Consider the following 72,089-nt stretch of genomic DNA (forward strand, 5'->3'; position numbering starts at 1 on the left):
TGGGAAAAGTCCATGCAAAAGAATGAAATATGATTTTTATTTTACACCATATACAAAAGTCAACTCAAAATGGATTGAAGACTCCATTTTCTCACTCGAGTGAGAAAGTTCTATTGTCCCTGGATGATTCTGGGCTGAAGCAAGGGCCATTCATTATTGGGGCTGCAGGAATTAACTCAGTATTTCCTTAGCTGGACACTCATTTGGTTGAGACTTCACTCTTATGACTTCTAGAAATATAGGAGGCAGGGTGCTATAGATATAAAATTCAAGGTGGAGGTCTTAGACGTGACAGTTCTTGGCCTGACCTTCAGAGATTCTGATTATATGTGTCTGGACTGGGGTTTGTGACTCATTTTTAACAGGCTTCTAAGGTTATAATGATGAATTTTATCAAGACCATATTTTTTTAAACTCTGTAATAAACACCATGGGTTAAGAGCTTGTAAATGATTTTGAGGAGTTTTTTATTTTTATTTTTTAAAGCACTGCACACACACCTTACCCAATCAGCCACACTAAATAAGTAAGACCACAGTATTCCTACTAGAGTATTTCTACACCACTTACCCTGGGTGTTTAAAAAACTGATCTTATTTATTTATTTTTACTGAATATCCATGTCCCTTAGAGCGAAGAATGTGCGTTATTTATCTCTGCTTTCTCCACAGCCCCAAAGGCTTAACATATCATCAGTGAGCAATAAATGTGTAATGAAGGCATGTTTTACATCTGGCCAGTTGATTCATCAAAAGATGCAAAGGGCTGAGCTGATAGCCTGAACCAGTCATCAGGGACAGCAAGTAGGTAGCTCTCATCCATCTGCTGTGGTAGAGATCAGTCAAGTATTCTCAGCTGATATACTGAGACTTAAAAGCAAGCCCAAGAACAGGGTGGGTTGGAGCTAAAGGGACAGGATATTAAAAGGAAGTCTTAGCATTTGCTTCTGGTTTGTCAAGACCAAAGATTGCAGATCGTCAGTAGGTATCTGGGATCATGGGAACTGAAAAGCCACTAGAAACAGTAGATTTAAATGGTAGCTAAGGGCAGAGAGTATCAGATTTGCTGTGGGCAAATACTTGGGAGGGAAGATAGTCACCAGAAAGATGGCAGAAGAGAACCAACCACCTATTTCTTGAAGACAAGAAAGGAGAGCTTTATAAAGAGGAAAGGCTTTCCTCCATGTCCTGAGGATTGAGATGTTCCAAGGAGAAACATAGGGTATGATAAAGTATTGATACAATCATAAAATTTGAAGCCTGGAGTTAGAATTTGTGGCTCTCTTTGGTTTCCTTGTCAGAGGTGACCTGAAAGTACACTGAGGGCTGAAATAATATTGACAAGATCTGAGAGTAGGCTGGACTGAAGACACAGTAATTCAGATTCTACTGTCAAGGTCTCCTCCCACCACTTCCTCTCTGGGTGTAGTAACTCTACATACTTTAAACATTTTTCTCCTTCTTTTACTTAACAAATGACATTGAAGGTCCAGAATTTTTCTAGTAAAGGCATCTCTTCTTGATCTAAAGTATTTCTTCCCTCTGGAGAGATTGGAAGAAAAAGGGAGAAGCTTTATTACACAGATTTTAACTTTAAAAATCTTTTGTAAATGCAGTGGGTGAAAAAAAAAGATTTCTGCAAATTCACTATTTTTTGGGGTGGGGGGGACGGGAGCTGCGGGCTCTTTATCTCAGCATTACTGTTTAAACAAATATTTTTCACACAAAATAAGTCACCATAAAGAATTGCTAATTAGTTGATGAAGGATATTCATCCTTACATTTTTAAATTTGAAATTAATCAGAAGGTGATCGACACTGGGAAATATGTGCCTACAATCTGCTGCTTCAGATTTGGGGACATATGGAGTGTGGGGAGAAGCACCTTGGTTAAGTTTTCATGACTAGGTTTAAATTCACACTTCCACCAGTTACTAGCTGTGTGACACTGCTAGTTGGTCAACCTTTCTGTACGTATATTTTTACGTATATGTGCATTATTTGTCAAATAGGGTATCATTGCATGTAGCTTGTGAAGTTTAAAGGAGTTAGTCTACATAAAGTATTTTGATTGATGCCTGGTACATAACTAGTGTACAGTGTGGGTGCTCAGTAAGGGTAACTTTAACTATTACTCTGAGAAATTAATGGCTTACATATTTGGGGGCACTGATCTTTTTCAGACATGGCTATGACTACATACTGTGTCTACCTAATCACCGTCAGTACAGTCAAAAATGTTACATGGTGGTAGAAGTTCTAAGCAACAGGGATAGAGAAAATAGAGGCAATATAATTTAGCGAAATAAAGTAGCATCTCTGGTCTGCTAAAGGGAAATTTCCTCCTCTTTCATTTGCTTATTCTCCATATCTGTCAAATGAAGATCATAATAGCTCTACCCCATTATGGATTTGTAGGGACGATTAAATGAAATAATGAGCATTGGTGCTTAGTGTTAGATTAAGTGCTTTGCGTTCGTTCTGTCATTTAATCATCAACCATCTGAGGTAGGCATTGCTGCTTTCCCCGTTTTAAAGATGTGAAAGCTGAGGCTCAAAGTGGTTTTGCAAGTTTCTCAGTGCCACACATCTAATAAACGGAAGGATGCAAACCATAGACTGTCTTAGTCCAAATAAATCTTGTGATCATAACAATGATCTTGAATTGCATCCAAATGTTAGACACCCAAGACTTTGGGGGGAGAATCAACTAGTCTAATCCCCTCTTGATACAGATCTGGAAACAGGATCAGAGTGACACAAGATTATGTAATAAAATGAATAGTTGCCTCATCACAGCAGATCAAGGTCTAGGCTGGCTTGTCCTTTCATCTGAGAAAGATGGATGATAACCTTACTGACGGGTGGCTCTGTTTTTCCTAGTATGCCTTTCCAAGAGAAGTTCTTCTGTCTTTAAAAACATAGCTCACCATGGAGTTCTGAGAGAATCACTCACATGGCAGGTGCTCCAGGCCACTCATTCCATGAGTGCTTATTAGAATTGTGCATTTTTAAACACTTGATGCAAGTAGCAACATCTTAAAATGGGTGCTCTAAAAGGTTAGGTGCTTATTTTTGTAACGGGCAATACTAGAGGGCCATTGCTAAGTGCAACTACAAGTCTTTACAGAATAAAATGGAGGGATTATTTTATGTAGACAAGGGTTGTGTAATACTTCTGTTTGGCACACTTAACAGTTTAGTCACCCAGAAACCCTGAAACTCTCCCTTACCCTATCATATTTGGGTCTTGGTTTTTCAGTAAAACTTGATGGATAATGTGGGATGTAGAGTCATATTTTTAGGTTTAAAGCTCAGATTCCCCACATTAGAACTGTGTCCACTTGGACAATGGACAAGATATTTGAACTTTTTGGTGCCTCAGTGCCCTCATCTAGAAAATGGGTGAGTTAGTGGTACCAACATCATAGGGCAATGGGAGGATGACGTGTCATTATCCACAGAATGCTCACAATAATACCTGGAAGGTAGTAAGTGCCCAATACCTGTTCACTGTTATTAAGCCTCAGCAGTCCCAAGAGCATCTTAATTTCATATATTTGCTGATGTATAAATATTAAAACATAAATATAAGAATACATATAAAAAATAAACATTTTTTATTTAGGTGCAAAGCATATTGATATAAAGAACCTTCCAGTGGTTTACATTTGAGCAGGAAAGGCAGATGAGTAAACAGATAATCACATCCCAATGCACATCCCCTGAGAGAGATTCAGCAGAATGTTATTGGGAGTGAAGGAGAAAGAGCAGACTCTTTAAGGGAGTTCAGCAAGGAATCCTGGAGGGTGTAACATATGAGCTACGTGTGTCACAAGAGTGGAACAAATAAAAAGGCATTCTAAGAAAATCAAAGGGAAAAGACATCAAAAAAATCTAGTGTGTTTGATGAATGTACATTTGATATAATTAGAGGAATTGGAGGAGGGCTTGGGAGTGGTGAATGTGGGCTACAGAAGAAGCCTGGGGCCTGAGCAAGGAGACAGGTGCTCCACTAGAGATATACGCCCCATCTCTCATGAAGTTTCTTTGAGGTACATAGTATTCTTGGTGACAGCAGCATGTTCCCTTTCCATACAACTAGACTTGTTCTTGAATCCTTGTTCTGCCACTTCCCAACTGTGGGCAAATTACACACTCTTTCTGTCTCAACACTCTCACCTGTAAAATGAGGATGATGAAAATAGCACCTAATTCAAAGGGTTTTGTGAAGATGTAATAGCATAAAAACTCATGTAAATTTGGGGGCACAGTGTTCTTCTGTATGTGATTTTGAATATAACTCCGGTCTTACCAGTGATGAAACCAGGGACAGGTAACCCTCAAGTGTTAGTCAGGATTGGAGCCAAGAACCAATGCCCAAATCCATGGTATTTTTTTTTTTTTTTGCCATAAGTTGCCTTTTTTTTTAAGTTCTTTGTGTGCATGTGTATATGTGCACATGTGTGTGTGTGTGTGTATGTGTTTTCAAATGAAGAGACATTAACCTTTCCCCAGAGCTTGGTGAAGAATCTGATTATTTTTCCTCCGGAGCAATTTCTAGTGTTATCGTGATCCATTCAGTGAATAGCATTTGGCCACTTCAGAAGCATTTTCCCACTTCCATGTAAATGGTATGATTAGATGTGAAAGGTAATCTTGAGTGCTGCCATGTTATGACATTAAAATAGTAATTCAATTGTTAGCAACCCCTCACAAATAAGTGTTCAATCCATTTGTGTTTAATAGCTCAGCGTCCTTACATGCCTTTCCTTTTTGAAACACAAAGCAGTATTGATTTCTCTTCATAACCAACTAAAAAGTGCTTTGAGCACTCTTATCATTTCATTATCCAGCAGTAAATAAGGAAAATAACCTGCAAAAAAAGGTCCATGGGTTACTTATATCCTTTTCCCTGCAAAACTCAAATGCAGACGAGAGTGACTTTTAATGGATTTGAATGTCGTTATATTTGAAGACATCTTGGCATCATCAGGAAGGGCAGTTTGGTGTAGTGAAAAGCTGTGAGCATAGAAATGGAAACCCCAGTGTATTACAGTCACACTGGGGATTAGGGCTTTAATATATGGATTTAAGAAGGGGGGTTCATAACACCCAGTTTGAAAACTAGCTCTGCCATTTACTGGCCATGTAATCTTCAGAAAGGTATTGGTCTCTCTCTTTGCATCTCTGTTTTCTCCAATATAAATAAAGGGTCCTGACTACAGCTGGAACAGAAACAAATTTTACTGAAATTAATTTGGAAAGGATCTGGAAACTAGCCTCCTACACTCCTTTCCCCTCCAAGGAGCCAGAGCTCTATGAAGCACAGCTGAGAACCTTTGGATAAAATCTGAGGAGCTTCAGCCATTCTTGCCTTCAAGGATTTTTGAAGAACTTCATTTCTCAATTGACTTGCATGAAAAACTCACCTTTTGGTCTCAAGCCTCTTGGACTTGCCTTAAGCTATTTCCTCTGCCTAGAATTCCCTCAGACACCTGACTGTCAAACACCCGCTTCATTTTCTGATGCCCAGAACAGTCTTCCTTCCAGTACACTTTCCAGAGACCTCCACTCAAATTTCTTCTCTCTGCGCCACGCTGTAGTACATTTCATTGCTCGCAATAAGGATATGCAAATGTTATATTCTTGTGCACTAGATTTGAAGCCAGTGGAGGCAAAAAAAGAGTCCACATTTAGCTTTGAATCCAAAATGCAGACCTCAGCCTGTTGACATACAGTCAGTGCACCTGAGAATGTGATTTGTGGTGGGGTGTGGAGTAGATACTAAAGAGGACTATAGCCACCCAGAAACCCTTTGCTTCTCCTGTTGTAAGAGAGAAAAGTTGTACCAACTCTTATTAGCTCTTTCTCAAAAAATATCCCTTTAGAGTGGGGCAATATCATGGATTATGCTTTTACGACCACAGGAAATACTCTTGCTTGCTGCTGCTGTGATTTCCCCTACTTGCAAGCTAACAAGTGAACCTACCACAGTTTCATAGATACTTGCAGAAGAAACAAAACTCCTGGATCAGAGATCAAGACCTTTATCACTCACAGCACAGCTGGCTGCATGAGCTTCGTGTTCATATCAGTTTCCCTTTTCCTACAAGTCCTGTGGGGGTGATGTGGAGTGGCTTGGGTAGCACATACTTGGTCGTATCCAAGTATGTGCTTGGGTAGTGTATACTTGTGCACAGCTGAAGTAACTGAAGCTTTAGAAACCCCCCAGTCTTGTAAGGGGGCTCTGCTAAACCTGCTCAACTTTTGACCTAGAGGGAGACATCTTAATTGTGTTGGTTAGGAATCAGATCTTCCCTCTGCTCTGATACTACCTTTATCTTCCAAGGTTGTTGCATACAAATATCATAGAAAAGGCAATTGAAGACATAAACTCCTCCAAGATGTGTAGAAACATCATATAGGATTATCTCTCATCTCCCAGGTGTTTCTCCAGATCTGCCTCCTGCTTAGTTCTTCAGACGAACCCGGTGGGGCTGTTTCTTTCTAATGTCTTAGTAGTCTCCCTTTCCATCTGTGGAACAATGATCAAGTGGACTGGACTGTGTGGCTGTTTCCTTTCTTTCTTCTTTTTCAAACGTTTTTCTTCTCTCTGCGATAATTTTCTCAGATGGCACATGGCCCTTCCATTCCCCAGTGCTACTGTGACCTAGATTACTGAGACATTTCCCCAGGCCAGAGCTGTTCTAAGAATCTACTTTTCTAGAAGAGTAGAAATCAGACAAACTGATAATTTATGCCTGAAACCATCATGAAGGGAAGAAGGGGCTTTGGCCAAACCTAGTCAATCAGATTAATGTAATAAAATTAATATACATGGTAGCCACAGAGGGGCATATACACAACACCAGGAAATACAGGAGGAATTAATGAGAAATATAGTACACGTAGTATTCCTTGTATAGAACAAGGCTAGGAGGCTTATTATCCCTGTGGCTTCTGTTAGCCTCTGTTTCCTAAACATAGCTATTTTTTTTAACATCTTTATTGGAGTATAATTGCTTTACAATGGTGTGTTAGTTTCTGCTTTACAACAAAGTGAATCAGTTATACATATACATATGTTCCCATAACTCTTCCCTCTTGCGTCTCCCTCCCTCCCACCCTCCCTATCCCACCCCTCTAGGTGGTCACAAACCACAAGCTGATCTCCTTGTGCCATGTGGCTGCTTCCCACTAGCTGTCCACCCTACGTTTGGTAGTGTATATATGTCCATGCCACTCTCTCACTTCATCACACCTTACCCTTCCCCCTCCCCATATCCTCAAGGCCATGCTCTAGTAGGTCTGTGTTTTATTCCCGTCCTACCCCTAGTCTCTTCATGACATTTTTTTTTTCTTAGATTCCATATATATGTGTTAGCATACGGTATTTGATTTTCTCCTTCTGACTTACTTCACTCTGTATGACAGACTTCAGGTCCATCCACCTCACTACAAATAACTCAGTTTCATTTCATTTTATGGCTGAGTAATATTCCATTGTATATATGTGCCACATCTTCTTTATCCATTCATCTGTTGATGGACACTTAGGTTGCTTCCATGTCCAGGCTATTGTAAATAGAGCTGCAATGAGCATTTTGGTACATGACTCTTTTTGAATTATGGTTTTCTCAGGGTATATGCCCAGTAATGGGATTGCTGGGTCATATGGTAGTTCTATTTGTAGTTTTTTAAGGCACCTCATACTGTTCTCCATAGTGGCTGTATCAATTTACATTCCCACCAGCAGTGCAAGAGGGTTCCCTTTTCTCCACACCCTCTCCAGCATTTATTGTTTCTAGATTTTTTGATGATCGCCATTCTGACCAGTATGAGATGATATCTCATTGTAGTTTTGATTTGCATTTCTCTAATGATTAATGATATTGAGCATTCTTTCATGTGTTTGTTGGCAATCTGTATATCTTCTTTGGAGAAATGTCTATTTAGGTCTTCTGCCCAGTTTTGGATTGGGTTGTTTGTTTTTTTGTTATTGAGCTGCATGAGTTGCTTATAAATTTTGGAGATTAATCCTTTGTCAGTTGCTTCATTTGCAAATATTCTCTCCCATTCTGAGGTTTGTCTTTTGGTCTTGTTTATGGTATCCTTTGCAAAAGCTTTTAAGTTTCATTAGGTCCCATTTGTTTATTTTTGTTTTTATTTCCATTTCTCTAGGAGGTAGGTCAAAAAGGATCCTGCTGTGATTTATGTCAGAGAGTATTCTGCCTATGTTTTCCTGATATAAATAGATGGAGAGATATACCATGTTCTTGGATTGGAAGAATCAACATTGTGAAAATGACTCTACTACCCAAAGCAATCTACAGATTCAATGCAATCCCTATCAAACTACCACTGGCATTTTTTACAGAACTAGAACAAAAAATTTCACAATTTGTATGGAAACACAAAAGACCCTGAATAGCCAAAGCAATCTTTTTTTTTTTTTTTTTTTTTTTTTTTTGTGGTACACGGGCCTCTCACTGTTGTGGCCTCTCCCGTTGCGGAGCACAGGCTCCGGACGCGCAGGCTCAGCGGCCATGGATCACGGGCCCAGCCGCTCTGCGGCATGTGGGATCTTCCCGGACCAGGGCACAAACCCGTGTCCCCTGCATTGGCAGGCGGACTCTCAACCACTGCACCACCAGGGAAGCCCCAAGGCAATCTTGAGAACAAAAAATGGAGCTAGAGGATTCAGGCTCCCTGACTTCAGACTTTACTACAAAACTACAGTAATCAAGACAGTATGGTACTGGCACAAAAACAGAAATATAGATCAGTGGAACAGTATAGAAAACCCAGAGATAAACCCACGCACATATGGTCACCTTATCTTTGATAAAGGAGGCAAGAATATGCAGTGGAGAAAAGACAGCCTCTTCAATAAGTGGTGCTGGGAAAACTGGACAGGTACATGTAAAAGTATGAAATTAGAACACTCCCTAACACCATACACAAAAATAAACTCAAAATGGATTAAAGACCTAAATGTAAGGCCAGACACTATCAAACTCTTAGAGGAAAACATAGCTATTTTTTAACTGCCTACTTACTACTAGGTTGTTGTGGCTACAAAAATGAACAGACTTAAACCAAAATCCCTCTTTAAGTGTAAATTTCAGTACTAGCTAAGCACCCCCTGTAGGTTAAACATTTAATTGTGTCATTGTCCAGTATCTGCATCTGTGTCCTAGGACAATTGCCTATATTGTTGCCTTTAATTTTTATGAGAAGTGGAAGGAGGATCACCCCATTTCAGAGCTCCAATTTTAAATGCCAACATTTCATAGCAGCACTATTTACAACAGGCAAGACATGGAAACAACCTAAATGTCCATGGACAGATGAATGGATAAAGAAGATATGGTATATATATACACAATGGAATATTACTCAGCCATTAAAAAGAATGAAACAGTGCCATTTGCAGTAAGATGGATGGACCTAGAGATTATCATACTAAGCAAAGTAACTCAGAAAAAGAAAGACAAATACCATACGATGTCACTTATGTGTGGAATCCAAAATACTACACAAATGAACATATCTATGAAACAAAAACAGACTCACAGATATAGAGAACAGACTTGTGGTTGCCAAGGGGGAGGCAGAGTTAGGGGAGGGAAGGATTGGAAGTTCGGGGGTTAGCAGATGCAAACTATTATAAATAGAATGCATAAACAACAAGGTCCTACTGTATGGCACAGGGAACTATATTCAGTATCCTGTGATAAACCACAATGGAAAAGAATATGAAAATATATATATGTATAACTGAGTCACTTTGCTGTACAGCAGAAATTAAACACAACATTGTAAATCAACTATACTTCAATAAAATAAAAGAATTAAGAAAATAAATGCCAACATGACTAGGAAGAAAATATGGGTGATTAAGTGGGCAGGTAGTGGTGGGGAATGTGGAAAATTTGAAAATGTAGCCTCATTGAGATCACAAAAGAACTTTCTTCTCCAAGATAATATGAGTTAATAAAAAACCAACTCCACATTTAGTAGTTTTCAGCAACAATGTTCATTCTGCTTATGAAAAAGCAATTCAGGTAAGGCTCAGTAGGGCCAGCTCCTTTCTGTTCTACTTAACTTTCACAGGGTGGCCAGGAAGCTGGGGGCTGGAATCACCTGCCGGAATGTCTACTCATGTCTCATGCGTGAGCTGGGTAGATTCAATCAGCTGGAGGCTCTGACAATATGATTCCTTGTGGCATCTCTATCTCTACGTGGTCTCCCTACATGGTCCTACAAGCAAGGTGGCTCAGGGCAGCCAGGCTTCTTACCTGTCAGCCCAGGACAGCTCAAAGCAAGTGTATCAACAGAGCTGGTAGAAGCCATATCACCTTTTATGAACTAGCCTTGGAAGTCACTCAGGATCACTTCTACCACACTCTGTGGGTTGCGGTAGTTTCACAAAGGTCTACTCAGTTCAAGGAGAACAGACTATAACCCCCATTTGTCAATGAAAGAAAGTCAACATTACACTGTAAGGAGTATATGGGATGTGATATGTATATTGGTATGGAAATTTTGGGAAAATATAATTTCCCATGACATACATACATAAATACATTGGCTCAGTGCCCACTGGTTGGCACCAGCTTGTACTCAGGAAGTCTTGATGTGTTATAGGATTTCAGGAAGTAATGCTGAGCCTCCTCCAGTGGTATCTGAAAACTTCCATTCCCTCGTACACTCTGGTTTTGCAGAAAAGTGTGGTTCTACCTATATTCAGTATCTGACTCCTTTCTTGAAGAGGTGTGAACAATTCTATCAGTGACCCAAAAGTCTAGACAGATGCTGTAATTGGTCTTGGACTCTGGGCTGGAGCAGGTCAGGAATTTGTTTAAGACAGAAGTAGATGGATAACTGTGGCAGTTACTAAAATATCCCTCAAGGTGAATTAGGTCAAACTGAAAAAGATAATTATATTCTTAGCTCCAAGTGGTTGGGACAGTTTCTAGGACAGGAGTGGGGGTGAAGCCAAAATATCAAGAGACAAGTTGGCAATGCCAACAGATACTTAATGCACCTGGCATTTTGTAGAAGCAAATACAGAACAAGAGGATAAGATTCAGTCTCTCATGGGAACTTTACAAGAAATTGAGAATTCTTGTCGGGATCAACACTGGGGTATCCAAGTCTACATCTTACTGTAGTCTGGCTATATACTGTGTGGTTGAATCTGTCTGAGCAAATGAAACCACAGGTATTCTTGCTCATGAAAGTAGACAGCATTCAGGTGGATTTTTTGAGCCTCCTGAAATAGAAAAGCTCCTAATCAGAGTCAAATGTTAATACAGCTCCTGTGCCCACATTACAAAAGAACGACAGTAGGTTCCAGATGCAATAGATGCATCCTACAGAAATGAGATTCCGATTCTGAATATGTGTTGCTCTCCCTGTACATTATCTCTATACAGATATACAGGGACATTCTTTCTTCATAAATATTTATCTGGTTCTCAAAGGCAATGTAACTAATCACTACAGTTTCCTTTACATTAAAAAAAAGGGAGGCTTAGGAGAGAGCGAGATCATATAAACATCTCAGGAGAAAAATCTTTATAAAATACTCATGTAAATTGCCTTATCTTGTTGTAGTGTTATTACTTTTCAGGGGGTATGTTTGATGTTAACATTTATATTCATGATCCACTTCTTTGTTGTGCTTTGCTATGGAAGGAGAGCCTGCTTTATTATAACTTGCTCTGGCTTTGGAAAAATCCCCAAATTGTATTATTAAAAGAAAAAGATATAGTAGAAATAGTTCACTTTGAAGTTTATTGAAAACAAAAAGTGATGCTTATTTTTATACCCAGCCTTTGTCTAAGGGATGACAAAGCCAACCTAGGATTTTTTTCTCTATTGCCTCTATCTTTGTTTATGGATATATCCATATGGGATAGAAGAGTAAGCAATAATCTAAGAATCAGAAATCTTTGGGTCTGGGCTCTCTCTATGCTGCTTGTACGCACTATAAAATTAGAAGAGTTTTGTAGGTTTTTAGCCTCAATTTCCTAAATTGAAAAGCAAAATAAATGGGCCAGGATGGTCTCCAAAATCTATTATTTTTTAGTGAACCATATTATATAATAATATCATTAAATACCAGCATTTTTTGCCATCATAAAAATAATTGACTTCCTGGACATTCTCAGTTAATTACCCAAGTTTAGTTTTTAATAAAGGTCATGAGAGAAGCAAGGATTTGATATAAGCAGAAGGGAAAAAATAAGACCACAGATGACACTAAAGGGTACCAAGATGAGTTAGCTCTCTTAGTTGAAAGAAGATGCACATAATCCCCTAGTCTTTGCCACTATGAAGAAGCTTTCTCCCCAGTATGGGGCCACTCTGTCTCTTGAAAGATCTACACTGACACAGAGTATTTGTGCTGAATGCCCTCAAAATTTGTGACAAATGTTTTCTGCAATGAAATTCAAGAATTAATTAGGACCCTCTGAACCAAAAGTAATATCACTGTGATGATTCCCTCCATTCTACCCACTTTCCTGAAAAAATATCAATGCACAGTGATAATGTATGAGTATATACACTCACTTGATTACACACATATAAAAAAAATCCATGTATATGTAAAATGCTGTGCTTGTTCTGCTCCCCAAATTTAGGTTCTTTGGAAGATAAACTGGTGAGGGGTTCCAAATATTATCTGGGAGTTGAGGAGGGAGAGTCAAACTAAACTGTTTCTTATTTAACTCTACATAGAGTAAGCTCAACAAACACTAGGTAATTTATCTAGTTTTCATTGGACATCTTTAGATACATTCAACCATTCAAAGTACAGAAATGGAGTATCGCTATAAATTTGTGATGTGGGAAGGGAAGAGATGGTAGGATTATCAGTTCTTGCAGGGTTTCATCCCTCGGCCAGCATTTCTCACACCCAACTCACTTTTTTGACTGGTGAGATTTAAATTGTTTACCAGTCTCTCTGGGGAATAAATAAGGGAAATTAAGAAACCTTGTACTGAATGGAGACCCACAGGTTTCTGAATTAAATACAGGTGTGTGTATATGTGTGTGCAAGTACTTTTGCGTTGGTACACAAAAAACTTAGCAGTATGAAAAGGCATTTTTTAGAATGCTACACCCAGAATTTCTACACTAATTTTGAGTCTATACATTGAAAAAAAATGCCAAAATGACAAGGTAGCAACTGGGAATATGGAAGAAACAGGAGAGTCTTACCAGAAAGATGAATGATGGGGTGAACAGGCAGTCAGGGATGACAATTTCTGCTCTTAAAATGACATGAGGGCTTCCCTGGTGGCGCAGTGGTTGAGAGTCCGCCTGCCGATGCGGGGGACACGGGTTCGTGCCCAGGTCCGGGAAGATCCCACGTGCCGCGGAGCGGCTGGGCCCGCGAGCCATGGCCGCTGAGCCTGCGCGTCCGGAGCCTGTGCTCCGCAACGGGAGAGGCCACAACAGTGAGAGGCCCGTGTACCACAAAAAAAAAAAAAAAAAAAAAAAAGACATGAAAGAGGAGCTTAATGAAATAACATAAAGAGGAAAAGCATTTGAAATATGTTAAAATACCAACTTTCAGAATATTGGTGGTATTTAAGTTGGTGGGTTGACTAGGGTGGAAATATTCCAGAAGTGATGGGACCCATTTTAAGACACCCAGAGAGTGTCCTTAAGAGAGAGACAAAAGAAGCCAGAAGAACCAAAGTAAATTGTGATTTCAGTAAAGCAAAATATAGAAGCAAAGAAAGAAAAGGGAGGAGGCTTTTCCCTCAACTCACATTGAGCTATATCTTCCATCACTCTCCAAATTAATTTCAAAAGTGAATGGTTTTTCACCTTATATATTTTGCATATTAAAGATATCCCTCTATCAAAATTATAAGATACTTTATACTTTTATATTAACTGCTCCCACTAAAATAAATTCTTAAATTAAGCCTTTATTCAAGAGTAGCTGTCAATATATTGGCATCTAGTATTACAGATGCCAAGAATCTAGAAGGTAAGGAAATGTTTGCAAATTCATCTAAAGGTTGTAACTACATTACAAATGTCTCAGTGGACAGTTAGGATCAGGACATGGAGTAAACAATCAAAACAAATTAACGAAGCCTCAATATTTGAAATCCAAATCTTGATAGAGGAAAACTGAGCAATGCACCAGAGTTGGACATATCCCAAAAACATTATTAGGAGAATGAGGGGTTTTTTTAACATGTGCACAATTTGCTCCTGAAGAAGTTTTTATTTCCTAAGGATAATCACAGGATGAAGATATCAATTAGCTAGTTCTTCATCACAATTTTGAACCAAAGCCAAAGTTAGATGCTTTAACCATATGATTTTTAAAAAAATTTTATTTATTTATTTATTTATTTATTTATTTATTTATTTATTTATTTTTGGCTGTGTTGGGTCTTCGTTTCTGTGCATGGGCTTTCTCTAGTTGCAGCGAGCGGGGGCCACTCTTCATCGTTGGTGCGCGGGCTTCTCATTGTCGCGGCCTCTCTTGTTGCGGAGCACAGGCTCCAGACGCACAGGCTCAGTAGTTGCAGCACGCGGGCCTAGTTGCTCCGCAGCATGTGGGATCTTCCCAGACCAGGGCTCGAACTCGTGTCCCCTGCATTGGCAGGCAGACTGTCAACCACTGTGCCACCAGGGAAGCCCCATGTGATCCTTAATACCGGAAAAGATCTTAGAGATAACCTGTGAAGAGCCTTTCTTTTAGGAAATGGACCAGTTTAGCTGGAAGAAAAGAGCACTCTGGTTACACAGCTGTGGTCTTCAAATATTTTGAAACGCCATCAGTGGAAAATGCAACGCGTTTACTTTTCCGCCTTAACGAGACAAGAGTAATTATTAATTAGAAATTTCAGAAGAGAAGATTCTTGGGACACAAGCTCACCACCTTCAAAGGTGGAGAATTTAAAACAAGCAACAAATTAAAATTGAGCAGGTTTAACAGTTAAGAAATTGGGTTTTGGGAGAGACAGAGGAAAGTAGGCTTTGTTACCAGAAACAGGAATAAAGGGTGACTAAGGACACACAAAAGAGGAACTGGGTGGAAGCTGAAACCTTGTAGGTGTGTCTGAAGGTGCTGGAGCCACAAGCAGACATATCCATGTCCAGAAGTGGTATGCCTGTCATCTCTTGCCTTTGCCGTCCAATTCTATCATTACCTTCTATTACCCAAACCCAGCCAGAGCCAGTTGACCTGGGAAGTGGGAAAACACAGCCATCAAAACTATACCTCCCTGTGACATGTAGCAAGGCAGGAAAAAAGCAGGGCTTCTCATGGCAAACATGCCAACGTTTGGCACAGTGACCCAGAGAATTCATATTGTCATTCAGTTTGAGTTGCATTCCTGAAACTTAGAGATGACATTTTAGCTGAGATATTAAAGATAACAACAAACTAGGCTTGTGAACACCTTTCAGAAACATTGCAGGTTGAGGAAACAGCAAGTACAGACTCCAGGTGTCAGAAAAAGACCAGATGCATGTGATGAGCCGAAAGGTACCCAATGTAGCTGGAGCAGTTTGTAGGGGGATGTGGGTGTGTGCTTAGGGAGAGGCTGTAAACAGACTGGAACCAGAGTATTATGGCCATAATGGAGTGTCCAGACTTGTTCTAAGAGTGACAGGTGTTTATTGAAAAGGGTTTACCAGGAGAATAACAAATTCTGGTGATTGTTTTGAAAATATTAGTCCAGCTGCACACAAAAAGATGACCAAAGACACACAAAATAGGAATAATTATAGGTTATATGAGATTTAATATTAGCATTTGTTAATATACTTTACAGCAAATTAATTTATTCAAAAATATGGTTGAAGTAATAATATAGTTATATTTTTAATTTAAAATGTGAATGGAAAAGCATAACGTTTCTATGATTTGGAAGTACTTTATAAGTTTTATGTATTTAATATAGTCATTTCATTTTTCCTCCATAATTATTAAATTGGTGTACCATACAATTGTTATTTTATGATTTATTTTCAAAGCAGGATATATTTTGCAAATATTACAAATAAGTCCATGATTTCAGCAGATCAAAGGATCTGTTTGATCCCAAGATCAAATGGATCATTGACATATCTTTAAGAATAATATTTTAGGGCTTCCCTGGTGGCGCAGTGGTTGAGAGTCCGCCTGCCGATGCAGGAGATACGGGTTCGTGCCCCGGTCCGGGAAGATCCCACATGCCGCGGAGAGGCTGGGTCCGTGAGCCATGGCCGCTGAGCCTGCACGTCCGGAGCCTGTGCTCCACAACAGTGAGAGGCCCGCGTACTGAAAAAAAAAAAAAAAAAAAAAAAAGAATAATATTTTAAAACACATACAAAGGTTTTTTGGTCTTTGTTATTACTGGAAAGATAAAAACAAATGTTTATTTTGATGCTTATTTAGTGGTAACTTTTTGCTTTTTGTTCCACCACTTTTTTCTTTAAAATGCAGTATTTTTAGAGTAAAAAACCTCATTTTGACCATGATAAAAAGGTGTATGGAGTCACACACATGCAAATGCATGGATCTGTAGGTAGAGCTTTGTATTTAATTTTCAAATAAGGCTTTTAAGGTTCTAGTGGCAGAGACTGTCATGTTTTTCTTAAAGATGTCTGTTTAAATATTGATCAGCACATATTCACCAAAAGGAAACAGATATCAAGGTCTTTTTATCTTCCTGCTCAACTATGATGAACAAGTGTTTATTGAGATTCTGTTAGACCTTATTAGTCATTCTTATGCAAATGCATAAGTGTAGGTCTTATCTTAAATAAATAGAGTGACTGTGAAAAGAGCTTATCTCCCTACTCACTTTCTGTTGTGGGGAGGGCATAGGTAGTTAAGGGATAAAAATTTTAACTCTTGAAATCTATCAGACCTGTGGTTGAGGGAAAGACACTATTCTCAGAGTCTCAGTTTCTCCATCTGGATAGAAATAAGATATCTCAACTAATACCATTTTTTATTAAAAACTAAAAAAAGATACATGGGGAATTACTTTATAAACTATGAAGTGTACACCAAAGGTAATATCTCATTCCCCTCCAGTAGATTGGAATCCTTACTTTGGAAATCTCATCTTCATTCCCTAGCTTAACGTGTTTTCATGGTTTTTCTCTTTCCCTAAGATGAAGTAAACATCGTTTAATGTGATCTTACACCCGATTTATCCTCAGTCTCTTCTCCTATGGTTCTTCCCTCTCGCCTTCTGTATCCAGCCACACGAGCCTGCGTTTGTCTATCAAATTTGAGTATAGTTTTTGAGCTCATACCGTGTTCCAGGTTCTCTAATGGCAACACAATGGAGAAAGGATTACTAAAGATCCCACTTTTAGAGCACTCATATACTAGAGCAGTGGTTACCAGTGCAGTTGCCTAGGCAAGTAAGTTCATAAAATGAATGTACAATGGATATGCAGAATGTGGCAAGAGGGAGAAACAATAACCCACCTCAAAGAGATTGGTACTATTCAGCTAATCTGTGCATGCAGGGATGTGGCTTTAATATTGCCCCTTCTTATTATTTTCCATTTGAAAGATGTGCAGAGTTTTCTGTGTTGTCTCCTGGCATTTAAATGTTGGCTAACGGCTAATAGAAAAAAAAAGCATCAAAATACTGTGCTGTAAAAACAAAATATGTTTGCTTGCTGGTTGTAGTCTTCAGTCTCTGGTTTATCTCTTTTCTAGAGGCATCTGGTCTCTGTCTCAGGACCTTTGTGCATGTTTTTCTTGTGTGAAATATTGTTTCTACCATCAGCAGCACCCTCCACTTCAGTTCGGTAGTTCCTATTCATGCTTCATGTCTCAGGAAAAATTTCCCTCATCTTCTAGACCAATATTGTTGCATGTCATAATTGTATACACACACACGTCAGGATCATATTTTTTCTTATTAATTATTTTTAGTCTATGTGCTTAGTTCTGTAAGTTCCTCAAGACTGGATCTATGTCTGTCCTGATCACCAACCCTAATGTCTTCTTCTCAGATTCAGTAAAAATTTGGGGGCATGGCATTAAGAAACATATGTTCCCTAAGCAGAAAGCATTCCCCTTTCTAGAATTTATCATCAAATGAGTCTATAATCAAGTTAGGGATACCATTTTTGATCCCAAACTAGGCTACTGATGGGGTCATCTCTTTGCTGTGTCACTCAAAAAGTAAGTTGAGTAAAAAGTTAAAAGCCTTACCCTAAAGGTGATCTCATGGAAAAATTCAGTCTTTATGGACCAACAGAACATTCATTCAGGGGACACCAAAATACATTGCCTTTATCAATCTCTGGAAAGTTCCATGTATTTCTAACAACTTGAACCAGTATAAGGCATAAGGTTTACAACATCTCAAGTCTTACTCAAAAGAACAAGGGCTATTTTTGCATAAGGACAGTATGATCTGTAGTTTTCAAACTGGGTTACAATGCCCCTATGGAGATATATTGTTGCATGCTACAGGTATGAGAGCCACAAAGGGACCCTAAGAGCTGGCTCACCTTCTTGGGGAATCACTTTTAACCTGTGATATGGGAAAAATATATTTTTTATATTCATTTGAAGAGAAAACTTGTTCTGAAGTATAGAAATATATTAGGTTAAGTGAGAAGTATTAATACATAAAATGTGCTTGGTTAAAGTGTTTCCAGAGGAAAATATATCATCATGCAGTTCTGTGCGTTTGGAAATACTTTGCATTACATTAGTACAAGTGAAATATACTAAATCAGTAGAATTAGGCAAACATGACTCAGTCAGCAAGCTGTGCATGTCTCGATCAGCAAGAAATTTAGAAATGTAAGTATGATAGGGGAAGACTCTACAGTTTTGATTTTCTTGGCACCACGTGTAAGTTAGAGGAACTGAGCTGGATTTTGGCAAGAGTCTGTACTGAGAACATAACTGCTCGTTAATAAGAAACACTTTGAAGGGTATATCTACAGGATAAACTGGGTTGTGAGCTCAAAAATTTCTTTAGCTTCATTCCTGCTGTTATTCCTCCCACTGGCACGGGCACCACAAGTATAGGAAAACCAAACATAGTGAATGGATAGTCTCATCTGCTCTGGCATTGGTATTTGGAGGAAACATTGTATTGGTCAACTGTAGACTTCTTTTTTTGGAAAATGTACAAAATATCTATCACTACTGATAGGAGGTTAATATTTCTGTGTTTTTGTGTAGATACGAAAATTAGTTTGGGTTTAATATTTAGGGTAGATGTACACATTCCAGCAAATATATTTGCAGCTATTATGTGGTCAGTGCTTTGTTATATAAGTGTACCTTTTCAATGTATACTTTCACTTTTAAAATGCCTATTTTGTGGTTTACAATAAATTATATGAAACTTGCAAAAATTTTAAAAATTAAAAATTTTAAAAACTATAACTTTTATATTAAATTGGCTAGATTAATTAACAGGTCTGTTAACAGACCTGTCTTTATCTATCTATCTATCATCTATCGATTGATATATCTGTATCATCTATCAATATGTCTATGTATCAAAATAGGAACATTTATTAATCAAATAGTAAGGACTTAACAATGCAAAGGTTTCTTTTTCTTACCTTTACTTCTCATCCTCAATGGCTAAACCATTTTAATATCTGTTGGTTGATTTCTTATCTGCAAATATGTCTTGATTTAGATTTCTCCCAGAAGCAGATCCTGAGACATGGTGTGAGATGCAGGTAGTTTATTTGAAAGGTGCAGGGTGTCAGGAAGAGACACAGGGAAGGAAAGGCAGCTAATCTAGGGTATATTGATAAATCAGTTCACCATGATGAGTGAGTAGAGATTAATCCTACAGAAAAAAATCTAGGGAAAAGTATACAATACGTAACTCAAAAATATCCCACTTGTTGGTGGAAAGAGCTGGAATATTTATATACCTTTTCCATCAGGCAGTGGTCAAGTTCTGCTCTGAGTGGTTGTTAATTTCTTCACACTTCTGACCTACCCCAGCAGCAGGCAGAGCCACCTTCTGGAAAAAGTCCTGAGGCACAGGCTTGCCAGTGGCAGTTATCTGGAGCACGGGGAAACAGTAAAGTCCAAAGGGATATAGCCAAGGTGCTGGCAATATCCACTCCAATACATTTATACTAAATATCTTGATATTCAATATTTTTCATAATTAATTATCCTGCCCTCAAAATAAGGATTGAACTCACATCATAGCCTCCAATTATTTTCTTGTGCTTCAAAAATTCATCATAATATTTGTCCCTGTGTTGCTTAGCCTTGAAACTTTTAAACATCCTATTTGTCTTCTATGGGTAGTATGTTTTGATACTTCTTTTTATAAGTTGAAGATATCAGGACCCGCCTACCATCTCCCACAATTCTCCTCTATTCTTCTTACATTCCATCTTCTGCCTTTGCATGTCTACTTTTATAATTTAATTTATTTCACTGTATATAACATTACATGTTATATTTATAAACTCTTCTGTAACATATTTAATCCCTGAGCAGCTTGCTCATAGGTAAGTTGAAAATTAATAAATAATATTATCAAATATATGCAATCTCATTCTAAATACCATCCAGTATAAATTGTTAAATCTCTACAAACTTCTGCTTTACTCTGGCTTGATAACTCTTTATGTATGCCCTACAGTCTTCATTCTGGGAGTTTTTTCATTGATTTTTGTGGCTGGAACTATTATTTCTTAGATTCCATATAGTCTTTGTCTCTTTTTTATTTGCTAGAGTATATTCTCAAATTACCTCCTAAGGAATGGTATATTAGTGGAGATATCTGAGTGCGTAAGTCCTCGTATATATGAAGATTTATTTTTTCTTATATGTTTGATAGTTTAAATCAGTATACAGTTCTAAGTTGAGCATCATTTAATCCCCAAAACATTTGACACCTTTTCTAATCTGTTCTAATATTCTAGTTTATTTGTAAGTGACCTAATACTGTTCCACTCCACACTGACCGCTACTTCAAATTATTCACTTTATTCCCTGTGATTCTGAAATTATGCAGTGTTGTCTAGGCATGAACCATTTCAGTTACTAGGCAGGCCTTTTACTGATGACTGATGTTCTTTAACTGAGAGTTTAAATCCCTTCTATGTTAAAAAAATTTTTTTGAATCCATTGTTTTCTTTTTTCTTTCCTTTTGGGATGATTGTTTGTAAGATGTTGTATATCTTGAATTATACTTCCGTTTTTTGTTCTCGGAATTTTTATCTCTATGATGAAATGAAAAGATTTTACTGCCTTTGTCTTTCAACTTTAATTTACTTTTATCTTAATTTTTAGTAATTTTAGTTTTTAAGACTTCTTTGTTACTTTTCATAACATTTTATTCTTACTTTATGGATGCATTATATTAAAGACTCTTTCACAGGTAACACTGTACCAAAATAGGGAGGAAAAAAAATTTTTGAGGCACAACATAGAGACTCGTTTGTATATAGATCTTGACTTTTATAAAAAAAATATTGTTACTCTGCAATAAATGTCTGGCAAGCCCTGGGGAAGTTTTTTGATGTTTAGGGGTGAGAACAGAACATAGTACCTGTTATTTGAGACAAGCTAGTCAACAGAAAGATACTCCATTAGGTTAAGGAGGCAAGAAGCCATCCAATATGCCTTTAGAACCCACCCCATTTTGTTCTCATCATTTTTGAGTATTAGCCATTAAAACTATGTTTATCACTGTTTTATTAGTATTTCAGATAAATCAGGTGTATGTCCCCAATCTACTTTTTGGTCTAGAGGTTTTACATATTTAAAGGATAATCTTCAGTTTTCTTACCTGAGCAAGACATTTCAGACTTCATCCTGCGTAACTTTTGTGGATGTATGTCTTACCCCTCTCTGGTAATGATACTTTGGCAGAAGTAAATACCAAGAAGTACTGTGGTGAAAAATAGTCTGAGAGTTGATGACATGGCTTCAACTCCTCTTTTAAAGATTTACTCACTTTACAATTTTGGATTGCTCACTTTTCTGAGATCTAGTGTCGTAATTTGACAAAAGTAATAATGTTTGTCTATCTCATCAGAATTTTCTCTAAGTATCAAATTTTTAAAATGTACATAAGATTAGTAAACTTTTAATATCATGCACTCTATCAGGAATACAAGGGTTAATAAGATTTAATCCTTATGAGGGAGCATGTCACAGACAATCTTAGAAGACAATCAACAATGTCAGAATAGAGAGCAATAAATACTATTAGAAAGGAATATTATGTCAAGCAACTATCATGGATAGAGATTTTATCGTTTGTAAGCTACTTAATGTAGAGAAATTAATCCTTTTTTTTAAGAGTTTTCCATTGGGTAAATATCCCATTTTACCTATAAGTAGGCAAGTATAGCCTCAAAAAAGCAAAAGCGTTTGCTCAAAATCAAAGACCTGATAAATGATAAAATTAGTACTTAAAAATAATTCTGACTAAATCCCTCATACTCCCTTACTAAAGATTTACAAGAGCATATTATATTTCAAAAGAAAATTTGCAAGATTTACAAAATGTGTTACAGAGTAGACAGGAATGAATGTGATTTACAGAGCAAATGCTTGTCCTAAAATGAAATGAATTAATAGTAAAAAATAGCAGTTGATTAGTTAGCTTCTTTAAAATAATGTCAAATAGAGATGTCAGGTGAATTTCTTCAATAATGATATGACTTTTTTAGCTAAGAAGGTAAAATCTGAAACTCAGGCTTGCAACTAGGATGATGTGATGATTCAGACTATAAGAAAAAAAAAGAATAGCATTAGCTAAAAGCAGAAAGCTGCTGTCCCTCTATTTCTTACACATGAGTCCTATTTTTAGAGACTAGATAGGATCATGTGCATGGATATCAAAATGGGAATAAGCTACCAAGACAGGTGTATTCTGATTTTCAACTTCTGCTTTGTCTAGGAGCTGGATCCACAAGATCATTGTGAGCAAAAGCTCCAAAAAACAAGAATTATAGTAATCCAGGCTTAAAAAACCAGAAACATTTACCTGCATAACAAAATTCTTTGTGCTGATCTGCACCCAGCTCGGCTAGGTTTGTTTTATCATAGAAAGTATAGTGCAATAATAGTTTTACCCAATACAAATAATCCTGGAGAAGATTAAAAATCAGGTGTTTAGTTGAATATGGTCTCACTAGTGTTTTGCTAACTACATTGAAAGTGGATTAGTATAAAAACAGTGGTTTAAATTGCTAGATTCTAATTTCTAGTGGGAGATAACTCATTATGATCTCAACACCTGGCACATTATGGTATGGTTTGAGATAGACTGAGTTTCTAAATATTAGAGTGCTAATACATTTCTGTGCTGAAAAACCTCTGGCAAAAGAAAGAAGGATCTGGTATTTTGAAGTTGTATTCTGCAGCCCAGAGTGGCATGATGTGACCTTATGCTTTGTAAGATTCTTTGATTTGAGATTGGCAGTCAAGTAATGTGTGTTTCAGGGCAAAGAGAATCGGATTTAAAAGAATCTGAATTTTAATGTTGATTCTGTTCTTAGGGAATTGTTTTGGTCTAATTATATCTGTTTTCTTATTTCTATGATGAGGAAATTAAACTACATGTCTCCTAAGGTTCCTTTAAGCTAAGGTGTTAATGGCCACCTCTATTAACCTAAATGTCAATGCCATTTGTTGTAGATTCTTTTAGCAATGGCTTCCAATAAATCATGACTTCAAGTAACCATAACCGTGTATAGTCTTCTCTCACATTCACTCCAGGCTTGGCCACATTACTTTCTTTGGCCAATGGGCTGTCAGCAAACATGGTGTAAGCAGAGGCTTAAAAGTTAGTTGTGCAATGTGTCTTGCCTTCTTGGAACACTGACTTGGAGCTGCCACAATTATGTGTCACCTCAAACGTGTCAGAGTGGCTATCATCAAAAAGCAAACAAACAAACAAAACACAAATAACAAATGTTGGCAAGGATGGGGAGAAAAGGGAACCCTTCTACACGGTTTGACCCAGCAATTCAACTCCTTGGGTATATATACCCCCAAACCCAGAAACACTAGTTTGAAAAGATACATGCACCCCAATGTTCATAGCCATGTTACCTAAGTGTCCATCAACAGATGAATAGATAAAGAAGACGTGGTATATATACACAATGAAATACTACTCAGCCTTAAAAAAGAATGAAAATTTGCCATTTGCAGCAACATAGATGGACCTGGAGGGCATTATCCTAAGTGAAATAAGTCAGACAGAGAAAGACAAATACTATATGATGTGGTTTATATGTACAATAAACTAGTGAATAAAACAAAAAAGCAGACTCACAAATAAAGTAGTGAATAAAACAAAAAAGCAGACTCACAAATATTGAGAATAAATTAGTGGTTACCAGTAGAGAGAGGGAAGGGGGAGGGGCAATATAGGAGTAGGGAATTTAAAAAAAGGTTATTATGGGATTATATGAACTCATGTGTGTGAAACTTTTGAAAATTATAAAGCACTATAGAATTTAAAGACTCTTTCATTAAAAAAAAAAAGTTAATAAAAAAAGAAATCCAATCCAGCTTACTGTGGGACAAGAGACTTATGTGTAAGGAACCAACGGACCCCAGCTGATAGCCAGGATCAACTGCCAGACATTTGACTGAGGTCATCTTGGACCTTCCAGCTACATGAGTATAGATAGCTACACAAGTAAGCTCAGACAAAACCAACAGAGGAACCACCAAGCTCTGAGAATATCATGGGAAATAATCAGTAATTATCATTTTTAAGAAATGAAGTTTTAGAGTAGTTTGTTACAGGGCAATAGATAACTGACACACCATTTGAAAAGGTATTCTATTTACATTAATAGAATACTGAGCTATAGCTAAAATTAGATGAGAAAATTTTTACTTGATTATTAGAATGTGAACAGTATTAGCAAAGGGATCTTATCTATCTTACTCATCACTATGTTGCTACCACTTAATACAATGTCAGCACTGCATTTGTTACGTATTACTGTAACAAATTACCCCCTAATTGAGTGGTTTAGTACAACTGACATTTATTGTCTCACAGTTGTTTTGATTTAGGAATTCTGGCATAGCTTATCTGGGTCTTCTGTTTCAGAGTGTCACAAGGCTGCAATCAAGGTATTAAGGAAGGTTATGGTTTTGCCAGAAGGCTCAACTGGGGAAAGATCCAGATCCAAGGTTACTCACATGGTTGTTGGCAGGATTCAGTTCCTTGCAGACCTTTGGCTATGTGACCAACAGTTCTTTGCTATATGGGTTTAAACATGGCACCTTGCTTTATCAAAGCCATGGGGGGGAAAAAAAGAGAGAGAGCGAGAGAGAGAGAGAGAGAGAGAGAGAGGAAGCCAATAAGATGGAAATCTCAGTATTGTGTAATCTAATCATGGAAGAGGCGTCTAATCACTTTTGCTGTATCCTATTTGTTAATCTCTAGGTATAGCAAGGAATAACACAAGGACATAAATTCCAAGAGGCAGGAATCATTGGGGGTCATCGTAGAAGTCTTCCCATTATAGGTTCACAGTAAATGCTGAATATATTTTTGAAAAGATAAATACGTGAATAAGCAATATTGATCAACAGCTATGTGTCAGGCGCTGTGCTATACGTGTTGGGGATACTTAGGTTGTAATTGTACAGTCCCTGCTTTTTAGAGCATATAGTAAAGTAAGGGATACAGAAGTGTAAAAATTAAAGCTATACAATAAAAAGTGCTAACCTGTAGCTCTTGTGGAATGCATAAGGTACAGATGGAATATGAATAGAATGTGATTATTTTGTTGGGTAAGTCAGGAAGAAATTTCTTTTGAATATGGTAACTATCTGGGGATTTAAGGATGATTCATTATTTTCCATCACTGGAATTAGAAATAATGGAGAGAAGTGCATTTCACACAGAGCAAATAACATGTTGTAAAAGTGTGTGTGTGTGTGTGTGTGTGTGTGTGTGTGCGTGTGCGTGTGAAGCAGAGAGTGAGGGACAGGCAGATATTTGGACTGGCAGGAATTTGTCCCCTTGATGTTTCCCAAACAAAATGTGTTCTCTTATACAGTTTGTTGAAGAACCATCTGTCCCACAGACTTTAGGTGACCCACTGAAGGTCTGTAAGGGAAGGCAGATAGCCCAGTAGATGGAAAGATAAGATACAGATGCAAAGAGGAACCCAGGTGTAATTCATTGCAAAGTGGCCCCTATCTCCAGAATTGTTCAGGTTAATTGCACATTGGAGGAAATTGACTAAGTTAGTATTTTTGAGCAAAACTGTTTTAAAACCAATCTATTCGGATGGGAAAGAGTGGGTCCTTTGACACCAGAGCATTTCTGAGGATGTGTTGTAGAAGAGAATTTAATGATCTGTAAACTATCACATCTGTTGACAGTTGTTTTACCCTGTTATCACAGAGAGGAAAATGAGAAGAGAGTATGATTTTTAAAATAAGTATACTGAAGGATTTATTAAAATTATGAATAGACATAAAATGCATAAAACTATAAAGTATCATCTGTGAAGTACTCTCTTACTATCTTTTACATTGGGTAAATGAGATTGGTAAAAATGGAATCAGATTTTTCAAGAACATGATTCAGATTCATAATTAAATTAAAATCCTGGCTCTATTAGTTACTAGCTAAGGGTCCTTGGGTAAGTCCCTTAACATCTATGAGCTTAAGAATCCCCATCTATAAAATTGAGATATAACTACTCACTGATTTGTGTTGAAAAGTCAAAGAGAATTAATATAAAAATGCTTTAACTGAATAGGCATATGAGTTACTTTTTTGTCATATGCCCCAATGTTTGGGAAAACACATCTCAGAATGCTTCTCATCTTGGCGTCTTCATATGCTTCATAATTAGAGAGTATTGTCTTTGACAGATTGCCACCTACCACATTATCAAGACCATTATCCAAAATCAGATTGGCTCCAGGTTAAGTAAGCTGTTAGGTGACTGTTCCCAAAGATTTCCAACACTAGTTAAGTCCTGAGCCAAGTCATTGAGAGGGTGGAGCAAGATGATCTACCTAATTCAGAGATCCCTTCAGTATTCACTTTTTTTTAAAAGCATTTTTAAAATGTATTTATTTATTTATTCTTGGCTGCCTTTGGGTCTTCATTGCTGCCTGTGGGCTTTCTTTAGTTGCGGAGAGTGGGGGTTACTCTTCGTTGAGGTGCACAGGCTTCTCATTGCGGTGGCTTCTCTTGTTGCGGAGCATGGACTCTAGGCACACAGGCTTCAGTATTTGTGTTGCACGGGCTCAGTAGTTGTGGCACACAGGCTTAGTTGCTCCACAGCATGTGGGAATCTTCCCACACCAGGGATCGAACCCGTGTCCCATGCATTGGCAGGCCGATTCTTAACCACTGTGCCACCAGAGAAGTCCTGAGTATTCACTTTTGAGCAGCCAGTATAGCAATTTTCCAAAGCCAGGTCCACAGTAAGGGCTTGTCTATCAAGACCAAAGACTCTGAAATCCTTATGGTATATAACATTGCTTCTGGTGCTTATAAGGAGAGGTTATTTATTCATTCTCTGAATCCCAGAATTGTGCTGCATGCCATCTCAAACAGCACATATTCTAGATTAGACCAAAACTTGGCAAACAGATTTAAGGTAACTAAACTTGGGATTTGGGGTAGGCAAAAGTGAACTTGAACACAGAGATGTACTTGAAACATTTTGAAAGGAACCCAATATTACAAATAGAACATCATTTTTGAAGGCAAAAGAAAGAGACAAGTAGTAAGGAATTAAATCAATCAAGTAGTGTTAGAAAGTCTATGCATGATGGCCACGGTTTAAAATGAATGAATGAGATATGGATAGCAAACCATGAGGAAGGATGAACTTCCAACCTCTGCAAATAATTGTCCACTCTCATACTCAAAATTTTTAGGCAGAAAAAAGTCAAGATTCAAAAAAAAAAATCCATAAATGTTAATGAAAAGTTGTTACTGGTAAAATCTTCCTTAGCTACAAATTACCTGTGTGGACCATGAGCCCATCATTCTTGTTTCTTTCTTCCTCTTCCATATGACAGCTTTTTAAATAACCTATTCTATGCCCTTCCTCCTCACCACTACCACTACCAGCCCCATACTCATAATACTCTCCCACCCAGGCTTCTTAAGATGTCTCCTCATTCTGGTCATACACCTGTCTTTGTCCAGAAGAAGGACAAGGAATGAGGTATCCTGACTCTGCTACTTCTAGATATAGTTTCCTTCACTTTCCTGATTTTCATTTCCATATAAATAAACTCTATAGAAATTGCCTACTTTGGATCTGAAAGTGATTGGAGGGGATGTTATGAGACCCTATATGTGAGACCATAGAATGTCTAGAATACAGCAAGAATGAAATAATTGCTGGTTATTACTGTTATTGCCAACGTTATTAATAGTATAATATTATCATTATTCTGATTGTGACTGTTTCCCTTTCTAGACTGCAGACATCTTGAGCATGGAGCATTGATTTTCTTTATGCATGTCTTTATGCCTGTCTCACTCAGTACCTTATGTAGGATCTTAATATATAAGGTGACCAAAAATTTTCACAGCTTGGATGATAGTTAGGAAAGAAAGTCTAAATATGGGTTGGCAATAAAGAAAAAGAAAAGGTGTTGGAAAGCTTTTCCAAGAGAATCTTAGGAGATCAATTAAGAAGGATAATGCCCAACTCTCAACACAACTCATCATTTAATTTTAATGCATAGAACATCAAGTTAAAGTGGACTTCATGGATTCTGAGACTGAATCAGCTGATTTAATGTTAGCACTGTAAGTTGTTAAGTGGGACCAGCGTTTGAATACTCCTGTTTGTCTACTCACCTTGTATGCAGATTTTCTGAGCATCTACACAGACTTCTCTTTTTTGGAAGACAAGCCATGGCTGGAGGATGCAGAAAAAAATCATACTTTACCTATTGGGCAGGTGAAGAAACTGTTACAGTTCACAGTCACACACAGGTCCCCTGGGCTGTTTAGACAGAGGCAAAAACCATACATAAGCAACTCTCTGAGCCAACAACGCCTTGGTCCTTTTTATTGATAATTATCTCTTACATATCTGAATAAGCCTAGGCTCCTGAAGGTGTAAAAAATGCCCCAGAGGTAGAGCTAGCAAAAATTAACACTCCAGTGCTCATCCTAATTAGCATTTAATTAGGGAATTTAAAAAATGCAGAACACATGTTTTTAGCAAGTGTATCATCATTGACTTATTGCTTGTAGGTTTTCTACATATTTTTCATTGTAAATATCCAATTATTATTGTCATTTAGGTCAGACTTTAAGAATTCAAAGTCTTACTCAAAATAATGAGAATTTGTTTCCTTAAGCATAATGTCCTCTAGTATGGTTTTTACATCTTTTAATTTACCGTGTAGTCTATACACTTCCCTCTACTAGCATAGAATCTGGGTGGTGTTTTTCTCATGATGTGTTGTATATAACTCTTCAACAAAGCCCCGCATCTTGTATTTACAACCAGTGCATAGGAAAAAAAAAGGGACAACTGCCTCTGTGTTCTTGTTCCTAAGAGATTTGTAACAAACCGTGAATGTAAAACAGCAGTCTCCTTTTCATAGTGAAAGCTGTGTATATGCCTCCAACTCTGACCAAACTTTTTTTTTTTTTTTTTTTTTTTTTGCGGTATGTGGGCCTCTCACTGTTGTGGCCTCTCCCGTTGCGGAGCACAGGCTCCTGACGCGCAGGCCCAGCGGCCATGGCTCACGGGCCCAGCCGCTCCGCGGCATGTGGGATCTTCCCGGACCAGGGCACGAACCCGTGACCCCTGCATCGGCAGGCGGATTCTCAACCACTGCGCCACCAGGGAAGCCCCTGACCAAACTTTTGAAGTGATTTATGGCAGATCTGTTTTGACCTGCTCCTGATAATATCCAAATTAATGTCACAGTTGGAAAAGAAAGTGGTGTATGCCATGTGAGTTCCACCAAAGGTATAGAAACTGTTCCGAGTTTGATTTGTGACCACTGCCACCAGCTTTTAAAAGCCACGGCTGTTGAAATAAAAAGTCTGATGTTGATTTCTTAATCACACCGCCATTATGGAAATAATAGGTTGCTACAGTAATAATCATTACCCCTTTTCTGATGGCATTTCAGTACCTTTTACAGCCACTTCTAATGACCATTAAACTTTGGTCTAATGAGTGAGAGGACTCTAACATCTTTATTCAAAAGTCACTAATGATCATTGCCACCTATCACCCATTCTCTAGAGCCCAGAACGTATGTCTACTGAATCCCATTATCATCCTGCAGGCTTGCATCTCCATCTTCTAGACTCCAGTAATTAGGCTTAATTTATATCTGATCCAGTGATGGCTATAGTCATCTCTCAAATTTGTGTTTTCTGATGTGTCGGAATATCACTTAACTCTAGAAAATTTTTTAAAGATTTTATTGAAAAAGTCAGAAATATGATTAGTGACAGCTTTAGTGTCAATACATCAGTGAAAAATTCATAACTACATTCATTTTTACCATGTGGAGTAATGGTTAAGAAGCAAAGCACCTGGAGTATAATAGACCTGAATTTGAAATCCTTGTTCCATCTCTTAATAGCTCTTGTAACCCCAGGCAAGTCAGCTTTTCTGAGGCTCAGTGTTCTGTCTCTAAAATGGGAATAAGAATAGTGCTTTCTTGATATGATGGTTTAAGTATTAAACCTAAAAATGATAGCTATTATTATATTATTATCATTGTCATTACCATTATTATTCCCACCTCACATGCTTCTCCTTTTTATAGACAACAAAGAAATCCCACACAGTTATACAATTAAGTACATGATTGGGATTCTTGAAATGATTTGGGATATGAAATCAATAATTCAGCCATGGATGTGGAATGGATTGTTTGGGTCATTGCTATGGGTCTGTGAGCAACAACTGAATCTTTAAGATACTATTCCAAACATGCCTGGCCTGAGTTAGAATAGCTGGCAAACAGTTGAAAAACATGAATAAAAGGGGTAAAGGAGGGATACAGCTAATTTATAGAATACATAACAGGTATAAGGCACCGAACTAGGAATTTTAACTTACTCATATATTTTCACAAAAAAAACATATGAAGGAGATCGCAATATTTCTATTTCATAGCTAAATAAAACTAAGCTTATAGGGGTAAAGAATATCTAAGTTCAAAGAATTAATGAATGGTAGAAATGGTGAGACTCATTCCAAATCTTGATTTAAAGATACATAAGTTGTATGGCCTTTTGAAGAATTCCTGAAGTTCAGTCTGGTTGGGGCATATACTTACAGAATGGATCCACAGAATGTATAGAGGAAAGCAATGATGAGATGATGCAGTATAACAATTTCAGGTGTTGGAGGAACTTAGAAACCAGATGTTTCTTTGGGTACCCTTGAAGCTAAAAGTAATGTGAAATGGCATTCAAAAGTAGGAAATTAATCTTTTGATCATATTTGATATTGATCAGATTTAAATTTAAAACATTTGCTCATTTGTCTCATATACATAATATAAAAAAGAAAAGATGACTGTTTTGGAAAATGGCATATGAAGACGTGATGAGATAGGAGTTATGTTAGAGTCTATCATGGAGAAAAAAATCTAGAAGAGAGACTTTAATTGTCATGAAAGAAGGTTATTTCAAAGGGACACATATATCCCCAATATCTAAAGTTAGAAACATAGACATGTTTTCAAATCACATTGATAATTAAGATGGTTTATTGTAAAATATCATTATCTTATTGAAAATATCAAGGCTTGTTTTGGAAACAATGATATGGTTTCTGCTTCTGAAGAACTCACACATCGGTCATGCTTGTGGCAAAGAAATTAGATATTACCTAGTGCTGTAGATGGAAAAAGAGATCAATGTTTAGGAAAAAGAATCTAAGCTTGCTCCATAAGAGGTTGTGGATTTTTCATTGCCATTAACTGGGAGTGAAATGTGGCATTGAGGATCTCAAGTTGAAAATAAATATAAAATTTATTTTAGGATGTGAAAACTCTTACAGTGGCAAATGTGAAACTACTCTATAGGAATGCATCCATAATAACTAAGATAAATGGATTCCCAAGGAAATAGTTCTGAAACATTATAGCCAAAAATGACTAGTTACTGGAATAATAAGTGAAATTCATACCTCCAAATTAATGATGATGCAACAACCTGAAAGAGATTTTATTTTTTTGAATATTTCAACTTTATTTTTTTCCTAAAAAGAAGCAGAATTCTTGAGGCAAGAACAGATTTCTCTGAAGGATAAAATGAATTTTTATGTGTAGAAATTTTTTTTAGAAATGGAAATGGCTACTGGAAAAAATCAAGAGCAGCATTAAACACTAGATTAAAGATAAATAAAGTGAGAGTTAATGAGTTGTCTGTTAGACTTGAAGAAATCACTCAAAAGAAGGAAAGAGATAGAAATGTGGAATCATAAAATAGAAATTGGGAAATGGGAAAGAGAATGAAATAATTGAAGGGGAGCAGAATTTGCCACACCAAAATAAGCCTCTTTGGCATAAAGATTATTTTAGGTTAGTTATTTTTAAGAAACAGTAGGGCTTCCCTGGTGGCGTAGTGGTTGGGAGTCCGCCTGCCGATGCAGGGGACATAGGTTCCTGCCCTGGTCCGGGAGGATCCCACATGCCGCGGAGCGGCTGGGCCCGTGAGCCATGGCCGCTGAGCATGCGCGTCCGGAACCTGTGCTCCTGAAAACTGTGTAGAAGTTACTCTTTTGTAAGGGGACATTTACGTGTAAAAGGGAAATCTTCCCTCTCTGTAATAGGAAGAGGAGGATGACTAAATCCTACAAACTCCTAAGGAGAAAGCAGCAACTTAAATTTGCATAACAACCTTACCCTTATTGACGGTGATTTTCCTGGTAGGTAACCTCCTATAACTGACTCGCTCACATTCTCGCAACATCTTCTGCTGTCTTTAGCTGGAGATGGTATTTAAGGTGATGACTGGGACTGTTTCAGAGAGCTACTCAGTTATCCTGGGTATCTCCCATGAATACAGGAGGTATACCTGTTTTAAAGCCACTGCTTGTTTATCCTTTGCTAATTTGTCTTTAATTACAAGGCTGGTCTCAGCCAAGTACCTAGAAGGATAGAAGGAAATTTATTTTTCCTCTCCTGCATAGTCTTACATAGGACTTCATATACAGGGAAAAGGTAATACAGGAGAGGCAATAACAGAAAAGAAAATAGATAAGAACTTTACAACATTTTAAGGACAGAAATATAATCCTAGCTTGAAGAACTATACCCTATTCTGTGGAACATGAATAAAGATAAACCCATACCGAGACATTGCCTCACGACCACAGCAAAACCTTCAAGACAGAGTTGTCTTAAACTTTCTGAAACATTGTCTCCTATCCTTAAGACAAAGGCTTCCACATATCTACTGAATGTAAGTATAAAACAAGATATAGAGTTCAGGCTATTTTTTATAAAGCTTACTTTTCTTAGCCTATTATAAATTGAAGCGAAATTCTATTGCTTTTGCTTCCCAAAAGAGGCTACAGGTAATAATTGAGAGAATGTGAGCCACAGTCATGTGGCCTCTGAATAATAGCAATATGTAGAGTTGAAAAGGAAAATAATTATATAGAGAAATAAAGATAGAAAAAGAGAAATTTAAGATGACAGGTTAAATAATAATTAGAAACTGATGTCTGTTATCTTAAAATCAAGATTCAATCTTTATGTTTTCCATTTTCTACTAAGAGTGAAGTTTATGAGTTCACCAAGGGAGAGTAACATTCCTTTTCAGAAAAAAAATTTGTTCTGAGAATGTTGATGTAAGGATCACTGAACAAGGTAATAACTGATCCCCTAGATTACTAGATTTGCCCAAAATATAAAGATTATTTTCTTAATCTTTGTAGTCACCCAAAACATAATATCAAACCAAAACCTTAACTGGCATTTCCCAGAATGGCAAATAGGGGCAGAATGAAAGGAGTGGGTGAGTTTAGGTATAGCATTCTCTGGTTCTTTTTAAATAAAAGGATGAAATTGAAGTATCTTAAGAAGCGGAGCATATTAAAAAAAATATTGCCTAGGCTGGCTAATTCTCAGGAAGTATTTGTATGATGACAGGGAAAAACTGAAAAATAGTTATTTTATTAAAAAAATGCAAAAATGTGTATACTTGTATTTTTAATACATTTCTGTGAAACCATATTTGAAATTATGTACCGCCATACGCAAACATTTCTTGCACGTATTTGTAATACTTTATATCACAAATTGCTAGGTGCATTTTTGAGTTTGAAATTGGGAAACTTGATTTCAATGCCTTTTAATTTTCCACAGATTCATAAGGCATTGTTTGACATTTCATTGAATAGTGTCAAAAATAGAGTAAGAAGAGATCCAGGTTATTTTCTTATTACATGAAAGAACTATCTAGGCTCAGGGATTTGGGAGATATTTGGAGATAATTACTAGGTCACTTGAGTCAAGAAGCAAACTTTTCTAAGCGAAATGCAGTGCTCTATTAAAAAATCTACATTCTCTGCCTGACAAGTGAAGTGAGTTGTTGGATAGAGAGAAAAATTATGCTAATTTAATTATCTTGAGCACTAAATACCCAATGGCAAAACTATCACATGTTGATTTTAAAATCAACCTATTTTAAAACTGGAAGGCAGTGTGGTGGCTTGAGAGTGAGATTTGAGGTAAGAAAATCCTGAATTTTAATCCTGGCTCTCTACTGGACAATTTGATCAAATTATTTTACCAATAAATAAAGATGAAATATTTACCATGACCTGTAGCTAGAGTTAAGTGAAATAAATCAAAGGGCCTCTCACTTTTTGTGGGGTCATGGCTACTACATTTTTAAGAAACTGGTTTAAGTATTATTTATGTTCCCATCTACCTTAAAGGAATATCTTCAGACCCATCCTGCTTTATAAATTCTCTCACGCTGTTCCTCCTTCCTTCCTTAGGTTTCTGTAACTTTTTAAGCTTACCTTTCTTTCACTTGGAGTGTTTCAATGTCCTTCTAAATCACTAGCTTTATTCTGGATTCCTTGCCGTTCTTCCCATTTCCCCATTCCAGAAATGAATTAATCTTTCTAAATTTACACTCATATAATCAAGTGTTCCTCATTGTTACAACACTTCACTGTTGCCGAATTGTCACTGTTTGCTTTACTGTGGCAGATTCTTCTCATTCTTGCTCCGAACACTTTCCTCAGAGCTTTAGTAAAATCACTAACCATTTTTGAAAACATTTTATTCTCTTTTACAAATTAGCATCCTGTGTGTGTCTACCCCACTGTCCTTCTCCAACTGTAAACCTGTGATCTAACGCCAGGTTTGACTGTAACATTCCCCTTGAATGAGTCTCAGGCATTCATACTCACACACAACTCAGAATGCCTTACATACTCATGCAGCGTACATATATACTTTATTACAGACCTTAGCCCATGCAGAGTCCTCTCCTGTACTGTAATGAAACCCCTTGATATCAGGAAGTGTTACTATTCGTGTTTCCACCCCAGGATTTGCAATATAGTACACAATCATTAATTGTCTGCTGTGCAAAAAATGAACTGAAAGCCACCTAAGGTAGAATATGTACTTTCACTTCACTATGATATTGCTAATTTAAGGAAAATATGTATTTGCAAAGTTGTCTGTAAACAAAGAGTAAAAATGTAGGCAATTGGTTCCACTCTTCATATTAGTTTCCAAAAGTTTCCGTTGAGGGTAATGATGGCAAAGTTGTCCCAGCCCTGTAGGTTTGGAATGCAGTGATACTGCCACTCAGGGAGAAATTCCTTAAAAAGTGAACTCTGTGAAGCAGACTGTACTGGGCAGTCAGCCTGCTTTGTAGATGACCTCAAAATCCCATAATCATTTCAGCTCACCTGGAAGCTCAGAGTTCAAAACTGAATGAATGTTTTGCCAAAGGTCAGGGAGTCTTCAGAATTTGCTTCTAAAATCTAAATCTCAGCTGTCTAAGAAAAAAATGAATAAAGACTCCTTTTAATTAGGTGGCAGTATCTCCACTCCACAGAGGTCCATGGTATTAATTAAAACCATGAGTTCAGGTTTGTCTCTCAGCTTTGAAATTTCAACAATTTGACCAGGTTTGACTTGGAATGAATTGAAACCTTCTGAAGGGCGTTTATTTTGTTATTGCCATAATTCCAGTTTCAGTCCTACAAAATGGGTAACACAAAACATTACTTGTTTTTGAACTCTGAATGACATTTTATACTGATATCACATGTACAGATACTTTAATAGGCTTTGTAAGTTTGGAACTAGATAACCATCACCTTTTCTGACAAGTCTACTTTCATCTAGTTGGTTATTTTGATCTCAGTATGTTCTGTGATCCTATAGCATTTGGTGCTCACACTCTCTTCTCTATACTAAAGCTCTTAATTGTCCCGTACAATCAGCTTTTTATAGCTCAAAATTGGTTGCTAATATGTTAACCAAGGAACATTTAGTTAAACATAGAGACTACAGATTTACATCCTGATTTCATATTGATTTAAGTCAAATTCTTTCCCATTTGGTAGTACTTCCAGTCAGGGCTGGCCAGAGGCAAAATTGCGAAGTAGGTTAAGCTGCTTTTAGCTGTATTCAGCTTTCTCTGAAGGTCTTTGTAGGAGGGTGTATTTTTCAAGCTGGAGTTAATCCTTTATGAAAAGAAAGCTCTTTACTCTCTAGGGGAAATGTAAGGGAAATGGCCACCAGTGACAGATGTGTCCTATGGATTCTATTTTATATATATATATATATATATATATATATATATATATATATATATATATATATATATATATATATATATATATATATATATATAAAATTCTCACAAGAATTCTTTACTGAGAAATGTTTGGAAGTAAAAGTATTAGGGAAGCAAAACTCATGCTGCAATTTTTGCATTTCTTGATAACGCCTCTGTGATGAGATGGTACTAATACAGTGGATTCAAAATCAATAGAAAATGGTCACTGCCTACAAGAGATGACAATCCAGGGAACCAGATAAGGTCAAAAGCTTGTAAATGGCCTTACAATGCAGGAAATGCAATTATAAGGATGTGAACAGAAAGCTGTGAGAACATGGGACACTAAGTGCCTATCTTCACCAATGTGAGGAAGTTGGATGTAAGTTTTGAAGAAATCTTTGAAGTTTCCAGGAAAGGAAAAGAGAGGGTATTGAATTCTCTGTGGAGAGAAGTAATGGCAGTAAATCCTGAAAGTTCCTGGCATGTACAAGGCACAGTTAATCTGTCCATGAGACAGAAGCAGTATTCATGGAAGGTGAAGCTGTAAGTCCCAGTTCAGAGCCAGATTAAAAATGATGAATGTTTAGTGCCAGGCATAAGTAGGATTCACTTTATAGGCAGCAGAGATTAAAAGTTCTGTGCAGGTAAGTAATATCATAAACTCTGTTTTATTGAAGTTAATCTATGAGAGATATGAGGCAAGGTAGGGGATCTGAAGTGAGGCTTAAGAGTTAATTCTGAGGTGGAATTGTGTGGACTTGATAGGGTTTGTGTATACATGTATGTGTGTGTAGGGGAGAGGGCAAGCAAAGGGAGGATTAAAACTTGAGTTTATTGGAAGAACCATTCTTCCAGATGCTAACTCAGATGCAAAAGTTCATCTTCATGTAGTTTACTTCGGAGGTAATTGCGGGGAAACACTGAATGATGAGTGGGAAGTGACAAAGAGAAGCAAAGACAACTAATGGAGGGTTCATTATCAAGCTAGCTAACGCTGCAGGTGGCTGATACTTAATTCTGTAGGGAGACTCTGGGAAACAGTATTAATTACCTAACTCAGAGTTATCTTAACTGAAAGGTAAGGAAGATGAAATATTTGTACAGGAACTCATTTCTTTCATTGTCCACCACTAGGGAGTGTTAATTTAGCAGCACATTGGCACTCCAGCCTAGCATGATTTGGAAAGTCTTCCAGCAAAGAGAGATAGGTATTGACAGTTGGAAATAGCTGGAGGAAATTTTAGTGGTAAGGTTCCAGGTATATAGTTAGTGCACCAAAAGTATCTATAGTATCTTCCAGTTTTGGTGTGGATCCTTCATTCTTTCTTTTTTAAACCTTTTCCCGTAGCTCAACAGTATCACCGATATATACTTCCATTGCATACTAATCCTCTGTGTTCTTATACCTGTTGCCTCATTTTTTAAACATTTTTGAATATTATTGTATTTATTTTTTTATACAGCAGGTTCTTATTAGTCATCAGTTTTATCCACATCAGTGTATACATGTCAATCGCATCGCCCAATTCGTCACACTACCACCCCCACACCCCGCTGCTTTCCCCCCTTGGCGTCCATACGTTTGTTCTCTACATCTGTGTCTCAATTACTGCCCTGCAGACCAGTTCATCTGTACCATTTTTCTAGGTTCCACATATATGCGTTAATATACGATATTTATTTTTTGCTTTCTGACTTACTTCACTCTGTATGACAGTCTCTAGATCCATCCACGTCTCAACAAATGATGCAATTTCGTTCCTTTTTATGGCTGAGTTATATTCCATTTTATATATGTACCACATCTTCTTTATCCGTTTGTCTGTTGATGGACATTTAGGTTGCTTCCATGACCTGACTATTGTAAATAGTGCTGCAATGAACATTGGGGTGCATGTGTCTTTTTGAATTATGGTTTTCTCTGGGTATATGCCCAGTAGTGGGATTGCTGGATCATATGGTAATTCTATTTTTAGTTTTTTAAGGAAACTCCGTACTGTTCTCCATTGTGGCTGTATCAATTTACATTCCCACCAACAGTGCAACGGGGTTCCCTTTTCTCCACATCCTCTCCGGCATTTGTTGTTTGTAGATTTTCTGATGATGCCCATTCTAACTGGTATGAGGTGATACCTCATTGTGGTTTTGATTTGCATTTCTCTAATAATTAGTGATGTTGAGCAACTTTTCATGTGTTTCTTGGACATCTGTATGTCTTGTTTGGAGAAATGTCTATTTAGGTCTTCTGCCCATTTTTGGATTGGGTTTTTTGTTGTTTTAATATTGATCTGCATGAGCTGTTTATATATTTTGGAGATTAATCTTTAGTCCATTGATTCATTTGCAAATATTTTGTCCCATTCTGAGGTCTTTTCGTCTTGTTTATGGTTTCCTTTGCTGTGCAAAAGCTTTGAAGTTTCATTAGGTCCCATTTGTTTATTTTTGTTTTTATTTCCATTACTCTAGGAGGTGGAGCAAAAAGATCTTGCTGTGATTTATGTCAAAGAGTGTTCTTCCTACATATTCCTCGAAGAGTTTTATAGTGTCCAGTCTTACATTTAGGTCTCTAATCCATTTTGAGTTTATCTTTGTGTATGGTGTTAGGGAGTGTTCTAATTTCATTCTTTTACATGTAGCTGTCCAGTTTTCCCAGCACCACTTATTGAAGAGAGTGTCTTTTCTCCATTGTGTATCCTTGCCTCCTTTGTCATAGATTAGTTGACCATAGGTGCATGGGTTTATCTCTGGGCTTTCTATCTTGTTCCGTTGATCTATGTTTCTGCTTTTGTGCCGGTACCATATTGTCTTGACAATAGTCTAAAGTATAGTATAAAGTATAGTATAGTCTAAAGTCAGGGAGTCTGATTTTCCAGCTCCGTTTTTTTCCCTCAAGACTGCTTTGGTTCTTTGGGGTCTTTTGTGTCTCCATACAAATTTTAAGATTTTTTGTAAAAAATGCCATTGGTAATTTGATAGGGATTGCATTGAATCTATAGATTGCTTTGGGTAGTTTAGTCATTTTCAGAATATTGATTCTTTCAGTCCAGAAACATGGCATATCTCTCCATCTGTTGGTATCGTCTTTAATTTCTTTCATCACTGTCTTATAGTTTTCTGCATACAGGTCTTTTGTCTCCCTAGGTAGGTTTATTCCTAGGTATTTTATTCTTTTTGTTGCAATGGTAAATAGGAGGGTTTCCTTAATTTCTCTTTCAGATTTTTCATCATTAGTATATAGGAATGCAAGAGATTTCTGTGCATTAATTTTGTATCTTGCAACTTTACCACACTCATTGATTAGCTCTAGTAGTTTTCTGGTGGCATCTTTAGGATTCTCTATGTATAGTATCATGTCATCTGGAAACAATGACAGTTTTACCTCTTCTTTTCCAATTTGTATTCCTGTTATTTCTTTTTCTTCTCTGATTGCCGTGGCTAGGACTTCCTAAACTATGTTGATAATAGTGGTGAGAGTGGACATCCTTGTCTTGTTCCTGATCTTAGAGGAAATGCTTTCAGTTTTTCACCATTGAGAATGATGTTTGCTGTGGGTTTGTCAGATGTGGCCTTTATTATGTTGAGGTAGGTTCCCTCTATGCCCACTTTCTGTAGAGTTTTTATCATAAATGGGGGTTGAATTTTGTCAAAAGCTTTTTCTGCATCTATTGAGATGATCACACGGTTTTTATTCTTCAATTTGTTAATATGGTGTATCATAGTGGTTGATTTGCGTATACTGAAGAATCCTTGCATCCCTGGGATAAATCCCACTTGATCATGGTGTATGATCCTTATAATGTGTTGTTGGATTCTGTTTGCTAGTATTTTGTTGAGGATTTTTGCATCTGTATTCATCAGTGATATTGGTCTGTAATTTTCTTTTTTTGTAGTATCTTTGTCTGGTTTTGCTATCAGGGTGATGGTGGCCTCATAGAATGAGTTTTGGACTGTTCCTTCCTCTGCAAATTTTTGGAAGATTTTGAGAAGGATGGGTGTTAGCTTGTCTCTAAATGTTTGATAGAATTCACCTGTGAAGCCCTCTGGTCCTGGACTTCTGTTTGTTGGATGATTTTTTAATCACAGTTTCAATTTCATTACTTGTGATTGGTCTGTTCATATTTTCTAGTTCTTCCTGGTTCAGTTTTGGAAGGTTATACCTTTCTAAGAATTGGTCCATTTTGTCAAGGTTGTCCATTTTATTGGCATAGAGTCACTTGTCGTAGTCTCTTAGGATGCTTTGTATTTCTGCGGTGTCTGTTGTAACTTCTCTTTTTTCATTTCTAATTTTATTGATTTGAGTCCTCTCCCTCTTTTTCTTGATGATTCTGGCTAATGTTTTATCAATTTTATTTATCTTCTCAAAGAACCAGCTTTTAGTTTTATTGATCTTTGCTATAGTTTTCTTTATTTCTACTGTGATTTTTATGATTTCTTTCCTTCTGCTAACTTTTGGTTTTGTTTGTTCTTCTTTCTCTACTTCCTTTAGGTGTAAGTTTGGATTGTTTTATTGAGATTTTTCTTGTTTCTTGAGGTAGGCTTGTATAGCTATAAACTTCCCTCTTAGAACTGCTTTTGCTTCATCCCATAGGTTTTGGATCATTGTGTTTTCATTGTCATTTGTCTCTAGGTATTTTTTGATTTCCTGTTTGATTTCTTCAGTGATTTCTTGGTTATTTAGTAACATATTACTTAACCTTCATGTGTTTGCGTTTTTTACGTTTTGTTCCCTGTAACTGATTTCTAATCTCGTAGCGCTGTGGTCAGAAAAGTTGCTTGATATGATTTCAGTTTTCTTAAACGTACTGAGACTTGATTTGTGACCCAAGATGGGATCTATCCTGGAGAATGTTCTGTGTGCACTTGAGAAGAAAGTGTAATCTGCTGTTTTTGGATGGAATGTCCTATAAATATCAATTAAATCTGTCTGGTCTGTTGTGTCATTTAAAGCTTCTGTTTCCTTATTTATTTTCATTTTGGATAATCTGTCCATTGGTATAAGTGAGGTGTTAAAGTCCCCCACTATTATTGTGTTACTGTCAGTTTCCTTTTTTAGAGCTGTTAGCAGTTGCCTTATGTATTGAGGTGCTCCTATGCTGGGTGCATATATATTTATAATTGTTATATCTTCTTCTTGGATTGATCCCTTGATCATTATTTAGTGTCCTTCCTTGACTCTTGGAACATTCTTTATTTCAAAGTCTATTTTATCTGATGTGAGTATTGCTACTCCAGCTTTCTTTTGATTTCCATTTGCACAGAATATCTTTTTCCATCCTCTCACTTTCAGTCTGTATGTGTCCCTAAGTCTGACGTGGGTCTCTTGTAGACAGCTTATATATGGGTCTTGTTTTTGTATCCATTCAGCAAGCCTGTGTCTTTTCGTTGAAGCATTTAATCCATTCTCGTTTAAGGTAATTATCGATATGTATGTTCCAATGACCATTTTCTTAATTGTTTTGGGTTTGTTTTTGTAGGTCCTTTTCTTCTCTTGTGTTTCCCACCTAGACAAGTTCCTTTAGCATTTGTTGTAGAGCTCGTTTAGTGGTGCTGAATTCTCTTAGCTTTTGCTTGTCTGTAAAGCTTTTGATTTCTCCATCGAATCTGAATGAGATCCTTGCCAGGTAGAGTAATCTTGGTTGTAGGTTCTTCCCTTTCATCACTTTAAGTATATCATGCCACTGCCTTCTGGCTTGTAGAGTTTCTGCTGAGAAATCAGCTGTTAACCTTATGGGAGTTCCATTGTATGTTATTTATCGTTCTTCCCTTGCTCCTTTCAATAACTTTTCTTTGTCTTTAATTTTTGCCAATTTGATTACTATGTGTCTCAGCGTGTTTCTCCTTGGGTTTATCTGTTATGGGGCTCTCTGTGCTTCCTGGACTTGGATGGCTATTTCCTTTCTCATGTCAGGGAAGTTTTCGACTATAATCTCTTCAAATGTTTTCTCAGGTCCTTTCTCTTTCTCTTCTCCTTCTGGGACCCCTATGATGCAAATCTTGTTGCATTTAATGTTGTTGAAAGGTCTCTTAGGCTGTCTTCATTTCTTTTCATTCTTTTTTCTTTATTCTGTTCCGCAGCAGTGAATTCCACCATTCTGTCTTCCAGGTCACTTATCCATTCTTCTGCCTCAGTTACTCTGCTATTGATTCCTTCTAGTGTAGTTTTCATTTCAGTTATTGTATTGTTCATCTCTGTTTGTTTTTTCTTTAATTCTTCTAGGTGTTTGTTCTTTAATTTTTCTAGGTCTTTGTTAAACATTTCTTGCATTTTCTCCATGTTTGCCTCCATTCTTTTTCCAAGGTCCTCATCTTTACTATCATTATTCTGAATTCCTTGTCTGGAAGGTTGCCTATCTCCACTTCATTTAGTTGTTTCTCTTGGGTTTTATATTGTTCCTTCATCTGGTACATAGCCCTCTGCCTTTTCATCTTGTCTTCTTTCTGTGAATGTGGTTTTTGTTCCACAGGCTGCAGGATTTTAGTTCTTCTTGCTTCCGCTGTGTGCCCTCTGTTGGATGAGGCTATCTAAGAGGCTTGTGCAAGTTTCCTGATGGGCGGGACTGGTGGTAGGTAGAGCTGACTGTTGCTCTTGTGGGCAGAGCTCAGTAAAAGTTTAATCCACTTCTCTGCTGATGGGTGGGGCTGGGTTCCCTCCCTGTTGGTTGTTTGGCCTGAGGCAACCCAACACTGGAGACTACCTGAGCTCTTTGGTGGGGCTAATGGTGGACTCTGGGAGGACTCACGCCAAGGAGTACTTCCCAGAACTTCTGCTGTCAGTGTCCTTGTCCCCACGGTGATCCCTAGCCACCCCCGACTTCTGCAGGAGACCCTCCAACACTAACCGGTAGGTCTGGTTTAGTCTCCCCTGGGGTCACTGCTCCTTCCCTTGTGTTCCGATGCACACACTACTTTGTGTGTGCCCGCCAAGTGTGGAGTCTCTGTTTACCGCACTCCTGTCGAAGTCCTGCAGTCAAATCCCACTAGCCTTCAAAGTCTGATTCTCTAGGAATTCCTCCTCCTGTTGCCAGACCCCCAGTTTGGGAAGCCTGACGTGGGGCTCAGAACCTTCACTTCAGTGGGTTCACTTCTGTGGTATAAGTGTTCTCCAGTCTGTGAGTCACCCACCTAGCAATTATGGTATTTGATATTATTGTGATTGTGCCTCTCTCACCATCTTATTGTGGCTTCTCCTTTGTCTTTGGATGTGGGGTATCTTTTTTGTTGAGTTCCAGTGTCTTCCTGTTGATGATTGTCCAGCAGCTAGTTGTGATTCTGGTGTTCTCACAAGAGGGAGTGAGAGCACATCCTTCTACTCCGCCATCTTGGTTCAGGGTCCCTATAGCTGTGTTCCTGTTGCCTCTTTATAGAATTTTTTTTTCATTAAAGAGAAATCAGTTCCATTACTTAAAATTAAGTCATTTAAATTAGTCTTCATTAACTGTATTCTTATAGCTCTAACTCAGTGTAGGTTTTATCTTCTGTGACAACTCTCATTGGTAGCTGCTTCCTGTAGCATCATGATAAGAAGGATTCTGAGGCTTCATCTGAATTTGGAGAAAGGAGAGCTGTGGGCAGGGATGGAGTTGGGTGAAACACAAGCCAAATACTTGCTATTTACATTATCAATTTATGTTTCCCTATATTAGTTTTAAAAATCATGGAATACTTACTTGTCTGCCCAGACTTGAGATTGAGGACAAGATCTTATAATTCTCTATGTACCCAATGGTTAGGACATAGTAAGAAACTAACGAATGTCTGGTTAGACTTTTCTTTTTTGTGTGTGTGGTACGCGGGCCTCTCACTCTTGTGGCCTCTTCCGTTGCGGAGCACAGGCTCCGGACGCGCAGGCTCAGCAGCCATGGCTCACGGGCCCAGCCGCTCTGTGGCATGTGGGATCTTCCCGGACCGGGGCACGAACCTGTGTCCACTGCATCAGCAGGCAGATTCTCAACCACTGTGCCACCAGGGAAGCCCTGGTTAGACTTTTCTAATAATGCATTCTGAAAAAATGTAGCCCTGTATGCTGTCTGTTATAGTTGCATGTTGCTGCATATTTTCCTGCATATGTCAAGGTACCAAAAATATTTGACCTTGTATTATCCCAAAGACATGTCCTCCTAATATCTCCATAATATCTTTCTAATAGCTCTATAATTATCTTCCTAATAATTTTTGTTTATGTTAGCACTCATGAACAAATCACCTTCCCCACCCCACCTTGAAACACATATAATACACACAGAGCACCCTAGTGGGCTTGATGCAGAACAGATCTAATTAAGATATTATGCAAGAGTGCTAAGAGTTTTTTCAATACAGGAATGAGGCCTGGCAATTAATTAAAGATTGAAAAAGCAAGATACAGAAATGATGAGGAAAAGAATGTACCAGAAACCAAATAGGATAAAAGGTTGGAGGTCAATACAGAAAAGCAGTTCAGAAACATCAGCATACTCTGAGGCTTTCTGTCACATCATGTTACGTGCGGTCCAGGCTTATAACAAGCAGCCTCATCAGAGTCGTAATGATCATTTGCCAGCCAAGATCATCCTGCCACTTTGTGTTTGCTTTTACCTTGATTTTAGCTGACAAGAAAATGTTCCTAATTTAGCAGAATGGCTTAAAAACATGAACTTTGAGTTAGGAATACATGAAGTCAAATATTTACTTCAGATCTTTTATTCCTATTGACTGAGGGTAAGTTTTAGTTTTTCTGCTCCTCTCCCATTTTTTCAACTGACAAATGGGACAATATATACCCCTTATGTTTTTAAAAGTTTTACTTTGTTTTGTTAAAGATTGAATGAAAGAGAAGTTTAAAGAGCTTAGCAAAAAGCATTTAGAGATGATTTTGTTTGCTTGTAATGAAAATTTGTGTCTCTTTGCACTGTGTGGGGGTGGTGGGGAGAGAGCACGATCACATTGCTCAGCCTAATAGAGTGAACACCAAAGAGATGTAATATCAGGCAGCAAGGTCAAACAGCTAATATACCCTTTTTTATAATGCCAGCTCTATTACCAATTATTGCAAAACATTTGGGGCAGTATAGTAGAACTAACTTGTATATTAAATTCAGACATTCAACCAAGGAGTCTTATTTTAACTGAGAGTTAGCTGGGAGAATGGTAAGAAAGAGTGACAGTAGGTGCTTTAACAGAGCTATATCCACCTCTCTGAGACTTAGTTGTCTATTTGAATAACATACTAAGATCTCTTTACTATCCAGTTGGTTGTATAAGCTATATAGGTGATACACAAATGATGCATAGAATTTTTGTGGCACTCACAGAATATTTACTGTGTGTTCAGTGTGTGAGGCATGACTTTTGAAGCTAATTTAAAACACATGTTCACTTCTATTGGAAAAATGTAATTATGTAATCCATGATTTTCCCTTTCTTGCCTGGACACAAAGACTTTGAAAGCTAAACTTAGTTCTCAGTCACAGTAAGTTATTTTTCTCTAGATCTTAATGTTCATGCTTCCTTTTCCTTTTCAGGACCCAGAGTTTTAATTTTATTTATACTTTCAATCAGTTTTGTTAAAGATATGTCTTGTTTCCAGAACTAAGATGATAAGTGAGAAGGCAAACATTATTGCTACCCTCGTGGAACTTTCACTTCAGCGTATCTATGACTAAAATTGTTTGTGGAGGTAGGTAGCATGTATAATGTGCAGAGAAAGTATATCTCCAACCAGAGGATTTTTTTTTTTTTTTTTGGCTGCATTGGGTTTTAGTTGCAGGATGCGGGATCTTTCTTTGCAGCGCATGGTCTTGTGTGTGTGGGCTCTGTAGTTTGCGACACCCAAGCTCTCTCGTTGAGGCGTGCGAGTTCAGTAGTTGTGGCGCACGTTGCCCCTTGGCATGTGGGATCTTAGTTCCCTGACCAAGGATTGAACCTGCGTCCCTTGCATTGGAAGGCGGATTCTTAACCACTGGACTGCCAGGGAAGTCCCGAGAATCATTTTATGGTTTTTTTTTGAAAAATAATAGAAATTCACATGTATACGTACACATACACACAGAGACTTCATCATGGTTTGCCTTCTTAGTTAATTGGGATTTCCTTCCATTTTTCTGTTGATATATGTACAAAATAAACATGTTTTGTCCATAAGAGAGAATGATGTCAAGAAGGACAGTGTTCTTGGTATAGCCATCTCATAAAGATTTATTCTCTAAATTAATTGACCTAGGATAATCCCTGAATGATTAAAATCTGTTACCCTTCAGGTCTTTTATTTTCTCCTTAACTTATTGTTCCCCCTGTGTATATTTACTACTTTATTATGTAGACCTTGGCCTTCTGGAAAAAGCCTTGTAATAGGAAGAGAAATATTATTGGAGATATCTTCAATATTTTACCTTCAAAGGAAGTGGTTAGAAGCAAAATCAGCCTTTATTTTTTTGCTTAATTTGACCAATCTGGCTGGTAAATGGGGCTCTCTTTCTTCTTTGTAACAATCTTTGTAGCATATGGCATCAGCTAGATTTTATAGGCAAGGCAACTGAGATGCTGTGAGTAGTAATTCACTTAATGTTTTGCAGCTGGTCAAAGACATTAGTATTTATACTGTTCAGATCCTTTTTATGTTCATTCTTTGCCTTTTATTTATTCCTTCGACAAGTATTTATTAGGCTCTTACAATGGGCCATACATTGTTCTAGACTGTTAGGATACGTCAGTGGAAAAAAGAACAGACAAAAATACATTTTTTATGGAGTTTATATTCTGGTGAGGGGAGATAGGCAATTAGAATAAGAAAAATATATATGTCATGTGGTTATGAACGTTACAGAGAAATCTAGAACAGGGATGGAGAACCACCATGGTCACCTTAAGAAGAAAATATGTGACTAAAGACTTGAAGAATGTGAGGCAATGAAAAGATCCACACATTATCTGGTACCCAGAGCACCAAACAAGCACTTTGTATTTTGACCATTAAGTCGCCGATCTCAGAACTTACTGTATAAGCCAGGAGCATTCACTTCTTTTCCTGGTTGTCAGTTTTTCACCTAGCAAATCAGTGTTTGTCCTAATTTACCTCCAATATTCACCTTATGTCATGACTCATTTTAACCTCTGTCTTCTAGACTGGATGATTCACTCTCTATCCTCTCATATTTCTTTCTTAGTTTTACTTTCTTCCTAACATTTATCCACTCTTGCTAATTTCCCTAAAGCCTGAGTTCTTTCTACTCATGCACAACTATATACCTATAATCACTTCACTTATTTAAGTCACATTCAAATTGTGATGAAGGTCTAGCAAAAATAAAGAGGGCAAGCGTTTTGAAAATTGTTTTATAAGGCTGATGCCTGATTCCCTTTCTAACATTCTGTCTTTATTTCTTTTAGATACTGAAAATATGCAGATTTCTGTGGCAGATATACTGTATATGTTTGCGAAAAAGGGACAGTATGCTCAGCTGCTATGGGAGGAAATATTTTGATAGATACCAGCTTTCTTAACCAAATTACACAGCCATAACTAATTTTTCCCATCAGCAATGCCTAAGTTCATTGCTGTTTCTGACACTTGCCCAAACTTAAAGTACTTCCCCAAATCATGCATTAATATTTGCTCCATTAAAAATAAGAAAAAGGCTTTTTCAACTAGTTGTCTTACTGGTCTATAGACCATTATCATAGCTACCAATTTTGAATGCCTACTGTGTGCTAGGAACTATCATAGGCATTTCTTATACCTTATTTCAAGTCTTTTTTTAAATTTACAAACCTTAAGGGTATATACCTTTATCATATTGAAAGCTGAAGAAATAGAAATCCACTTTGTTAAAGAATTTACCTGGATTGCTTAAGACCACTTAATTTATATATAGTCTCCTTGGGATTTGCAGAAAAACAGACAGATTTGACCTACAGAAAAGGGCAACCACCAAATTTACTGTATCCATCCTTTTAAGAAATGACTGTTTATGGAATTATATTAAGCATTCAACTTTGTTTTGTGATTAAATTTGGGAACTGATTTTGACAAAGAAACTCAGGGAACGATGAGAAGATGGAACAGAGAGAAGCAAGGCATATATGGAATTTTAGAGTCATTATGGTTCTAACTGCATCTAGTGAACATCTATCAGTAGAAAATATTTGTTAACTGCATATGACACAAGATTGGCTCTGTGCAATTTTGGTATATCAGCTTCTCAAAGATCTCCTACATTGTGTTATGAAAATAAATTATTAAATAAGAAGGTAATAGCTGTTCTATAAAATAATAGTAATACTAATGTTAAAATAAGGTGTTGTGGGCTCAAACAGTTTTGAGAAATGCTGTCTCATCCTCCTGACTCTCCTTTGTTGACTCATGGTACATACTAACTGTCTAATGACTTGAATGCCTTGCAGTGAAGAAGTTTATTTTAGGCAGTATCTTCCCCATGCCCCCCCCCAAAGATTTAAGAAATGTTTTGGGGTATGAATCACATTTCTTCCTATGAAACAAGTAAACACCTAATAACATCTTCTAAGCATCTAAGTATAAGCATTCAGTAGAACAATGTGGTGTGGGAATTGTGTGAGGCCAAAGCCTTCAGCCTCACATAGATGCCTCTCACAATTTGACCTCCTTTATATATACTTACTGCTCTTCACTATACTATGCTATTTCATAAAATAACTTAAAAAGTAATTTTGATTGTGATTAGTACATCTGGTTTGTTTACAGAGCCCAATTATAACCTCTCAGGTAAGAAAATAAAGTCTCTTGGAGACCATATGGAATAAAGAATGGGCATTGAGATATAAATTAAGTTCTCCTTCTGAAACCTCTGTTGATCTCCTTGTGTTACCAAAAATGTTCAGTTCCTATAGAGAGAATTCCTAGCACAGTGTAGGACACATAGCCACTACTGTTTATTAAGGGACAACTATTATTTCCATCCCATCTTTAAAACTGGGATTTATTTTCTATATGGAGGATGAAAACCTTGAATTAAAAAAAGTTTATTTTCATATTGTGATGGTTAATTTTATGTGTCCAGTTGACTGGGTCATGGGGTGTCCAGATTAAACATTATTTCTGGGTGTGACTCTAAAGGGTATTTCTGAATGAGATCAGCATTTGAATCAGTGGACTCAGTAAAGTAGATCTCCCTTCCCAATGTGGGTGGGCATCATCCAACCCATTGAGGGCCTGGATAATACGAAGAGTGCAAGAAAGGAGGTTTTATCCTTCTTCTTGGCTGCCTACTGGATCTGGGACATTGATTGGTATTCTCCTGCCCTTAGGCTAGGATTTATACCTTGGGCTCCCTTGGTTCTTAGGCCTTTGGGCATGAACTGAAATTACACACTGGCCCACTGGCTTTCCTGGGTCTCTAGTTTGCAGATGGCAGATTTTGTGACATTTCAGCTTTCCTAATCATCATGTATGTCAAGGGATTGGCTCACATGATTTTATATATAGATATAGATATATCTCTTAAAGGTTCTGTGTCTTTGGGAAATATTGGGACTACACATACATAATCACAGATACTTGAAGAATGTTCTCTAGATGAAAACATAAACACGTTTATTGACATGAAGACAATTACTACACTGTTGCTGATGGAATACAAGGAAGTCCAATCCCATTGTCCTCCGCTCTTCCCCTTACTTATTACACTTGATAGCATTAAATGGCTTGTCACTAATTCAGACTTTATACTAATTTGAGAAATAAATTTTAATGATTCAGCTAACGTCTAGTATCATGTTTCTTGGACTCACAAGCACAGAAGAATTTTTTAAATGCTTAGAAGAACAAACTCTCTGAGCTACCTTAAGTGCAAGAAAAACACATATTACAATAAGATACTATATAAAATCATTACCAACTCTTTATGCATTAAACCTAGCCCATAAAAAACTATTTCTCCATGGGAAAGAGAATGGTGTGTGTGTGTAATACATCCATTACATATATATACACACATATACTAACTACATTTTTTTCCTCTGTTACATTGAAAATGCTCATTTTATAATTTGTTGAAACTTTTGGAAATAGATAAAATTAGAAAAGGAGAAAATATAAAGATGATTATATCACTCAGGCACCCATTTTTTTAAATTGAAGTATAGTTGATTTACAGTGTTGTGTTAATTTCTGCTGTGCAGCAAAGTGATTCAGTTAATATATATAATATTATATATAATTCTATATATAATAGTTTGCAACTGGTAACCCCAAATTCCCAATCCACCCCTCCCCCACCCCCTTTCCCCCTTGGCAACCACAAGCCTGTTCTCTATGTCTGTGAGTCTGTTTCTGTCCTGTAGACAGGTTCATTTGTGTCATATTTTAGTTTACAAAAATAGTGATATTATATGGTATTTGCCTTTCTCTTTCTGGCTTACTTCACTTATAATATAAAATATAATCTCTAAATATAATCTCTAAATAATATAATCTCTAAATCCATTCTTGTTGCAGCAGATGGCATTACTTCATTCTTTTTTATGGCTGTGTAGTATTCCATTGTATATATGTACCACATTTTCTTTATCCATTCATCTGTCAATGGGCATTTAGGTTGCTTCTGTGTCTTGACTATGGTGAATAGTCAGACACTCATTTTTGACATGAGATCTTCTTCTGTTAATCTCTTTCTAGATGGAATATCTATATTATATTTCAATATTTGTTTTATTAAAAATTAGCTTGTTTGAAGTTAAATTTTAAAATAATTATGTTCCATGCCATTAAATTGTTCCTGAAGATGATTTTAAATGTTGTATGCAATTGCATATATCAGGTGTGCTATAATTAACTTAGCTATTAACTCATTTTAAATAGAAAGACTATTCTCATTTTTTCACTATTATAAGTAATATGGTGGACCTTTTCATTTCTAAAAGGTCCCAGAAATTGAATACTGATTCAAAAATTGTGAATTTTTGTTAAGGCTGTGTCAAAATATCAATTAACATTTCCTTGACATAAATGTATCTTAAGTAATTGAAATTGATAGTTCACTAATATGTGATAATACATACTTTTGATTGATGTGAGATGCTTATATTTGAAAACATAGAAGCATGTTATTAATCATAATTTTATCTTTCAAGGCACCTTGAAAATTATTTTTACATATTTGTCCTTGATACATAGTTGTTGAATTATTACTCCAGGTATTTTAATTAATGGGATTTTATGGCATATTCTTGTTACTGCATAGCATTTAGTCTATATTTCATCAATCAAATATAACCAGTGCAGGGTAACATCATTCCCATGAATTGTGTGTAGTCTGGGGCTCTACATACAGTAATCATTTTTAAGGTTGAGATAAAAATATGGGCTACAAATTTTGATATGCCCATCCTGGTTTCACTTTTATGTGAAATCCTTGTGCGACATTAGAAAAGTCACATTCCCTCTCTGGTCTTCAGTTTGCCCAATAATATTTATGTGGAATAAGTTAGAATAGGCTTTCTCCTCCAGCCTATAACTCATAATTTGTTTACTTTAATGTTTATGTAGAAAGGACAAATTTTTGAGAAATGCAGTTTCCCTATTCAAGTATTAGCACGAGATTGATTTTAATGGTTAAATTTTAACTGTAATGCATAATGTTTCAACATCTTGCATGTAATTGAAAATAAATTGTCATTTATAGTATCTAAAATTATATATTTATTATTTAAAATGACTAAATCATCTTTTTAATCCAGTTCTTTTTTAAACATCTTTATTGGGGTATATAATTGCTATACAATGTTGTATTCGTTTCTGGTGTAAAACAAAGTGTATCAGCTATATGTATACATATATCCCCATTTCCCCTCCCTCTTTCATCTCCCTCCCACCCTTCCTATCCCACCCCTCTAGGTGGTCACAAAACACTGAGATGATCTCCCTGAGCTATGCAGCTGCTTCCCACTAGCTATCTATTTTACATTTGGTAGTGTATATATGTAAAATGACTAAATCTTATGGAAAAATATCATTCACCATTGTTTCCACTATATTTTTGAGCCATTTGAGCTAAAATAAATCAAATTAAACTCTTTAGTACATTACTAGCCTCCAAAAAACAATTTCTCTTTATTTCACCAAGTCTGTGCTGTTCTTTTAATGATGGAATATGGCAGCATGCTCCTAAAACTCTTAAGTGCACTGTTTTCAAAGTTTTTCACAGTGGGTTGCAACATCAGATATCTATTTCTAGAACTTCTCCACTTCAGCTGGCTTCCCACACACTTTGGATGGTGGAGATTATTAAAAATTTAAGCAATGGAAAAAACATTTATATTTAAAATCAGTGCAATATTTTAAGAATCTCTCTCTCCAGAAAGTTGCCTTAAAAATTAAAATATGTAAGTTTCAGGCTGGGGTGGATTCTTAGGTTATCTAATCCTTAGTAGGTACGAATGTTTTCTCGTAGGTGTTTCACCTACCTTTTCTTGAATATAGTCAGTATCTGAAATCTCTAAAAGCTGTTTTCTCTTTGCTGGACAGCTCAACTATGACACATTTCCTTGGTTTGAGTAGAAAAATCTCCATTTAGAACCCTTCACATTGATTTTAGTTCTCCAAAACTTCTCAAAGCATACTGTAGTCTTACACATTCCATAGAAAAGATATGTTTCTGAAAAACTAAATGTTTTATTTGATTGAGGGGTAGCACCTCACTCTCCTATTTGCATAAAGAACAGTCCTTGCCTTGTCACACACCTATGCTTCCTTCCATGCTGTTTGCAGAGGCTGAAACACCTTCTTGTTTTATCACTCTCATTCTCTGAACTCATTTCAAATTCAAATCCTTTAAGAATTTGCTGAAATATTCTACTTCTCTGACATTTTCCTTAACTGACTCATGAAAATTTTCTTCATTATCACACCTTCCCTGGAAAACAGAAAACTATCTTGTTTGCCTTTGAATTCTTCAGTGGGTTTTGTGACAAAATGGATGCCCCTTCATTGTCTGAGTGAGTAAAACTTAAATTTTCCAAACATCACCAAGGAAGTCAAAGTTAATATCTGACAGGTGTACTTTTGAGTTTAAACCATATCATGCTACCACTTTCACTATCCTCAGCTTGCAATTTGTGGTTCAGCCTAGGCAGGTTACAACAAAAACACAGCATAGGGTTCAGCAACATTTAAACCTAGATACAGAAACTTGCTGTGACTTCAGACTGGGGGAAGAATTGTTTTAAAAAATTCTGGGATGGAACTGTAGCAATGGGTATCATTGAGTCAAATATTAGAAAATATTACAGCTTTGCTTTATGTAATGGCCAGTGCTCTGTATACTAATTGGCTTACATTAAACCATCTATTTAAAGCAGGTAGCACAGCACCTGACACTTAATAAAGGCACATACATGTAGTAATTCTTTAAGAACATTTTTTAAAATAGGGGAAAGTCAAAGGGAAAATCTGCCTTTTGTGCATCATAGTGGTTTTGTCTTCATTTTGGAGGAAAGAGAAAATGGACTGCCTATTACTTGGCACCTCTGCATTATGGTAACATAATCTGCATTGTTTTCCAAACCACACACTATTCAAAGGGAGCAGAGATCCCCCTTTTACAGGTCAGTTCAGCTAATTCCAGCATTTCATCTTCTTCAAGCCTGCCTCCCCAGTCCTCAGCATCATGTCTTGCATTCTAGCATTTGTTACTTAAGATAAATAGATGAATAAATAAATGAGCCCTTGCCTTAGCCTTATCAGGATATGCATCTGATTAACTTTTAAAGTCCTTTTTTTGTCAGGACAGATAGTCAAAGTCATAGGCACTTCAGATTTTTTTTAAAATGAAAAATAGAAAAGAAGAAAGCAAAGAAAAAGACAATCTTAATACATTTATTGGTATTACAATAAAATTTAAAATATTAATATTTTCCAAGGCCCTCCATGTATGGTCTGACATCCTCTTCACTCTCCAGCCTTCGTGTCACATCATTTTCACTTTTCTTCTCTCACACTTTTAAATATCTTCAACCCTCAGGTCTCTCCCTTCTGCTTGGAATTGCTTCTCCCTTATCTCTCTCTCTATTATCCTTTTCTCTATTGCCTGGTTAATTCCTATGTATTCATTATGCATGTCTCTCAAATGTCAGAGAGGATATTTGGGAGTATTTTTCTGGGTTCTTTATTCTTGGTTGGATATTATAGTTATAAGCTCTTCTCAAAAAAAATGCATTATTTTCCCTTCAAAACACTTACCTCAGTTTGTAATTATTTCTGTAATCATTTGAAGTCTTTTTGTATAATAATTTTAAAGTGGTTTTTTTTCCGTCTAGATTCCAAATTCCATAAGAATAAAGTCTGTTGCTCTACCCTGACCATAGCAAATCCATTGCCTCACATGGTATGTAGTTAATAAGAAAAAAAAACTTAGTAACCAAGTACTAATGAAGAAAGTAAAAACAAACACACACCTCCCAGCTACTTGGGTGGCTGCATATGAGATGTACAAGAAACCTCTATGTGGTTTAACAACTTCTATGTTCCATGCTTGCCGTCCCGCTAGAGGAGCTATACCCCTATAAGCAGTGCTTAATTTAAAAAACTTATGTAAATATATTAGTAATGAGAAAAATTCATTACATAGTAATTTGTTTAAGAAAGATTTGAGATTGGTATTTAATTCAAATTTTGAAAGTCAGATTTTATGAATAATTTTAATAATTTTTCTCAGTTTTCATTTATTTGCCTGCTTAGCTCATTTTGGCAGATGACATAACAACCACAGCTTGTATCATTCTGAGGTAGCCATAGAGTCTCTCTTAAAAAAATAAGAGGTCCACTTTTTTGCAAAGACAGTGTTCCTCTGTTGCCTTCATCCAGTAACCCCTAATGTCATCATTTCACAAATTTTAGTAAATGTCCTCTCAAAGACCAAAGTCATTTTAAAACAGGAAACTTGCAGTTGGCTTGATAGGGAGCTGCATGGAGAATAATTCTTAGTGAAGTTTATCATCAGGTCCCAAACTTCTTTCAGGCTTAATCTACTGTGGGGGTTCATAGAGAAAAGCCGTAGTTGTAAAAGCAGGCAACAAGAACCACTTTGAAGCATCTCTGTCTGTATGCTGTTAAAACACTGCAGAAATGGAGTATCAAGACAAGACTGTTTACAAGATTTTGTACATACAAACCTACTCATGCTCAGGAAAAAAAAAAAAAAGACTTATTGATTCTGGCTGCTTTGCATGCTTGTAAAAACATAAGTACTTAGCAAATCCTGCGATTTTCAAGTTAATACTTGAGATGAGGGGAGGACTGACTCACTCCTAAAACACACACACACACACACACACACACACACACACACACAAACACACAAATACAGTGTTTAGAGCTACATGGTCTAATATGGTAGCCACTAATCACAGGTGACTATTGATCATTTCAAATATGGCTAGTCCCAGTTGAGATGGGATGGATATAAATGTAAAATATAAATTAGATTTCAAAGACTTAGTCCAAAACAAGGAATATGTAACATCTTATTAATATTTTATATTGGTTACATGTAGAAATGATTCTATTTTAAATGTAAGTTAAATATATCATTAAAATGTATTTTAGCCCTCTCTGTTTACCGTTTTAATGTGGTTTCTAGAAAATATAAAATTCCATGTGTGACTCACATTGTATTTGTTGGACACTGCAGGCTTAAAGACCGTAGTGTAGCAGAAGAAAAAACAAGCAAACAAACAAAACCCCCCAAAACCATTGACTTGGAGTTGGAGATCTTTTCAGGAGACAATAAAGCATAATGGTTAATAACACAGGTTCTGGCATCAGATTGTTTGAGTTCAGATTCTACCTCTGCTACTTGTTAGCTGTTTAGCTTTGAACAATATATTTAATCTTTCTAAACTGGGCTTCCTCCTCTATAAAAAGGCGATACTAATAAAAGCTAGGTGAGTGATTACATGAGATAATGCATCTAAAACTCATACCACAATTTTTTTCATATGCTAAAATTAGCCCTATGACTTTGCAATTATTTATAGAGCACCTACCAAGTGTAGGGCTGTATATAAGATTAACACAGATATCTAACCATATTCTCCAGCTTAAAGGAGATCGAATTCATCTACATAATTAGTTATGTGGGCTTAAATTTCAGCCTGTTAATTTTTTTTTTTTTTTTTGGTTAGACATTTCTTCATTTTTAAAACAGGGGTAATAATTTCTACATTAGAGGGTTTTGAAGACTAAATGAGATTAATACTATACAATGTAGGGGTATTAATAAATTTCAAAGTGATACCCTAGCTAGCTCATGCTTTTTAAACTTTTTTTCTTTTTTAAATTGAAATATTTGATGTAGAATATTATATGTTAACCGTGTACAATATAGTGATTCACAGGTTTTTTTTTTTTCGGTACACGGGCCTCTCACTGTTGTGGCCTCCCCCGTTGCGGGGCACAGGCTCCAGACGTGTAGGCCCAGCGGCCATAGCTCACGGGCCCAGCCGCTCCGCGGCATGTGGGATCTTCCCGGACTGGGGCACGAACCCGCGTCCCCTGCATCGGCAGGCGGACTCTCAACCACTGCGCCACCAGGGAAGCCCTGTTTCACAGTTTTAAAAGGTTATACTCCCTTTATAGTTATTATAAAGTATTGGCTATGTTCCCTGTGTTCTACAGTATATCCTTGTAGCTTATTTTATACATAGTAGCTTGTACCTCTTAATCTCCTATCCCTATATTGCCCCTCCCCACTGGTTACCACTGGTTTGTTCTCCAAATCTGTGAGTCTGTTTCTTTCTTACTATATTTACTAGTTTGATTTATTTTTTAGATTTCACATACAAGTGACATCATACTTGACATCATATTTGTCTTTCTCTATTTCACTAAGCATAATATCCTCCAGGTCCATCTGTGTTATTGCAATTGGCAAATTTTCACTCCTTTTTAAGGTGAGTAATATTCCATTGTGTGTATGTATGTGTGTGTGTGTGTGTGTGTGTGTGTGTGTGTGTGTGTATAAATATATATCACATTTTCTTTATCCATTCATCTCTTTGGACATGTAGGTTGCTTTTATATCTTGGCAATTTTAAGTAATGCTGCTATGAGCCTTGGGTTGCATGTATCATTTTGAATTAGTATTTTTTGTTTTTTTCAGATATATACCCAGGAATGGAATTGCTGGATCATATGGTAGTTCTATTTTTAGTTTTGTGAGGAACCTCCATACTGTTTTCCACAGTGGCTGCACCAATTTACAGTTCCACCAGCATTGTACGAGGGTTCCTTTCTTCCACATCCTTGCCAGCATTTGCTATTTGTATTCTTTTTGATGATAGTCATTCTGACAGCTGTGAGGTGATATTAAATTTTTGCCTCTCTGCATTTTGATTCAGCTTCTCTCAGACCTCTTGGATCTTGGCTTGTGTTTGTCCACTGATTTCCTGATTGTTTATCTTTCCATTTCGCTTCCAAAAGACAATACAGAGACCTTTAGGCCTCTTAAAAATCTGGTCTAGAGACAGTTGGCATGCAAGAAATTGTTATTTTTGGTCCATATTGACTCCTTGGGTCTAAAAGTCAATGAGACCTTCCTAGGGCAAGCTATTGTGCAAATCGCACTTTCTTTGATTCTGTCAAGGATCTTCTCCCAGTAGATCACTGGTTGTTATTATTCTTCTTTTACTCTTTATCTTTTATGAAACTCAGCTCAATTGAGTCAAAACAATTTTATAATTTATAAAATATTTTAAATATATTCCAGCTTATTAAACTACCTAGACATTGTTTGAAACAGCTAATAACTTATGAAAGCAGAAGTTCTACTTCATAGAGCTATGAAAACCAGACTCTATTCAGGCTTAAGTAATCCTAATAGCATCAGTCATATGACAGTTTATTATTTTCTTCTCTATTATACTATTTAAGGAAAAGATGCATAGATGCAGAAAACACTAATTGAGGGTGAGGAATAAGTGGAAAGGAAAAAATATACCAGGGGATGATTTCAAAAAGTTTGAAAGTAATTAGAATTTGAGTGTTTCACTTCTGAAACCATAAGATTATGCAGGAAATGTTGTTTGTTTTATTTTGTAATATTTTTTAAATAAAAAGACATGAAAAATAAAAGCAGATATTAAAATTGACAAGTTATCATGTGCAATGACTTTTATGTGGGAATTGGTTTTGCTCAGCAGTCCCTTTATCTCCATCCTGTGAGAATTCTACTGAATCTTAGCCCATGTTAAAGGCAGCAGATCAAGGTGAATATATTTATATCACATGATTTCCATCCTTCTCTGTACAGTTGGCTGGCTAATACCAAGAGCCAGTTCACAGTGGGCAGTGGATCTCTGCTGTGTATTTTGGCACCAGAATTCATGTTGGACTGTCTGAAAACAGGGGAAGCCAAAGGAAGGTAAGAGTGAAACAAGAAAAGGGAGGAAAAGGAAAAGGCATGCGTTAGTGATGGAGGAAAGAGCACACAATACATTTGAGATAATCAGGCTGGTTTTAGGGCAATTAGTTCTCAACTCCAGTCTCCAGAGCTCTAACCACCCTTAAATTTGTATATCTGAGGAAAGGGGATAACTACCTCTATCCCCTCAGCTGCAAGAAACTAAAACCTCTTAGGCTACTCCCAGAAAACCTCTTTGACTAAAACACTTCAATACAGACTATTCACTTATATGATCCAATTAGTATATGCTTAAAATATGCCCATTTCAAATAACACCTTTAAAATGCAAATTGTAGATTGAAAATTCAGAGGAAAGACTATTTCCATACAAATAAAAATTATTGCAAAAAAAAATCAGTCTGTCTTTTATGTTTCCCCCTAAATTGACTCACAACATATTCATGGTTTTTATCTTTAGGTATATTAGACTCTAAATAATTTAACAGTGGCTTTCTGAAAGAGGCCAGCAGATTCTCTCCCGTACTGTAATATACTTATACGGTAAACAGTTTAATCAGTAGTCATAAAAGTAATTATGGTAATATGACAGATACTCGGATTTGGGACATTTCTTTATGTGAAACATTGTTGATGACAAATAACATTGCAATTCTCCTTTTATTAAGGGTTATAAGATGTGTAAGAAGGAAACTGCAGGGGAGTAAAGCTGATTTTTTTTCTATGAAACTTTTAATCTTCTTTGAAACTGTCTAGCAAGCCACCATACAGTATCCTTTTTTCTCCCATCAATATACTAACATAGATCTTTACAAGTGTTAGAAGCAATATCTGGCAGTTCAAACAGCTCAGTGAACATATTTATTCTTCCCAAATAAATGATAGTAAAGATTTTGTCAACGAAAAAAGAGAAGGTGCACATGAGATGTGGGTAGGGTCACCAGAAAGGTGAAATGCACAAATGACTCCAAATAGATCAAAAGAACTTGCTTGCTCCAAAATGACATTCCCCTCAGTATGCTTGGAGTGGAATGAAGAGTCATTTGAACATAATTGATGGAACCGAGTGAGAATTTCACAAAGACATCTGGATAAATATCAGGCCCAGCTCCAAAGTGAGGTAAAGAATGGAAGACAGTTTGTTAAGAAGTTTAGGGCATTTGGGCTTAATTAGTGAGATAAATTGTGACCAAATCACCTAACCTCTTGACCTTAAAAAAGGAAGAGTAAGCTTGAAAATTTTATATATCTTGACCTTGAAGAATTAAATACATTTTTTTTTATCTCTAGGTTATCATTCTCACTGAGTAGTGAATAGCATTCTATGATTGGGGCAACTTTCAACACAGGAGTGGTTTTATCATAGCTATGCCATCATTGTGCTGAACTATATCTTCTGAAGTGTTTTTCATAAAAAGAAAGTATCAGAAGATAACTTAAAAACAATAAATCCAATATCTTACCTAAGGGTCCAAACCTCTTTCTTTGCCTCATTGGAAGGGAAAACTGAAGGATTATAAGATAAAATGGGTATTTTTAGAGTTGCAAAACTTGGTAGACTAAAAATACTAGTGAAAACTGATTGCATGTTAAAATGCTAAACTATCTATAACCTTATTTTGATATTCTTTGGTCACTATATCTCTCATGCCCATGTACAGGACTATAATATTCATACTTGTTATAGATGGCGGTGGGGGTGAGAGAGAGGAAGGAAGGAGGGGGGGAGGTAAAAAGGAAAGAAAGATGTTAGTTATAGTAAAAATGATGAAAAATTAATTATCTGAAAACAGAATAAGCAAGATGGGCCCTTTCTCATTTGACTCAGTCCACGTTAAGATTAAGCTTAGGGACTTAGAGGAATAGATATAAAATACTACAAGTGTCATGGTAAGTGGCTGACTCAAAGGATTCTACATTTCACTGATTTTGCAAATACATAAGCTATCTCAACTAGTTCTACTATAAAAAATATAAATCATTTGATGGTATGAGGCAAAGCTGGTTTATTAGACTTACAAAGCATAAATTTACTGGTTTAGTATATAGTAAACTTTTAAATCATTGTTGTAACAAAGCATGCACTTTATTTCAGTACTTTCAGTGTATAGTTCCCAAGGAAAGGATATACAAGTGTGGGAATGTAAATAGAGGCAGAGCTCATAGTGGATAGGCAAACAAAGTTTGAGGATCTATCTACCTGCAAAGATATGGATCACCTGTAATCCCCAGTTTTGGAAGGAGCCATTGTAGGATGAAAGCCACATGCCACCTTTTTATTATGAAGACTAAGGTTTTTCCATAGTCCCTATAAGTAGCTGACACAGGATTTGAATAGTTCTTCTGTCTGCTTCCCTTCCTACTATAACTTTCCCAGGTCGTGGAGTGGTGTCAGGAAGGACAGAATTTCCTCTATCTTTTTAGGTTCTTCTGGCTCATGTAAGAATTAAATTGACATGAGATAGATTAACAGGAGAAAATCAAATGTAATTTGATTTGTACATACAGGAACCCACGTACATGAGTGGTTCAGAGACAGAAAGGTAAAATGAGGTCTATTTGCCATCCTCAGCTAAGGATAGCTAAGGGACTTACAAGAACAGGAGGGTCATTCACAGGATGATAAGAAGAAGAGCAGTTATTTGGTATTTAGATTTTGTCCTGCCATATAGGTGGGGACACCTAGCTGAAATGTATCTCTGGTAATAACTCTTTTGTAGAAAAATCCCCAATATAAATTCTTCTTTGTAGTTAAGGGAGGGGCAATATCTTCTCTTGAGCACACAGGGTCTCAGTTGCCTTTAGCTCAAAATAATCCACATGCCAAAGTGGCACATCTTGGGGAGGCTTGTTTTGAACCCCTACAATGGTTACTAACAGGGTTCTGAAATCAGAAACCTATAATTAAACCCCATTCCTGTAGCTTAATGGATATGTGGCCTTGGGCAAACATTGTTGAACTACAGCGTCTGTCTGTCTGTCTCTTTCTCTCTAATAAAATAAGAAGAATAATGGGATAGTCCAGGTCTTCTGAGAAGTGTAAGCCGAGAGTGGATAAAATGGGCAAAGATTTTATTACAGAAAATGCGTAGGTGAGGAAAAACAGGGAAGAAGAAAAAAAAGATCGAGAGACCATAAGATGTGATGCACGACATGAAAGAATGAGGGAATTGAGATTTGATGGAAGTGTTATAGATTGCCATTCAGTCCAAGAAGGGTCAGCAAAGCCATGAGGGAGTTCGCAAGATAATGTTGACTGTCAGAGGAGTGCTGAGTCTCCTGGGAATAGGTCTCAGTCATCGACAGGGAACAGCCCTAGCACAAAGGTGGCAATTAATTTCAAAGTGCAGCAGCTGGAGCTTCCCTGCAGTTGGAAGTCTGTGAGACACAGTTTCTTGACTACCACAAGTGCACTATTCCCTTCATAGACAGATCATTAAGTAAGTGAATGCATGCAAAAGCACAGTGTAAGCACTTAGCAAATATTACTTATCATTACTCCTATTGCTATTACTACTATACTTCTGTTAATGCTACCTCTATGATTACTGTTTATTACTCACTGATGTGTCCCATCTATTAGTCATATTTAAGTTTGACACTGTCACTCTTAAATAACTGACATTTTTTGAGGCCTTAATTTTTTATCCCTCTCATAAGTACCTAACACAGAGTTCTGATATATTCTTGTTAGTGCCTTGAGAGTTATAGAACACAATAACATGCAGTCTGCTTATATAGTGATGGATGTTGATGGGGAATGGACATGAGAATAAGACCTTTTTAAGTGGAACAGGAATGCCCTTTGATCACACTTGTAGTCTGTGAAGACAGTCCTTAACCACACTCATCTTGGCAGCCCATCCATCAGAGGAAGGGGATTGGTACTCAACAAAGGCACTTGGACCTTAAGTAAAATATTGGACACATTGTCTCACATTCTTTTTTAAGCTTGGTTAGGAAAGAGAAATTGTTCTCTTCAACCTGTTGCCAATATCAACTTTTTAATGCTTTGTTTTAATGCAAAAAGAAAAACACACTTTATCCTCAGATAACTGAAAATCTCTAAACACCAGTTAGAATGATTGAGTGAATGTAAAAAGAGAATTTTTAGATCTCCACGAAACAAACCTTATTTCTTTCTTTACAAGAAACAGTGAGTGAGGCAGAGAAATGGTGAAAGGGAGCCATGGAGACGTGCCTGCTCTGTGAATTGCTGATCCTGAAGCCAAATACAGAACTTTTACGTTGAACTTTGGGAACTTTCAGTAACTCTGAAATTGAAGTTGATTCGTATTTTTGACACAGTCTCCACATTACTGAGAACAGAACAGCCAAGTTATTACATGGTAGTCACCTTAAAACTTCAAGTCCTGTCCACTTCCTGAGTCCTTTGATCATTTCCCAAGGAGACATACAAATTGATTCCATTTGGCTTGTCTGCTTCTGTTCAGGTAACACACCGTCAGTGCATTGGATCAGATGTATCTTAGAAGAAATGCACAAAGGATTTGAAATTTATTAAAGCTTGACTAGAAATCTGTCTCCATCAAACTCTGTGGTTGGAGGCAAGTTGTTCCACATCTCTGTATCTCAGTTTCTTCATCTGGAAAATCAGAAAATGGCTTACAACCAAGGGATGGTGAAGCACAGTACAGTTGTCTCTTGGTACCTACAGGAACTTTGTTCCAAGAACCTGGCCTTTACCAAAATCCATGGATTCTCAAGTCCCTTATATAAAATGGCTTAGTATTTGCATATAACTTACACACATCCTCCCATATACTTTAAATCATTTCTATATTACTTATAAATACTTAAAGTGTAAATGCTGTGTAAATCATTGCCACCACATGGAAAATTCAAGTTTTGCTTTTTGGAACTTTATGGAATTCCCCCCCCCCCCAAATATTTTTGATCCATGGTTGATGGAGTACAAGAATGGTTGAGTCCAAGTTTGGTTGAATCCATAGATGGGGAACTCGTGAATACAGAGAGCTGATTGATGTAGTATATGCAGAATGTGTAGTGCACAGTGGCTGCTAAAAATATAAATGATTACTATCCTCATTTATTCAGAAGTTATAGTGTATTATCTTTCTTACTCAACATTTACAACTCTTACTAACCCTATCAATCACCCGAAGAAATTAGTGAGTATAAGTTATTCTTATTCAACAAATCTTTAGCAGTGGTGAAGACCGCATATATTCGTTTTCTCTTGTTTTAGTCATTAATATCTTCATTCATTAATTCATAAATTAAAGCAGCAGAGTATTGTGATAAGAATACAGTTTCCCTAGGTTTATATATCACCCCTGGTGCATAGTGATGTTGAGCATCTTTTCATGCTCCTGTTGGCCATCTATATGTCTTCTTTGGAAAATTAAATGTCTATTCAGGTTATCTGTCCATTTTTTAATTGGGTTGTTTTTTTTGATGTTGAGTTGTATGAGTTCTTTGCATATTTTTGATATTAAACTCAATAGATATATCATCTACAAATATCTTCTCCCATTTAAGGGGTGGCTCTTTCATTTTGTTGATAGTTTTCTTCACTGTGCAAAAGCTTTTTAGTTTGATGTAGTCCCATTTGTTTAACTTTGCTTTTGTTTCCCTTGTCTGAAGAGAGATATCCAAAAAAAAAATATTGCTAGGACCCATATCAAATAGCATACTGCCTATATTTTCTTCTAGCAGTTTTGTGGTTTCAGGTTTTACATTTAAGTCTTTAATCCATATTGAATTTATTTTTATACAGGTGTGGGAAAGTAGTCCAGTTTGACTCTTTTGCATAGTTGTCCAGTTTTCCTAGCATCACTTATTGTAGAGGCTGTCTTTTCCCCATTGTATATTCTTGCCTCCTTTGTCACAGATTAATTGACTATATATATAACTGTGGGTTCATTTCTTGGCTCCCTATTCTGTTTCACTGATCTATGTGTTTGTTTTTGTGTCAGTGCCATACTGTTTTAATTACTGTAGCTTTGGAGCATAGTTTTGAAATCAAGGTGTGTGATACCTCTAGCATTGTTCTTCTTTTTCAGGATTGTTTTGGCTATTCTGGGTCTTTTGTGTTTTCATATGAATTTTAGAGTTATTTGTTTTAGTTTTGTGAAAAAATGCCATTGGTATTTTGATAAGGATTGCATTGAATTTATAGATTGCCTTGGCTAGTATGGTCATTTTAACAGTATTCTTCTAATCCATGAACATGGTATATATTTCCATTTGTGTCATCTTCAATTTCTTTCATCAGTGTCTTATACTTCTCTGAGTACAGGTGTTCAGGTTTTTACCTCCTTAGTTAGATTTATTCCTTAGTATTTTAATTATTTTTGATTTGATTATAAATGTGATTGGTTTATTAATTGCTCTTTCTGATAGTTCGTTGTTAGTGTATAGAAATACAACAGATTTCTATGTATTAATTTGTATCCTGAAAATTTACTGAAATCATTTTTTAGTTGTAATAGTTTTCTCATGTCATCTTTAGGGTTTTCTATAGATAGTATATCATCTGCAGAGAGGATAAACTGTCACTCTTAATTCAACATAATTGAGAACATGAAATGGACAATATTTGTGTTGGTCATGGTTGACTGTTATTTTGTGTGTAATTTAAGGATACCTTCTCAACAAAATGGTTCTTGGGGGCCTTTCTGACTGTGTTTTTAATATTATTCGTATAAACAGTTTTGTCAAAGCCAACATAATCACAACGGTGTTTGCTTCTTTGTCGATCTTTTTCTGTTCCTCCACTCTCTTCTACTCCTGACATTTCCTCACCTCTGAAAAATGACCTATATAAGATACTTTGGAACCTCTATCTACATTTTTAGAATTATGTTTACCCTCACTGTCAATTACTGTGTTTGGAAGCACTAGGGAAAAGAAGGTCCACACATTTATTACCGAGTAAAGTAGTAGGAGTTTCCCAGACTCAGTAACCACGTTATCCCATTAGCCCTGAGCAACATCTCTTGAGGAAGAGGAATGGAATGCATCATAAACTCTTCTCTTGTTAGAGCACTGTAGCCTGGCTGTAGTAAACATGATCTCTATTATGAATAATGAAATCCTATATTTTATTTTTCCTTTTTCTATTTTAAAAATTATTTAAAATATTTATTTATTCATACATACATACATACATACATACATACTGGCTGCTTGTAGTTTATTTTCCACTTGGTGCAAGATAAACAGTTATGGGATGTCAGGAAAGTTCATATATAGCTTGGATAATAAACAGTGAACTTCTCTCAACTTTCTTTTTGATGTTTTGCTCTTTTTATATTAAAGAACCCAAACTATATTTTATTTTTCCTTTGGCATTTGCATTCATTCCTCATTTTTATGTTTAAGAAATGGAGGAAAAAATCCAATGACACCCCAGAATCTCTAATCAGAACATGTGTTTGGAATTAGTATGACAGTTATTAGATAGGCCGTTGCTCATTCATTTCCATTAACTGCAGGTATTGTGATCTTGCTGAAAGGTATCCAAGAGTCTTAACATTAGTGACTTTAACATATATATTTGGTGAGAATATTGATTGAAACACCAATGATCATTGAAAAATTTTTATTTTCTAAAAGCAATTTGCATTATAGCCCCTCGAAACTGAAGTCTAATATAAACACTTCATGATTTGAACCTAGAGAAGTATTAACCTGGGTAGTGAATTTCTTAAAGAAAAAAAAATGGTACTTTCACAGCTTAATAAATTTAGGATTTGATCTAATTCCCATCCTCACCTACTTGTCCACCAATATTAAGAAACCAATGCAAATGACATAGAAGATAGGGGTTGATCAGGGTTACATCTATTACAGCCAAAAGATGGTGTCTTCTTAGAATTTATTCAATACTAAAATATTAAACAATTGAAATATTCAATTCAAAATAGTGTCACACTAATTGTGTTCATGTTTTAACTTCCTTCATATACAATTTTTTAAAATGCAAGCACATTTTCATAATTACATTTAATGTTCAATACATATTCCAATTGCTGTTTTAAATTTCCTTCATAGCATGTTCAATGAACTGGTTATATATATGTATATTTTAATTTTATTCTCACTAATAGTTACAGTCTAACATAGCATCACCCAAAGGAGTGCTTATGTTTTTTTTCTTCTTGTCACCTTAAGATAATACCAGGTTTTGCTAATCACTTAAAGTTTTAAAGTAATAACTTTATTTCTGGAAGAAATATTTTCACCTAAAATTAATTAGAACTGTGCTCACTAATCTCTCTTTGTTCCTTCAAATCCACCCTCTTTCTTCTCCACAAGGGGGTCTCTTGGCTTTGGCCTTTTGGTTAGGTTTAGCCAAAGGGAGTGTTAGGTAAGGTAGAAGGGAGGGAGCAGAGTGAGGTCAAGTATTTATTTCTCTGACTCCTTCTTATTAGTGTCCCATGGGGTCTGCTCTCTCCCAAGACCACGTTTATAGCTACATTCACACAGTCCTGTCCAATCAGCTGTCTCATTCTGGGTTGCGGCCAGCTCCTACCTTTAACCTTTAAGCCTGAGGGTGGTAATAGACCACCTCCCCACTTACTAATCCCTGTAACTCCCTAGCACTACCCCTTTTGTTGTGCCTGCATCCTGCTCAGAGCTTTGCAATAGACCCTTTATTAAATTCTTTTCAAGTAACCAAATTGGCATGTACCATATGTTTTTTGCGTGTGTTCTGACTGATGAAATATCAATAAACAGTAGCTCCTTATTTCAACTGCAAGTCAAACATATTTGTATCACATGCTTATTTGAAAAAAAATTGCATTTATTACTGATCACATAAAAAGTCACTAAAATTATCAAGTAACTTAACACCCTGTTCAATTCAAACATTGTACCTACAACTTACGAGTTTTCCTCAGACTGACTAAAGTGTCAAACCTACAAGCCAGTTGTATATCACAGATGAGACCATGTTGTATCCATGATATAAATTTAATAAAGTCCTGTGTGTGTGTGTGTGTGTGTGTGTGTGTGTGTATGTGAGAGAGAGAGAGAGAGAGAGAAATCAATATGGAGAGGATCCAAGAATCGTCTCCTGTGGAAAAACCTTTATTCACATTATTATGATATTTTTTACCTAATCCCTAAGAAGTGAAGGATCAGAGTGGGTTTGCCTGAGGAATATGTGGGTTTAGAAAAAAAGGAGAACAAAGCAAATTTCCGTGTTGATAAAGAATCAGGATCTAAGGAAACCTTAAAATAAATTGGTTAAGGAAGAAAGGCCCAAGTGGAGCTTGAACCTTAGAGGGGACACTTAGAAAAGGCACACTTGAAAGAGGAATGACACTAATAATGTTACTATATTTTTATGCCTTTATTGATTGAGCTCTTACTATGTGCCATCAGCTTTGAGCATGACTGTCCTTATTCTCATTTTATACTTGAGGAAAGTGAAATAAACTTTCCCTGAAATTCTCAAGTAAAGTAGAGAATTTTTAAAACTAGTTCTCTCTGATCTCATTCCTAAGTATAGTGTCCAAATTCAGACTGTTCTTTAAATGAAAATGCAACAATGCAGATAGAAGACAACTTCTGTCTGCAAGTGTCAAATATGTGGTCAGTCTATCTTTCATGGTGTGTCAAGATCATAAAGCAAAATAGGGGATGAACGTTCTGTTCAGATACTAAAAGAGCCTCCACGACTGTGATAAAACCAACTTACACTGAATGAGTGTAAGAAGCAGAACTAAGTCCCATAGGAATGAACTGGGGAATCTTAGGCGTTAGTACCTAGAGTTCATGGAGAGTCCTAAAGCCTCTTCCTAAAAGGGTAGTAGGGGAGGATTTAATCATGAGGCTCATGATTTGATTAGACCTTCCTCCAGATTCTCCTCTTGCTTGTCTACCCGTTTACTTCTGACAGCTGGGTTGTTATTTTTTTCCCATAAAAAACTCATTTTGATTGAGTGGATACTAGTGAATTATGCTTTTCCTTAATAGAAATGTCTAGAACCTCCTTAGCATCTGATATTTGCTAAGACCTGTAGGCTTGCTTTAAATCAGCTGCTAGGAAAACAACATAAATAAAATTCTGTGGTTAGATATTTTTTCTTGCACTGTGGTTGTGACTATAAACTTCCTCTGCAAAGCCTGACATTAAAATCATTTTACTTGCTGGATGGTCATAAAGTAAATTTTTAAAAAATAAACCCAAAGTAACTAGGTTAGTAAAATTGTATGTTTTATTTAAGGGTATAGTTTTCATTAAAAAACAAATTTCAAGGTAGAGTGTGGGAGAAGACTTAAAATATTTTGGTAAAAATAAACTTATAAAGCTTAATTCTTTTGAAAACATGTTTTTCAAAGTTGATCAAAGAATGCAATGATCACTGAAGATATTCATTGAATACTGTTCACTTTAATAATTCGAAATGGCGAGCCATTCCAAGACATACATCTCTTGCTACTTGTGTTTCTAACTGTATCTATTTATGTTTTGAGCCAATAACTGAACAGATCCAATTTATGCACTCAGTCTTTCCTGGTTGTCTGATATCAAAGCAAATTCGCTTTTTTCTTTTCTTTTTTCAAAACTTCTTTGCTATTTTTGTCATCAGATGTCTTGACATTTTGCAAAATCTAGTCATAGAGAGGCCACTCTATGACTTTATGTCTCCAAAACATTTTGGCCATATGTGTGTTGGTCTAAGTTATATTGTAATGATTAACAGTGTTGTTCAGAAAGGCTATGTGAAATATTCCACTTGAGGAAATGTGAGAATAGTGAATAGGAATCACAATGTTCAACTTCTTTCATGTGTTTATCCTAAGGAAAAATTCACTAATCTCTCTCTTTTCGATTACTGAGTTTAGCATTAATGTTTAAGCTCTGCTGTTTAACGTTGGTTTGATTTTTGAGGCGTTCATACATCCTGAACTAATACCAAAGGTGATATCTTTACCCCTTAAAATCTCAGATTTGAAACTTAATGAAATGGCTTTCACAGAAACAAAATAATCAAACTTTTTTGCCCTTCTCTAATTATATAGATAATTACATACACACATATTTATACTAACCAATGACATTGGGTATTTTTTAAAAGAAATAAGAATAAAAAACTGATTAATTAAAAGGGTAGATTTGAAAGGAAACATTTACTGGCAGTAAATGCTTTGCCTGTATTTTAGGACTTATTTCTTTCAGGATTTTCTGGAGCATCATTCCCTGTAATTTTAGGAAATGGAACCACTTTTCCAAAAGGAAAATGTATCCACTATAGCAAAGGTCACCTATCTGGGCAGACATCAATAAAACACTAATATTCAGGATAGTGAGTGTTTTTTTTCCCCCTGTTGACAGGCTTGGGGGATGTTACATACTATAAATATGGATGACATTCCTAATTAGGAACTCATTAGCAGCTCTACAACTGTAGAGTATGATGGATTTGTAGCCAATTTTGAAGAAGTCACAGTAAATGGCCTCTGGCCCAAGACTTTCCCATCTGTCCATCATTTAATACCATATTTTTTTCATTTTTTTTTAAATGCTAGAAAATGTAATTATTCTGGTTCCCCTTGAGAAAGTGCACAAGGCCATTTCTCTTACAAGATTATTGTATTTAATTATATATTGATATTAATAAATGCATTATTGGCTTTTGATTTTCTTACAGGAAAAGTTCATCCTCTACATCTCTTATTTGAATTAGCTATTCTTCCTCTTAGAAAATATTGGTTAAGGACAGGTATGAATGTGTCAGCTTGTGAGATATGCATTTTAATTCAGAAGATTAAGATAAACAAAAAGAAAATGACATTTTGGTGATTCCCATAGCAACTGTGGAATTGTACAACAAAGCACATTCACTATGCCAAAGGGAACATTTTTACATTAACAAAAGATATATTATTAAAACAAATGTTTTAATTATTGACATATTTCTTAGAGTGAAATATGGAGTACAAAATAAATCATTTTATTTTAAAATTTAACAATGATGCCCTTAACATTTCAAATCATGTTAAACTCAGTCATATTTAAAAAATACATAATGTAGTTTTTTCATTTTTTTCTTGTTTTCTATTTTTGTTAGGTTCATATTTCTATAATTTAGAGAGAGTGTGAAGTTCAGCAGGGAAATATTTTTAACTTTAACTTCCTCCATTATGTCCTACAAATTTTCCAATGGATGTAAGGAGATATTTTTTCTACTTGCATAAAAGTAGAAAATGATAAACAGATAGTTTTATTTTAATTTTTTCAAGCTCTGTGTGGATTAAAGCTGATAAGTTCTATGCAAAGCAAAAAAGAAAAGAAGTATGTGGTTGCAAGAGCTGGAAAGTTCTGCTCTCTTCCAGTCCCTTAATTTTAATACTTATGAAATTTGATGTGCAGAATTGGAGAATCACATTACCAAAGTTTTTTGTTTGTTTGTTTTTAAATGTTTGTTTCTCTGTTTTGCTTTCAAAATAAAACTTGGCTTTCATGCCTAATGGGTTCTTCCATGTAAACCATAATAAGTTCCAGTTTTTATTCCTTCATCAAAGATATATTGAGTTGCTATTAGATGCTAGATACTGATAGGACTGGGAATAGTGAAATTATAAGCAGATACGATAATTGTTCTGTTATAGAGAAAATCCGGCGTAGAGGACAGATGTTCAATAAAAAAAATATAATGAAAATTGGAGATTGAGATGGGAAAGAACAGAGTGCTGTGGGTGAGTATTAAGGAAAGCATAAGCAAGTCTACAGGGCTTAGAAAAGCCTTCACCAATGAAGTGATGTTTAAGCTAAGGCCTCATGTGCTCTAGACTAAGTTTATAGGGTAATTTCTGCCGTGGCCTCTCCCGCCGCGGAGCACAGGCTCCGGACGCCCAGGCTCAGCGGCCATGGCTCACGGGCCCAGCCGCTCTGCGGCACGTGGGATCCTCCCGGACCGGGGCATGAACCCATGTCCCCTGAA

The sequence above is a fragment of the Kogia breviceps genome, chromosome 18, assembly GCF_026419965.1.
Source record: "Kogia breviceps isolate mKogBre1 chromosome 18, mKogBre1 haplotype 1, whole genome shotgun sequence".
In the NCBI taxonomy this organism is placed as follows: domain Eukaryota; kingdom Metazoa; phylum Chordata; class Mammalia; order Artiodactyla; family Physeteridae; genus Kogia; species Kogia breviceps.